We start from the raw sequence: 71,639 nt of genomic DNA, 5'->3' as shown, positions 1-71,639 counted from the left end.
ACTCTCGACCAGAAAATATTTATTTATAAGAATTGCGAGGGTTGTCAGTTTTAATGTTTGTACGCAAGGTATTTGACGGGCTTATCGAAAAGCATCCAAAAAGTTCCAGTGCCGATAACAGCTTAGAAACGGGGGAAAACGGCACTTTTCCTCGTTCTTCCCATAGAGTCCCATGCATTGGCTGGTGTCAATCAATTGCCGCCGGTGGCGACACTCGGCCCCAGCTGCCGAGGCCGCGGTTTGCGATCCAGCCTATAATAGAGATCAGTGGTGCCGCGTAATATACATTGTTCTTATCATATTTCTACACAGGCGTATAAAAAGTGGTCTTTATTTTGTGAATTGTTTATTCCTCCTGCCTGGACACCCCAACCACCGCACTCAGCAGCATTGTTGGGTGAATAAATATATAAAGTCGGAGTGCTATCAAAACGTACAAGCCACACAAACGCACGCGCTCATGCAGACAGAAAGCGAAAAGACACTGCGCGCCCTCTGCGTACAAATTAATTAGCTGACGGGTAAGAACAGACATACGGGCGCAGTTGTACTCGCGAACGCAGAATGCCGACTTCAGCGTCTGCGTCCGCGCCGTATATAAAAGCCTATTCAGCAGACGCTTCGTTGCCATGGTGACGGTATGCCTACCAGACGGACTTTATCGTACGGAAGGAGACGGCGCTGCGGTGGGCTCAGGTGCGTGCTTGCGCACTTTCGCCAGTGCTTTTTAATGGGTGAAGCGTGAACAGTTAAAAATGAGAACTTAACAAAGATGACAGACTTTCTCGAGCACCTAATATTTTAACAAATCTTACACGAAAAGCTTTCTTTTTGTTGTAAAACACAGCGGCCCTTTTCTTTTTCTTTTTTTTCTTTTTTGCTTTTTCTGAAGAAGGGGCTAACAATATACTCATTGTTAGAGCACACTCAGCGTGTGCTCTTCCGCTATAATTGTAACCACTAAAACCACAAAGAAACAGTAGTTTCGTCGTTACGGCTCCGTGTTCGGAGCCAGTTTAAGCTCGTTCCACGAGATTATCTGCACCAATGGTAATAAAAATGGACGAAGACAAGCAAAGCCCTATTCGAAGGAACGAGGAAGAGAAAAGTGGATCTCAACTTCGCACATGCTGAGTTCCCGACGCCGAAAAGATGTGCATTTGAGGCGCCTGTTTAAACCACGCTAGCGGTGAAGTCAACTACAAATACTACTCTGAACGAAAAGTCTTTCGCATTGAATCTTGTGGCCTCGTTCCGCGAACTTAATATGGATGCATAAAATGCCTTTTAACGCTACCCCACCAACCCAAAATTCGGTCTGTCCGCCCGTCCGTGCATTTACCGCTAAATTTAGCGGGGAAAGTGGCGTCACGCACCTGACGTCACGTGATCTCTACACCTTGAGGAAACTGACACGACCTTTACATCAACTCAGATTCCCCGCTAAATTTAGCGGGAAGGGTGGGGCGTCTTGTGTTGCCAAAACGTCATTTCAATTTCCCCGCTAAATTTAGCGTGAAATTGGCGTCACGTCACCTATACAGCAATCCAGTTTCCCGGCTATATTTAGCGGAAAAATTCACGTCTCGTCACCTAGACACCAGTCCAGCTTTCCCGCTAAATGTAGCGGGGAACTCGAAGCCACGTGGCCTATACAAAATCCCTTTGGTTCTCACGATAAATTAGGCGGGAAAACGTGCGTCACGTGTGAATCCTTCTGGCGGCATTTCACGCATTATAGAACTTGAGGGTAAAAGTCGCTGCCAATTTTAATCGTACAATAGCTTCATTTGTCGTACAACTGCACTCCATACAGTGTATACACCGACGCAAACAAGCCCCGTTCTTGTTACACCAGGTGTGGGCACTGCGCATGCGCAGAAACCGAATTCCGGAGGAGTGAAGCGTCCGCGCATGCGTGGTGCCACCGACAGCAGCGCCACCCCAGTGGCCTGAAGTCAGTGAGTGGAGTTGGTCTATACATTCTGTTCCCACCTCAAGCCCGACCGCAGCAAACTCAATACGATCAAATTGAGCCAATCCAGGGGCGCCAAAAGTGAATCCTTGTTGTCTTTGTTGGTTTGTTAATTGGTTTCACCGGCTGTAACCAATCACGCACAAAGCAAAGCGCAGGATTGCGGCGGCTCAGCCACAGCGTGTGATTAGTCCATTCGGTGAGAGCAAACGTACAAAGACGACGAGAGCCGCACGGCAATGCACTTTCGACAGATTTGCTTCGTTGGATCCTATGCGGAGCGCAAGTATACCGTCTGCTTATTGCATGCAGGGGTTGCAATGATGTCAGAAGGCCGCCAAGCTCCTCTTATTGGTTGATCGAAAAACAAATAGTGGGTAGACCTCGAGGCATCTACCATTGAGGTCTACAAACTCTCCTTTTCACCAGAGCCAATCAGAGCTAGGCATCGCTCTGACGTCAACGCAACTCTTGCTGAAGCAGACGAACTTATTGCTCTACGCATAGCGTCGGCAACGATTGGACGAAGTGAAACGAAGTATACGGACTATGGGGTGTCTGCCTTGATGCAAAGCTTTTGGGAGAGTCGATGGCTGCTGTCATGATGGAGGGAGCTCGCCAGACGACGAAGCTGAAAAATATGTTTAGACCATGAAAAAGGGTTAGCGCTCTGGCACGGAACATGATTTGTAACCAGGCTCAAAGCCATGTGGCAAACTGTCTTTCTTTTTTTTTTTTTTAGGTCTAGAAATATTTTCAGCCTCTTCATTTGCTGCGATTCGTAGATTGCAGTCATCGGCTCTCCGAAGACATTTTCGGTAAAGTAGCTAGACGCTTCAAATTTCTTAGAGTAAAGCAAGCCAGAATACAGTGTAGAAACGCTGTCAGTTACGCAGCCCTGTCGGTCGCTGAACACAAGACATTGAATTGTGCAAAGTGTTTCCCTAACGCAAAATGAAAAACTAAAAAAAGAAACTGAAAACAACATTTGCACATCAATAAACAACTAGCCTTGATAAAAAAAAAAATATATATATATATATATATAGGGTGTTTCACGTAAGAGTGACTAAGATTCCTAAAAATAGTGTATAGAGGTAAAAGAATAATTTTTTCGGGACCGATTTACTCGTTTTGCCTACGTCAAATAATGCGCGATACATACAAATTAGTTCGCTAATTAACTAAAAATGACTAATCAACTTTTTAATTAGTATAAATATACATATGGTTCTAAATCAGTCACTTTCATAAAGACTCCGCACGCGTGAGGAGCGTAGTAGTGTGATAAAGTTACCACTCGTGGAGCAGGTACAAAGCTGGGGCTCTCATAAGAGACGGAAAAATCGCGCGGGTGCCTTACCGCAACCGTCAGCCTTGTACGTGCTCCACGAGTGGTAACTTTAGCGCACTAGTACGCTTCCCATGCGATCACAGTCTTAGTGGAAATGTCTGATTTAGGGGTTTTTGATGACGCTCAGCAAGTTTCTAATTGGAGCCCCATGTCTGTTTTCACTAATTAAAAGGTTTATTAGTCATTTTTAGATAACTAGCGAACTAATTAGTAAGTATCGCAGATTTTACGACGTCCGCCAACACGAGTGATGCGGTCCCGAAAAAAATTATACTTTTACCTCGAGAACACTAATTTTAGCAATTGTTGTTACTCTTTCGTGAAACATCAACCATGGCGACATCTTATGCGGAATTCATAAATGTGCACAATAATGTCGGCAAAGTTGGTTCAACTGTTTCGATGCTATAATGATGTAACGTTTCTACCTTTCAGATGCTAAAGTAACAACATAAACAAATAAGTTGTTTTCTTCTATTTTTGTGTGTGATGCTATGCGAGTAGAAATTGGGGGAGAAAAGGAGACCAGAGCGCATAAAGGCGCCAGTGAGTTGAGCTCGGACTGGAAAGGTTAGTGGATAGCCGCCAAAGACATAGCCGCCTCCGTTTCTACTCGCTGTTCAAACGTCAAAAACCGGACGCTAGCGTTCGGCGTTCGAACGCGTTCGAAGAGGTAGTAGAAGACAAAGGCAGCTATAGCTTTGCGTCTCCTCCTCTCTCTCTCAGTTTCTAACCCTATGCTCACCGATAATTCAAGAAACGCATGGTGTGGCTTATTGTATTCACGCTCTTTGTCTCGCGATTTGTTCTACGGCGTTTTGATCGGCTCAGGCTGCGTTCTCATTGACCGCGTGAGTGATGGTAACATGCTCTGAATTTGCTGCGCCCTGAGTCCTATGTTGTCCGCGACCGTAAGGAAATCCGTAGCCACACGGCCTACAGACCAGGGGCCCTACCCTACGCGGCGGGACCAAGGGACCCAGACATCGCCGCCTGCTCCGATTGGTCGTCGGCGGTGCGGAGGGGCGTGGCCATTCGCAGCAGGCGGCGATATCTAGGTCCAAGCTTAATTGGTCCCGCTTGGTCCCGCCGTGTAGATGAGGGTTCCTGAAGTGCGATCGGTGCAGCTATCGTCACTGACAACCTAAGAAACGGAGGGCATGGCGAGTCCCAATGACCTTATTAACGTCCTAGAGCCAATAACGCCGAAGAAGAAATTACGAGGCAAGGTGCGTGAACATGAGAAGCAACCGCCCTCTGTTTCTTAAGTAGTCAGTGACTATACATCTTTCCAGCACTTAGCCCTCAAGCAGAAAGTGACGAGCCACTGGACCGTGAACGCGCATGCGCGGAGTCATTTATATTCCGCACAAGAAACTGACTGCGCATGCTCGGACCGCCTTCCAGTGTCCAGCAAACAAAGATGGCGGCTTGCGGAAGGTGATTATACGGAGCGCAAGTTCGTCTGCTTCATGAGCAGGGGTTGCGGTAACGTCAGTATACGCCGACCTTCGATTGGCTATGATTGGCAGGATAGTGGGTAGACTTCAGTTCCTTCCGATCGAAGCCAATCAGAGCCCGGCGTTCTGACGTCGCCGCAACCCGTGCGCAAGAGGCGGACAAACGTACGCTCCGCATTTCCTTTTCGTGGCGGCGCACATCCGGGGTGAAAGTAAATAGGGCGGCATCGACAAACCCCCCACGAAGCGTCGGAAACCCGAATGGATGGGCGTCATCCGTAGCCGATCGCTGATTGCTCAATCAGTGATCGACCGCGCTTCGAGGTGCAGGAGACCTTCGGTGCGCCCGAAAGCCTTAAGGCACTGGGTGGCGCTGCAATCAGGGTACGACGACGGCGGCGGCGGATCAAGCTGCTGCCGCCCAATTTAGAAAGTTCGGCAGTGTGCACCCATCCAGTCGTTCATTCATCCACCCAAATAACCGTGTACTATAAAGAAAAAATCGTGCTTGAAAGGTTTTCCGATGCCCCAAGAACTTTTTCAGCTCGTGAAGAACGGTACGTGTCTCCTCAAGCACTACCGCCTCCTGACACGCTTGAAAGGCAACTGGGCGATGAAAATTTCGCCTAAAAACAAAGAAAGCTTTAAAAAAAACCTTAGAGGCTTTTCACGAACAACATATTTAGGAATGCCTAAAATAAATTTTAGGGTGTGAAATATTGACAAGCCGAAGAACTACTAAAGCCGGGGTCACACTGCTTATACATCCTACAAGAGACAGTCTGCATACGGATTCGAACGCGAATCACGGCGAGATTCCTGCTTCGAATGCCGCGTGGCAATGATTTCAACGAAAAAACTTGCCGCGAGGCATTCTAACCACGGATATTTCGGTGACTTGAGTTTGCAGACTGTCTTTTGTACGATTTATGAGCGGTGTGACCCCGGATTTTTTTAGAGTGTGCAAGTCGAAACCTAGACATTGAACCAATGACTAGAATTAAGACTGCAAGTTGGGCTAGGTTGTTCTGATGAATACTCAGGTAGACAAAAATTCGCTTTGTACTGTGTTGCCTCACACTTTTCATCCCTGTGTTATTCTTTGTCAATAAACCTCGGTATGCTAAAAGTTTACCTTTCGAGAAAATCCCAGGAGACCTCGCGGCGAGGTGAATAGACCCTTTTCGAAAGCCCATCAAGCAACATCAAAACTTGAACAAAGTTTGACCGAAATGGATGATACGCGGTGATCACGGAAGCCCTCCGTGTCCACTTTAAACACTTTAACCACTTTAAACACAAAATGGAAAAACCGAACCCGAAAGCTTACATTTAAAAACCTACGCAGTAGTGATGGGGCTCAGCAGACTAATTCAGTGGAAGAGGAAGTGAAAGATGCAGAGAGAAAAATGTGGGGGTAGGATTGCGGGAAACATCAGCTCTACCAATGTACAGGTCACAAAAACAGGACATAAAAAAAATGTCTTGGACAATTCACTGGAAAGTTCTTTACTCTCTGACGCAAGAATGGGAGTTTTAAGGACGAGGACATCTAAATTTCAGGAGACAGACACACTATGTGCCGCCTGCCATAATGAGAGCGAGACATTGGAGCACTTAGTTTTGAAGTGCACGGGGCTTCCCCCTGCCCTCCCTGAAGGAGCAACGGATTTGGCCCTTGCTTTGGGTTTTGCTGGCGATGATGGAAGGACGAAAGAGAAGAGGATTACAGTTACGAAGAGGCAATTAGAAGATTGGAGGAAATTGTTTAGGGAAAATTGAATGACGCACAACTAACTAGCACAGCTGGGGACAGGCGACACATAGGAAAGTTGGGACTCCCTCCCGCGTGGCTCGGCCCGATGTCTAAACCCTGTCTCCCAGTGGGTCCGGTGCTTATGTAACGCCGACATTGTTTGACCAGAGGAAAATTGGCGACTCTCTCGCCGGGGGGAAGAGGCGGCAAATGGTGTTTTTAGTTTTTTCGCCCGAATTCCCAACTGTCATCCTGGTGATATCCCACGCCGCTTGATGATATAGTTAGAGACAGAAAATCGGCTTAGAAGGACGGGGAGAAATTATATGTTTGTCTTTTTAGACTTATGCTAGTTGGCGTAAGCTACCGCCCGTTACAAAAGGTACATATAGCCATTAGCATCCATCCATCCATCCATTGGGCAATATGCATGTGATCGGATCCAAGTTCTCGCCGGACGCTTCGCAACCCTCGTGAGTCGTGACCAATGCATGGTCATGCAGAATTCGTGCCCAAACAATAAAATGGCCGACTTGGATATTTGCTCCAGCTGCTACCAGATGGCGTTCTCTTCTGTAAAGTGTCTAACGTAGAGCTGTTCCGATGTACGCTCGGGCCGACTCAGGCGCTTCGTCTCTCCTAGAAGCATCAGGATGCATTCTCTCTTATCGCTGGGAGAGAAAACCCACGAAATATAAAACGAACACAACTTCTTCACGTATACCCTGACTTGCTTTCCTTCTGCTTTCTTTCTCCCATTCTGAAATCACAAAAACACTTCAACATCAACTTCGTCTCCTATTTCATTGGATCGTTATAATGCGCCAAACAAAGAGTGTGTGTGTGTGTGTGTGTGTGTGGGGGGGGGGGGGGGGTAAGTGCCCCATATTTTCGGAAAGCTCGATTCTATTGAAGAGACCAGATTGTAAACTTGAAGTGTGGGGTTCGACCGGTTTAGGCGAACCTTCTAACTTTCGGCAAGGTTCGACAGTGAAATGTTGCCCGACGTTGACACCAAGAACCTCGAATGCTCGAGAACAACAATTTATGCAATAGTATGTTTTATATCTTACACCGAATAAAAGCAAACCCTCGAACGTTTAGTGGTTTAGTTCATTTGTCGATGTAAAACTCTAAATTAGATTTTAAAAAAAAAAAATCTTTCAGTCTTTCCACTCTGGTGAAGAAAGAAGACCAGTCACCGTTGAAACCTGGGCCGCTGGCGTCCACCGAGACCGGGCTACATAGGACAACAGCGCCGCTCTTTATCCTTTGTCTTTACTGTGGCCATCATAATCTTTCAAAAAGCATGTTTTTGCGTAAAAACCAACGGAAGAAACTCTTTTTGTAGTAACTTTTATTTGAGTTTAGTACAAAATGAATGGCGCGTGATGTTTTCTAAAATTTTTAGTTTGCGAGGATTTGCGGCACAATTAATATTGTTTTTATACAACCATGCCTCAGTGGTGATTTCAGGTAGTGCGTATCGACCCAGGCGCATCCTAAGTTCGGTAGTAATTCGCGGCGCGTCCGCTTGGGAGACGGGGTAGCGACCCTGAAACCCCTTCCACCTTATCCGTTTCGGCGCCAAAATGGCCGGTTAAAGCCAAAATAAAAGTCACGTCCAGTTCCTCGAGTTGCCGCTGCGGGAGAAATGGCGGCGTTGCGATCGCCATTAGCTCGGTTCTCGAGTACGGATCGGTGCCACTTTATCAGAGCAGGCTCTATGGCAGTTTCCCAACTGAGTGGTTCTAGTAACGGTGAAACCAGCACTGCGCTCGTCACATGTGTTTCTTCTTTGTCCTCGTCTGTTCTTCTCGCTGCTTCCTACGATGAACCCCCACCTCGCCCAAATATCCATTATTCTGATAGCTGGAAAGATTGCCGCCGTCGCTCATAGACGGCGGTAGCTGTCCAGAAGTTTGCGTAGTTTTGTGCCAACATCTGCTTGGGACCGGACACGAAACTGGCGAAACTAGCCCTTAACATCTCCGCTGTAATAATGTACCGTTTCTCCGTTAGGCGTCGTCAACTCGTTTCAATTTCCGCGCTTGCGCATTATGGTCCAGCTTGAGTCGAAATCGTGTTGAAGTTCGTGTTAAAAGTTCGAAAAAGTCTAACCTGGTCGAACTCGAACCTGTGCAAGTTTGCGATATCCCTAGTAGAACTCGGTGTCATTTTGAGTCCTAATTAGTAATCTCTAGAAAAGCGGGCGTGGGCAAGAACGTAAAAGAGGTCCGAGTCTTATGCGACGAGAAATTGAGGGAGAGGAAGAGCCGAAAGCGGGCGAAGACGTCAGCCAGTCGAGAATTGGTCATTTTCAGTTGCGCACACTGTTTACCATGGTCACGTGGTGTTTGAGGTATGGTGTACCCAATATATTCAAAGTCGTGGGTTACCTAGGGCACATTTGTGGCCTCCAAGAAGTTGCAAATACTTCGAGTGGAAGAAAAGATGTTGCACAAGTCAGAGGAAACACTTGTACCTACGTCATTCTCAGTAGGGTCACGTATCAGGGGCTGGACGACGCGGTGGCGGCGCACGACGGACCAACGTTGCACCGGACATGGATCCGCTATTTCGGAACTCTCGTTCGCTGTACCGGTCAATCTATCTTCAAGCGCATAACATCGATCAGAAAGGATATAGGTGGGAAACAATCGCACGACAAAGGGTGCACTCAGCTTCGTCGTCGGCGTCGTCTCTGTCGTCTGCTCCCCACACCAAAAATGCAAAGAAAAAAAAAAACGCGGTCGGGTGTAGTCACGTGTTTTCAAGCAATTTTCTCCTCCTCTACATTTCTCCCTCCCCCTTGATCCACATCGTCCACATGACCCGGCAATGAGTCTCCGTGCTCATGTTTTGGTTTCGGTTTGGAGCAGTTGAGCCTTTTTTTTTTTGTCTTTTTGTCTTTATTAAAAATATACCTGACTCTGTATCAACATATTGATTGGGTAGTCTCTTGACGCCTCATTGAAAAGCCTGGCAGAATATATACAAAACAAAACTCTTGGGTGTCTTAGCTTCACTGAAAAACCTTGATAAGGAAAAACCCGTGTCTACGCTCTTCCCCGCGGTTATTAGGGAATCTGTGTATAATGTTCACGAAAACGTTGAGTTGTTAGCATCCGCAAGGTCCGCAACCCGTAGTGCACGATCTACGAAAAGCGCCCATGGTCACTAACGACTCACGAAACGCAAGGCGCGGCGAGCCCGGTGCATCTCATTATCTCTCCGCGGCCATTCACATAGCGGCATTAGCCGAGAAAAATACCAAAGAACAAATCAGTAAACAAGAACGTGTGTGAAACTTTAGCCACGCCAGTGACTTTACAATATTTTCCGTACGAGGTCAATTCTAGGGGCGGGAGAATTAATATTTAACTTCGACCTTCTCGAAGCAGGCGGAGCTTTTTTCAAGCTTCATTGTGACCTGGTGCCTATTCTAGTGAAACATTATTTAACAAAACAAAACAAAAACGAAACTGCGGCTAAACTGGAGCATCATAAAGTTCCCACTGGTACAGCCCTGGTCGAAAGTGAAGCCAAGTTCGGGCGATCGTTGTTTAAGCACCTCTTCACTTATTTATTCCTCTGGATTGAATGCGACTGCAGCATGCCTTATGCATCGACCCTTTCGACTGCCTCTGGACTCCGTTAATTATTCACGTGGGCTTAGCGTACCGCCGCTGAACGTCTGCCTTAGGAACCGCATGCACGAAACCCTAAGAAAAATAAAAAATTAAGGCGTGCTACGGAGCACAGTTTTGATGACACCGATACTGCGACTGAAATAGATGTCGGATTCGTCTTTATTATTTTATGGACTAAACGATGAAGCGACCGATGCAAAACCACCTAGATTAACCAAAACCTGGGCACCGGAAAGTTCGACATCACCCCAGCGAGGTCGAGCGAAGAGAAAGGCTGGACACGAATGTCGCGTCAGCGTTCGGCAAAGCCTCGTGTCCAATCAAAGTGTCGAAGGAAGCTCGGAATGGGGCTCGGGCACGGTGTAAGATATATATATATATAGGTGGTGGACATTGCGCGCGTTGCAGACACCAGATAAAGTCCTCTCCTCGCTTTGGTTGCAAGCGGAGCCACCAGATGTCTCTTCGATGATCGGCTAGTGGTTGCTTGCCGCAGACCCGGTTTTCCATAGGAAACAAGTCGTTTTCTTTGTGTGACGCGTCATGTAGAAGTTGTCACTAGTGCTGCGTAGACATAGCTTCGTCAGTGGCTCTATAGTTTCGTGCCTCAATGGCGACAATAACAGTTTCATGAACGCGGGTTGAAGCGGAGAGATATCTTGCGCGGTGTTTAAGGCGGCGTTTAAGCCAGTGTCCGTCAAGTTCAGAACAAACGCGTTGAGCGGAGTGCTCACGCGCAACAGTGCCACGCCAAAGATACTTTTGTTTTGTCTTTTTTTCTTTATTTGAGCCGTCTGGCCGTTGGGAACCATAGAGTTATTACTATAAACGCTAGAGGCTCAGCTGGCGCTAGTGTCTACGGGACTTCCGGTTGCAAATTGAAGCAGACAGCATGCAGTCTACTTTTCCAGTCTTCCTGTGTATTCCTATGGGAAAACGCGCGTGAATTTTGTCTCGTCGCCGGAAAATAACATGAATAACTTTTGTTATTTCGGTTGTACCGGGTAGTATGTACCTTTATTAATATTGTGAAAGTGTAATTGCTTTAGTTACAGCATTTTTCTTTTACCACTGAACGATGCTAAACTTCGCTATATTTCAGGCCCAAACCTCCGTTCCATGGAAGGCATATAGAAGCGAGTGACGATTCTAAGCAAAATAACGATCGAAATGAATGTAGAGTGTGTTCGTTCGCCAGCATTCCGTTGGTGCTTATATATTGCTAATACGCCTGTCCTCTCACTATATGAAAATGACCCCGTCGTGCATCTTTACGAGTGGTTAAAAAGAACGTTTGAGACGTAAAGAATAAAGGACGTGGACTACGAAAGGTGTGTTTTCTTATTATTTCCTATGTTGGGCAGTTTTTATCGCGCACCTGTCCTCTGGCTTCCCCTATTTGCAAAGATTTGGAACGTGCGGGTGATGATTTGAACACAGAACTAGCATCTTCGCACATATTCATGAGCAGAAAGAATAAAACAGTACTTATTTATTGCAAATCGGGCTATATTACGTGACTTTCAATTTATTTTGATCGTCTGCAAGCACAAGGAGTTACTTATCCAGTGTTAGTGCGTAGTTCTTGCCGTCTCTCTTGGTTTTCCACATGTCCTTCGTACGTTTGGCACGTATATCCCCCATGCTGGAAAGCGTCGACGCCGTGTTCGCGCTAACAGTGTCCAACAGTGCACATAAATACGCGTACGAAGCGGTTTTAACACCGCTTTTAATGCCACGAATTTTAAATAAAAATGCTGTAACTGACCAATTATTTTGTCTGCGTGACTGAGAAATGTTCCAATGTGCCTAGTACGTACAAATTATTCGTGATATTTGCTCTTATAATCGAGCGCAGAGAGAAAATGCACTCGCTTTTTCCAATAGAAATGCATTACCGGAAGTCAATTTCTGACTGCTTGCTGTCTGCTTCAAAATGCAACAGCACACTAGCGCCAGCTGAGCCTCTAGCGTTTATTGTAATAACTCTAAGGTGGGGTTATTGTCGGAATAGGCTACTGGGGCGCGCGCCAATATACCGGTAGAAACTGGGAGAGAAAAGGAGACGAGAGCGCGCCAGGAAGCCACAGCACCGAGCTCTATTTGGAATTAATAGTAGGTAGATCAGAGGCAAAGGTAACTAACTGCCTTTGTTACCACTCACTGTCCGAACGTATTAGAGCACCAAACACCAGCGTTTGGTGTCTGAGCGCTTTCGATGAGTGATTAAAGACAAAGCCAGCTGTATCTTTACGTCTGATCATTGCAACCAAAGGTCGGTGTTCCGACGTCCCGACGCGCTCTCGTCTCCTCTCATTCAGTCTTTCTACCTAGAGCCACTAAATGAGCTGCACTTACAGTATCGGCACTCCGTTCTCCGAGATTGTGGTGGGCTCCGCCACTTTGGGGCTTCTGCAGAGCAGACGGAACTGCCGATTGATATGTTTTAAAAGTGCGACTTCCTCATCATTAGATTCGGTGTAAGGAAGCTCATGTAATAGTGCGTTGCTCTGCCGCGAACTGTTGAAACTTTTGTGGAGGACGGAAAAGCGTTTCCTGTGATTTCAGATAATGGCGACGCCACGTGTGATGCTGTACGTCTTCATACGTCCATCGCACGCAACGTCAGTGCTTGGAGGCGTTGAAAAATAATTTTACTGTCTTGAAACACGCAAGAAGAGCAACATAATTGTAAGAGATCTGAGGAAATAAGCATGAGTGATAAGTATATTGCATGCACAGTTCCAAAGACGCTCACATTGGCCGACGAACGCTTTCAGTACGACGATGCTCCACAGCGATCTTGGCGCGATTGGTTTTGACGACCCTTTCGAGGCTTCGAAACATTGAAAGGGTGCAAGATGGCGATCGCCATGGCAACAGACAGCGATGAGCCAATCACCTTAAGAGGTTTTGTCATCTGTATGTTGGTATTTGTTTGTGTACGGCTAGCAGGTGGGAAGGCAATGGCGCTACTTTCCCAGATGCAGTGACTTTACTTAGCCCCAGTGAATAAAGATACTTCGATTGAAAAGCCGAAACATCAGTTAGCGTTGTGGAAAATGTTTGCTCGTGCATCTTGCCTGAAAACGAATTAACTCAGCGAGCGCTAGCGTGCCGATAGCTTGGCGACAGAAAATTAGTCGAGATGGGAAGACAGTCGGACCGCTGCCCTTTTTAGAATGCTTATCCCAGCCCTAACGAATAAGATACTTTGATTGGAAAGCTGAGACATCCGTTAGCGTTGCCGAAAATGCATGCATCTCGCTTGAAAACGAATTGACGTGCCATCTATTAAGCGCTGGTGAGCCGATATCGGCGTTGCACAACGATGGGTTCCGTCTCGCGCTACAAGAGGGTACCCCGAAACATCTGACAAGTTTGACAGTTTCTTTCGTCGACAAGCAAGTTCAAGAATGTTATCTCTCATTTAAACTTGAATAGCATGCTTGTCAATAAATAGATCAGTCAAGGCACCTTTCCGCATATGTACTTGAAGCGAGCCTTCAAACCTTTCACGAATATTCAAACATTCGTAGAAACTTACAACGTCACTGTGCCTCTTTTCTTTTTTTTTTTTTTTTTTAGTTTAAACCTTGTTGCTCTACTTAGGCCTTATGCGATTTACCTAAAAATTATTTCAGCCTCTGCCACTCGTATAAACAAGATATCGAGTTCGTTATAACCATACAGACCCTGCGGTCGGAAGTGGCTCATGCGGATCGTCGATATAGTTTCAGTGTGTCGCGCTCCCGTAAGATGTGCTCCGTTTAGTTGCTGCGCTCGGAGTATGAAACTCGGAGCGTCGGAGTGGGAGTAAAAGAGCGCGGACTTAACGCGCCCCTTGTCTGCCTTGATACACCGACTCAACTCTGTTGTGTCACTCCGCGGTGGTTGCGCGACGGTCGCATTTCCGGTCTGGGGCTGTCAGCGGAAGTCGCCATGCGGGACGAGCATTCCTGCGTTACTTTGGAGGAAACCAGACTAAAACCGGACTTCACGAAAAACGCCGCAACTGGGGCTGTATCAAAAGAGCCGCGAAAGGTTGGAAGATCAGTTTTCACGCGTTTTCTGCCTGCTCGGTTCGTCCGAAAACTTGGATAGGTGGCGTGAAAGGGGAAAACAGACACCGTCGGACCACGACTGCTTGTGCGGGAGGCACTTCGGGTTGAATTCACAGATACTTGTGATCGTCAGACTTATTTGTTTTGTTCCAACATGAACGCCGGGAACCGTCAAGTTACCCAAGGACCACCCGCGGACGACGTTCAGTACGGCTTCACGTTCAAACGGCCGTCCGACCGTTCAAACTGTCCTCCGCTCGTTCAAACGACAGCAGACATTAGACCAAACGTTGCGATAAAAAGTGCAGGCCTCATAATAGTTTGAAGTTTGAAGGTTGTTTGGGGTAAGTAGGCTCGGTGTGGACACTAAAGGTACAAGGAGGCTTTGATCGTTGTTACCAGAGGCCACCGTTATGACTGATTCACTCAATCCGATACTGTTTGCTATTTTCAGTATCGACGTCGAGCATAGCAGTTACCCTCCACGCTTTTGCAGCTCGAACGACGTCGCGACTGAAAATAGCGACCATAATCTCATCGTGCGATGAGATTCTGTGGCGTTCACGCGAAAACGAATCGCCGCACGACACATTATGTACTCAAAATTTTGCAATATAACGAGCCTCGTTAAATCAACCCATGCCTCTAAAATTGTCAAACATTACTACGAAGACGAAGAATAAAAAACATTCCAAAGCAAAAAAGAGCACGGGGATTCGCACCGACCGCGTCAACATCAACATATTTCAATGATTTGTTGATGAGGGACGCGGTGATTCTTGAGCATATACCCTATCGTCGACGGTGGCGTGCCGCTATAAGGACGTTCCGGTTTGTTTGTACTTACACACGAGTCGATGTATGGTCTGACCATGCATTTCTTTTTTTTTACTTTGCCAGTCTCCGCGCTTCCTCCGCAGCTTGCTGTGAGTGTGTCTCGCTCCGATACCTCAGCGAGGGATCCTGCATGTATCGCACGGGCCTTTCTCGGCGTGTTCTGTGTCCTCTCCGCCTCGCTGAAAAGTTATACTTTACGCCCTTCAAGTAGATCCCGAACCGCATCACGACCTCTCCGGGACTGGCCGGACTCTGGCTGCTGCAGCTGCCGTACACACGCCCCGCGCGATTTCGCAACGGGCAATCCGGATCACGAATTCGTCCGCATGCAGCTTCGCTCTCAAGGAGGCCTTTCCGTGTCGTCTTCCTGAGAGGTCGCCTGTACAGCCACTATAATAAACGACGCTTCAAAACAACGACACTTCGGCCATATTGGCGCCGAAAATCATTGCTTTCAGATCTCCGAAACTTTGTCTGAAATCGCAGGAAATGTTCTTTCGTCCTCCGGGACCCTAAGGACAGTACGCGGCAGAGCAAAGCCAATATAACCATAACAGGGCATCAATTAAACATTTTCAAGGGTGTAGTTGCCATACTTTAATCGACTAATTTACCAATTATTAGGTTCCGTTCATTCCCCTGCATAAAAGTTTAAAAAAAATGTAAAATTACGTGTTTTTTTTGTTGTTGTTGTTTTTGCTGAATGTGAAATAAACGACACAATGCACAATTTCGCATTTTAAATCAACCTGGATGTGTGGTTGAGAACAGTCACAAGACACCCACACTCACCAATTATTTTATTACTTAAGTAGCAGACGCATGAGTGGTTCCTTGATATTCTCCAGCAAAAGCAAAACTCATTTGATTGTTCACAATATATATCGACCTCCTGCTCTAAGCGGACACTTGCACGGCATTGCAGCTTTCTGGGACGCAAACCTTTTTCACCTTATTTGGAGTTACGAATCTTGCCCCTACAGTTTACTTCAGGGTGAAATTTCACCTAAAATATGTCTTCATACAAGCGTAAACTCATCCACGTCTACGTGATGAAAGCGTTGAATTTTTACTTCTCTGTCAATATTTAACCGATTACCCAGTTAGAAAAAACAGTCGCGATTAAACCGTTAATCGATTTTTCAGTAGGCTACGCGATCAAGTGCCCAGCGCTAAACATAATCCAACCTTTCTGGTACGGTATATGATGCTCAGAAAGTGACGTTTTTGGAATCTTAACTATGGCAAGTTAATTGCGCCCGCTCTGAGCTCAGAACACATTTTGTGAATGGAGTGTCGTAAATTATAAAGCATAGTTCATCTAGTGGATTTAGTCGCCTGCAAATAAAAAGAAAAACAAACCAAAAAGAAGGCGAGCCGAAAACTGGACGGAAACTGGAACGAGCGAAAATAGTTGGACACAATTTCCGAGAAGGGAAACAACACGGAGAGAATTTGTATCGCACGGAAATTAGCGAATAAGGCCTCCGTTCGGAAGTACATTGCAATCTCCGTTCCGTGAATTCCCTCGTGTGACTCGTTTATCGAAAACAGCGCGCAACTATTTCCCCGTCTTTCTATTTCTGTCTTCTTTTTTTTTTTTTTTTTTTTTTTCTTAGAGGAAAGTAGTGCGGAGATGCGCCTACGAGTTTTGGAAACCGACATTTGTTAAGTTGCTTGCGTAGCGATCGTACTCTACATCTTATTTTGTAGTCTGCATACTGAATGTACGCAAAATACAGAGTGATACAAGGAGACGCCGGGATCTTTAAATCGACCGGAAATTTCGGTTTCTTAATCTATCGCGCGACGACTTTGTGCAGCGTTGCCCACAAATGGTACTTTTTTTTTCCTTTTTTTTTTTTTTGTAAAATTTGCAAAGAGCGAATTTACCTCAGGAAAAAATAAAGAAAGAAAAAGGCTTAGCTCCTATGGAAACGCAGCGACGCCACCGGTCTTCAAACAGCACGGCGCCGTTTCGCACGGGAGTCAAGAGATGGCGCAACGAACGCCGCCAACAATCAAGCATACTGCGCCGAGAGCCAGCGTCTTTAGCAGACGATCTTTTCGACTCAAAAGCGGCGCGCGTTCCGTAGGCGGCGACAGTCGCAGAAACAAAAAAGACAGGCGCGTTAACAGCAAGAAACTGCAGTTCCTTGTCTGCAAAAGGGCCGGCTCTCGGCGTCGTCTGCTCGTTCGTTGGCGGCAGTGGGCGTCGCGACCGCTTGCGCCATCTCTTGTCTCCCGTGCGAAACGGCGCCGTGTTGTTTGCAGACCGGTGGCTTCGCAGCGTTTTCATAGGAGCTAAGCCTTTTTCTTTCTTTACTTTGTCCTCAGGTAAGTTCGCTTTTCGCAAATTTTACAAAAAAAAAAAAAAAAAGCACCATCTGTGGGCAACGCTGCACAAAGTCGTAGCGCGAAAGGTTAAGAAACCGAATTTTCCGGTCGATTTAAAAACCCGGCGTCTCCTTGTATCACCCTGTAGAACGATAGACGGATGGATGGATAGATAGATGTAATGCCCTTAACGGGCCCTTCAGGGTAAATAACTGAATGAAGGAAATACAGTTGAGTTCGGATGAAGGCTTGGGCCACCTAGCAGGTGTTTTTAACATCAAAAGCTAACATCTTCCTCAGATGTAGAACGTTAACTTCGGGTCTTTCAATGGTGATAGCAATTACAAAACTGGCACCGTCTAGTAGCACTAGAGTCACATATCCGAAGTCGCTCATTTCTTTCACTCTCGGACGTCCTAGAACAGAATTCTGCGTCAGAAACTCAGAGGTGGGCATCATTATTCTTACAACCGTTTAGGAGAAAATAGCCTGACTTTCGCTTCAAGTCTATGGGTCAACCGAGAAAATAAAATGCGATTTCTTAGCTCGCAAAAATAAACTATACGAATACGCATTGCGGAAAGCTGAAACTACGCGAGCACGTGACGCTAACGGTGGGGAGAAACTGCGGAAGTTTGAAAACATGACCTAACTTGGATCAAAAGATAAGAGGGAAATGCAATTTATTTTTTATGAGCCGAGGATCGAGTTTTAACTGAGCCTAATATTCACGAAACCAAGAAATTACATTGCGAATTTTCTTTTTATAAGAACCAAACAATAACAACAACAACTTTTAACCGTAAGCATTTAGAACAAAACAATTCTGCATTGCAAAACAACAGATTTAAACTACACAGGTAAGGCGAAGTAATTTATAAAGAGAACAGCTGTGTATATAAAAATGTTTACATCTGATTTTGCAAACACCATGTTCTAAATTTGTTTTTAACTTCTTTTAAAGAGTCTAAACTAAAGAGTTCTTCTGGTATCTTATTGTACATTCGCGACTCCAGCGACCTATAGGGGGCGCCACCACCAAACAAACATGGCGGCTGAGTCCAGGTCGTGTCGGCTCGGCCGGGCCGCCTGAATGGGTAGCGCATTCAATTTAACTATTATTCTTTTGTTGAATGCCCAATTTTATGGGTATTTGAACTGAAACAGTTAATTTTAGCCGGTGCGCATAAACTTGCCGAGCATAGTTTTGTTTTGCCGGTGTTTTTTGTTCTTTTCATGTCAAACTTTCGCTGCGGAGACTCTGATCAAAACCGAAACTACATGGGCTCCGGAGAAACGGTAATAGACTCTAATTAGTTTTCATCATCTAAGGAAAGCGGCGAGGCTACAAAATTGTTTCACCAAGAGTGATGTTTAGCTAACTCGCATGCCTCGATCATGCGACTTATCTGTCTGCGAAATTGAGCTTTTGTGCCTGTCCGCGTTTCAAGAAACAGCTGCAGTCGTGTGCTCGGTCAAGAACACAGGCTGCAGGAAAATTACGAAAATTAAGCAAGCGCTTCTTGAGCCAAGGAGCATGTCAACTCGCTGGCACTTCACTAAGCAGCTGATACTCGTATTTCAATTCAGGTTTTAGTAGCAATCGAAAAGTCATTTTGATGAATATGCGGTTGTGTATTATATTACGTACTATGGTCCCACTAAAGCGATATTAGTATGTCCTTCGGGTTGAAATATGAACATAGTTGACAAACTATTAGGGTGAACTGCTGAATAAAAGTATATTTGACAGGCAGAGAGATACTACTTAAACTTAGCCAAATGGTTCTAGCCGGTAGAACGGGACGAATGCGGACAAGCTGAGGAGAGTCTTCATCGGAGATTCACTCAGACCTCTCTGCATTGAACTTAACTTCGAATCCTAAACAAATACTTTTTTTTTTGTGGCCGGTCAACTTGAGCAATGTAGACGTATATTGCTGCTGGATTCGACAGGGGTTATAAGTATTGGAGGCGCGATAGATCCTAATGACGTGACAGCTTCTATCTTTGCGAGACGCGTCCCCCACCTTTTGAAAGCAGATAATTTCCCTCATTAATCATGTGCAGCGAGCAGGTTCTCTGAATCAAGTAATTGCGAAGTTAGCCCAACTCCTTCAATGTGGTCTTTTTCGGCGAAAAGCCGCCAAGATGAATAGCCAACGCACCGGCCGGCGTTAGTGACTCAAATTAACCTGAAGCTAATCCAGCACAACCAAACTCGAGGAAAGCAGCTATCGAACCTTCCCATTCACTTGTCTGCAACATTGGTGTCCCCTCCAGTAAAACACTTCGTCTGCCGACCTCAGTCTACTGTTCTACATCCCTATAAAGAAACCGCTTATTAGTTACCAAGCAGTCGTTACTTTGATTGTGATTAGAGACAGACGAGAAATCAAAACGTTTTTCCGTGATTCCTTCCCATCCAAAAAATTGAAAGCACGTGATCGTGTGTTGTGGAATAAACGGGCTTTCAAACACGTGATGGAAAGAAACAATCTACTGAGGCTTCACCACACTAATGAACACTCAGGCAAACTTAAGAAATTTTCGGATGAAATTACATTGCTCGCCGCCACGCGTCTGCGAAAGCCACCAGAGACGCGGCGGGGCGCGGAGCGACCTGGACCGGCTGGTTCCCGGTTTTCCCGCTTGGCGGCGTCCGTTTTGCTGGAATCGCGAATATAAGGGACATAAAAACTTCTCCTTCTTTTTCCGTAATGCGGGTTTATTCTTGGCAAAAAATATCTGTCTATATTTCTGAGAGGCCTTTTCTGTACCAGATGTTTGTATTCTGTTCTAGAGAAGTAATTTGTAATTACAGCTATATATTTAAATAAAGTACTCAACGGCATTATATTAAATGCTTCAGGTTTGTTGATGAGGTCTAAGTGTTGAACCTGTGTACGATATGCAATATTGTTTACTATCCAATATATTAGTTTATCTACGGTTCGTAATTTGTTATTGGAGCTGGATTCATTAATCAAAATGCCATATGTCAGATGTAGACTCTCCTAAAGCACAATAAATGGGTTGAAGACCAACCTGTGCTGTACAATGAACCTGAAAAAGCATTAGTATTGTGTGAAAAATAAAAAAAAAGTAAAGAACTGAAGACCTACCATGTCTAATCCAAATTTTATTTGCGCATTAGAGATAAACCATACGACAAATCACTTTCCCTTATTTAAATTACGCAGCCTGGTAATGGGTCGTATATCAGGATTTGCGATGTCGAAACATAGTGAAAATCCAAAAGCTATCTCTCCCATCGAAATCAGCTGATGTGGTAACGCCGTCACAGCACCATCCAAATACAAACATTAAAACGCTATATTTAAAATGCTGGATTGACCGGCTAGTTGGCTGTTGACAGACACGGTAAAAGAGTAGCTTATAAAAGACGGGACACAGAAGAAGCAAAACACAGAACTCTTCCGGACACAAAGGACGGTTACCAGAAAGGGGGCGGAGGGTGGTCTCAAGTAAAGGGGGCGGCACCCATCAAAAAAACTCCCCGCGAGCTTCCAATTGGTCTCTGACGATCACGACATTCTCCTCCAATCAAAACCCGTCCTCGCCCAAAAAGGAGGTACTGTCTCTCGTCCAAAATGTCGGCCAAGGACGAACCGTCTCACAACTCGTTATAAACATCCATCCCAAACCACTCAAGTTGACAGCGCATCACATACCGTCGTGCTTGCTAAGCCAATAGAAAGAAACGCGTGCCTCGTACCACGTGACGCAAGCCTCGATCACGTGACGCAAGTATGAAGGTTGATTGGCTCCTCCACACTCCGTTTCATCATACGACGGACCTCAGGGAACGCTACGAGCAATCCCAGCCAATCCCGCACTGCGAACGTGACACGTGACCACGCGTCCCGGGAGTCGTGGCAAAGCCCCTCGCAAAGGTCACGTGACATTAACACGATGTTTGGATTGGTTCCGATGGATTCCTAGACTCCGCTGCGCTTCGTCGTGTAACATGAAACCGACTATAACTCAACCGTCAACGCTTTCGCCCTGCTGTCAAGTTGGGAACATGCTATAGACGCCGTATACTCGTAGATGATGCACGTTCGAGGATGCTTAATATTATATCTCGTTTATTTATTTACTTATTTCCTCTTTGAATGGGAGATACGGCTATGTGGCGTACGTCCTTTCCCGCAGCATCGAGGGGACGCTTTAATGACGAAGTCGTGCGATGGCGAGTTCCGTGTTTCCATATGGACCACAATGGGTTCGACGTGAGGACGAAGAGGACGAGGAAGATCTCTATCGGGGACTAATCGCCCATTCATAACGCCGTCGAAGGCATCTATCGTATACACGTTCGATGGAGCGGGGCACCGCTTCGATCGGGACGGGGGTTGCCGGGCGCTTGAGAAGAAGCGCGGCGTGATCGGTCGGTCTCGCACGCACGCATCGGCGGCGTGGGACGGCTGGGAAAGGGAGAAAGTTGGCTCCGTCGACGGCGACATCCGCCCGGACTCGGAAACATATACACTTCGAACAAATCAAAACGCGAACTATTCTATTACTACGCTACTGGCAGCTTTAAAAGAAAAGGTAGTTAGCGAGTACTCATTAACGTTTTTGTGTCTTTCCTTACTCATTTTTAACTACTTATTGCGTACCCAAAACAAGGCATTTACTGTTAGTTGTCTGTGAGTTATTTTGTAATGAAATATGCTTTACTCTTTACTGAGTTTTATTTTCTATTCTTTCGTTAAATACTCAACATTAGCTGATCTCAGAAAACGCGCATAGGGAACGCGTATGTATACGACATCATCGAGCGGGCGTCGACGTCTCGAAATGTGTACTGTTTCACAGCGGAGCTGTTAAGGGCTAGTTTTCCAAGTATCGTGTCCATCAGCATACAAATGATGACACAAAACTCTGGACAGCTACCGCCATTCATGAGCGACGGCGGCAACCAGACAACCGGCTTGCCTGTTGTCTGGTGTCCGCCGTCGCTCATAGATGGTGGCAACCTTTCGAGCCTTTAAACTTTGGTTCGCTGACTTGCGGCCGGCCATTACTTTATTCCCACCATAGTACAGCTTCGCTGGTCTTCCTTCTTCACGAAAGTGGAAGTGTTGAAAGTTTTTTTTTTGTTCATCATAATCTAAGCGATTAGTTCTTCATCGACACACAAAATAAACAGAGGATGATAATGATGATGCGACATATCAGGAATGTCCTGATCGTTCGTGGTCTTACACTGAGGTCCTTCCACCGTCGATCGTACGTCCAAAGCTGAAAAATATATATTTTGAATTCAGTGTATACGACTTCGTTGGAAAATAATTTGCGACATTTTCTCGTCGTCGGATCGCCCTTGTTCTCACAATAGTTTAACACAACTTCAATGTGTACCGTACTCGTTACAAGTAATCAAATTGCTTGTAATCGATTGCTTTTCGCAGTAATTTTGTAATCATTTGATAACTTTTATCAGGAAGCAATCACGAGAAATCTCCTAACTTTTAAAAGTACTCAAATTAGTTGTAATCATTACTGTTGTTTTCCGTTCCCTTGGCGTCTTTTGTTTTTACGAGTTTCCAATAAAAGTATCATGGAACCAAGTGTCGGACAGAAGGGTGGTCTACAAAAGAAATGGTGTACTTAGAAATTGACTAATTTGTAATTCTGTGATTCGACTTCAATAATGGACAGTACGAAAAGCACCATTTCAAGCCGCACCGTAAAATTTGTCGGTTTGAAAATCTGAAGTAATCGGAAAACCAACGGTTACGTATTGGCGACGTGCGTGATCGAAAGCGATCGCTGTGGTCGGCCTTCCGATTGGCCGAATGCTGACTACATGACGTCAGCACAGGATTTATCATCGACAAAAATGATAGTACTATAAAAACTTCAACTTTGATGGTGTTTGCAGTGTTGCTTTTAGAGCCCAACGATTTCAAGCTTTCACCATGCCCATTACAAACACCATCGAACTTGTCGTTCACAAGGTAATGACGTCACGAGAGAGAACCATAGGAGGGCGCCACCAAAGCATCTCGCCGCTCATAGACGAATTGGTAAATTACCCAAGCATCAAGGAAAATGCCAGGATTGGTGTTCCACGCGCCGCGCGTGTTGGAGTCAGCAGTAGTAACTTTTCTAAAGCAAATACCTAAAACAAATGGGATCTTGCACGCGCGTTCGTTAACGCTTTATTTTGATTATTTACTTCGAATCTTTTATACGGGGAAGACGTGCAAGTGCGGCGCGTGCAACACCAATCCCTGCCTTCTCCTTTCATTTCATTTCATTTATTATACCCTCAGGGCCCGAAGGCATTACAGAGGGGGAGAGCAACAAGAAGGTTAATGCAAATAACATAACACATATTTAGACACACTCAGTAATAAAGTAATTAGTTATTGTACTTTTAAAGAGCTCAGAGTCCGTGATAATGGCGATCGACCGGGGAAGGTGGTTCCACTCCTGGGATGTACGGAGAACGAAAGATGAATAAAACGTGGTTGTGATAGAGTTAGGAATGCCCACCTTATGTTGATGATCAAGACGGGAGGAAACATAGACAGGCCGAGCAATTAATTTGTCGCGCAGGAAAGAATTATGGTGATACATTTTATGGAATAGGGAAAGACGAGAAATTTTACGACGTAGGGATAAAGGTGGTAATGAGAGAGTTGTTTTCATAGAGGTGACGCTAGCGGTGCGGTGATAGTTTGTGAGGATGAAACGAGCGGATCTGTTCTGAACGGCTTCCAATGTAGATACGAGAGTGACTAGTCCGGGATCCCAGACAGAAGCTGCATATTCTAACTTGGGACGAATTAAAACTTTGTAAAGAGTTAATTTCAGTGAGACAGGGGCTAATGAAAAATTTCGCTTGATGTAACCTAACATGCGGTTAGCGTTAGCTGAAATATGCTGAATATGTGTTTTCCATGAAAGGTTAGAAGCTATATGTACGCCTAAATATTTGTACGAAGATACCGGTTCTAGATGAGCATTATTAAGGAAATAGTTAGGAGAGTCCTGAGACTGGCGAGACACACGCATGACCTTGCATTTGTTAGTGTTAAGCTTCATAGACCACGAGTCAGACCAACGGTAAATAGCATTAATGTCTGATTGGAGTATGCTTGTGTAATAGATGCTTGGGTAATAGAGCAATAGGTATATTGACCTTTTCCTAAGTTACTTAACCGTCAAAAAGAATCCTGAGAATGTAGGTCTACGTGCTGCACGTGCTGGCGCCTGCAGCAGTAACGGCTCGGTTACTCCCACTTTGAGCGCAGAGAACCTGGCGTAGCCCAGAACGTGGGTCTTCCATTGACCGGCCAGCAGGAACTCTTTATCTGCAACCAGTCACTACCTGCCCAAGTAGCACAAAGTGGGCTCCAAAAGGGGGGCCCACTGGGGCAATGGGGGCTCAGGCAGCTTCTACGTAACCCACGTTGGTCGCACGTGGGTATGCCCAATATGGGCTGCCCACGCAGTGCCGCGGTGGGTCCCACCTCGGATATGCGAGGGCAAATTTGGGCACAGCTTGGGCATGCCCAACTTGTGGTACTTCGGTCTGTGCGCTGCGCTAAGCCGAATTAGCTACGCTCGACGTCGGTGTGTAACAGAACCTTAATTAACTGTTCTAAAGAAAATACTAAAATAAATGACATACGGCACGCGCGCTGCGTCAACGTCTTATTTTTGTTACTTACTTCGAATCTTTTATACGGGGAAGGCGAGCGCCTGCGGCGCGTGTGCCTACATTTCCAACATGTTAGTTGATGCCTGGGTAATTTAGCAATAGGTCTACTCAAGTAACGGCAAAGAACTTTTCTTCTCATGTCGTCAAGATATCTAAATGAATACTATTAACCAAAGTTAAATGTAATCCATTAGTTATCTTTAGCAACGTGTGCAAGACTGACTGCACCACTCACGTAGAAAGAGTGCAAAGCCACACCATCTGACCTTCTCTCAACGATTTTCTCAGCGTAAAGAAATGCTACCGCTTTTTCCCTATGCGACAATAATCCTTTTTTTTTATTTCCGGAGTATATTCCTCCCTTCAAGCTCCTTTTTTCCAGGCCAGCCGCCAAAAATAAACCCTTTTCTTCTTTTTTTTTTTTTTTTTTTTTTTTTTTTTGCAAATGTGTTTTAGGATTGGGGTTGTCGCGAACTTGCCGAAGTTCGGGTCTGACAAAGTTTGACTCTTGCAAGTTTTGAACTCAAACTTCAGCAGACTTCTGTCTGCAATTCGACTATTATGCGCCTGCGTAGGAATTGAAGACGTGCTGATACCAGCTGGCTGATGTGGGCAACAAACCGACTACAATTGCAAGCATGGCGCCACAAGTGGTGCCCCATGCGTGCAAGGGCGTGCAGCGCGGGTGAACGTAGCTTTGGCAAGCTCGTAATCACAGGGGCGTGCCTGCTCGAGCAGAGACATGGCGGCGTCCAGTCGCCCAGCTTGCAATCGTCTATATGTTCGCGCTTCTATAGGGAGTATTCAACGGACGCCATATTTGTGGGTGATGTTTAGAGCACATGCTCAGAACGAGCTCACATTAATAGGTTGCTAAGACCGGCAACCTTGATGGTGTGGAATGCACGTTGCAAAAGAACTGTGGAAGCTTGCCATCAGCACGCGCTCAGCAGTCGCGCTCACAGCTATGGCCGCCAGTGAATACTCCCTATACTCCATTCACCCTTGAGCTGAGACTGCAGCCAATGCTATACAAGCGCGAGCTAGCCCGCGCTCCTGGCTTTGACACATACACTTCTAGCGCGAGCGCTCGTTCTGCAGAGGAACGCTCCAAAGCAGCGACCTCAAGTTCTTGTGTTTGTAGCATTGGCTGCAGTCTCAGCTGAAGGCTGAACGGTGTATTATGCATAAACATTTGTAGTCGTTCTCTGAAATCTAAAATAAACTACCGTGTAAACTATTTACTTTGAGAAAAACTTTGTAGAAGTCGGGTGACACTGTTTAAAAGTCGAACTTCGTCGTTTGACCCCACTCCAAACATAAAATACGGCATTGGCTAGATCTAGAACCCAAAGTTCCCTGATACCCTCATAGAAAGCCGGGACCGGAAGGAATCCGATTCACCGCAATATAATCGTCGAAATTTAGCCACAAGTTGCAAAGTTCGGCGAACAACGGATATTCCAATTAAATATATACAAAAATATTCGCCGATTCCCAACAATAAACACCGAACAGTTTGCACGCCAGGAAAAGATTTTTGTCAAACAAAAGCCCCCCCCCCCCCCCCCCCCCCCCCCCCCGTACGCAACAATGGTGAATTCCTGAACTTCAAAACAAGCGCGAAACCAGTCTGATAACAAATATAGATATAGAAAAAAAGCGTCTGCTTCCGTTCAGAAGAGGTGGCATGGCGAGCGACGGCTGCCGAACTAGAGAGAGAAGCGAGCCCCTCAGCGGCGTGCCTTTGCTGCAGCACGCTTCGGCCAACCGGAGTTTCGTTTGAGTCAACAACAGCGCTCGACCGCACGGGTTATCTTGGCTGCCGATCAAAAGCTTTTTCCTCGAAACAAAAGAGGGCGCTCCATAACACCCACTCGAGTTTCACGACTTTGTTGACTCTTGGAGATAACGAGATTCACGGCATACATACGCGCGAGTGTATACCGATGAGAAACTGAACATAAGTACATAAGAGACCAAAAAAAAAAAAAAAAAACAGAAGCAAAAGCGGAGATCTAGTTAAGATAAAGAGAAAAAAAAAAAGTTGAGCTTCTCGATGAAGATCGCTTCTTACGCAAGAATTAATTATGGGACTCGAGGGTCAAGTGATCTTAATCTTGGGAAAGCCGGCAGTCTGATCTCTTTGTTTACGCTAGTCGGGAAGCGAAGAAAAAAAAAAATGGAATAAGAAGTGAAAATTTAAGGAACGTTATCGTTTCTTTTTCTTTCTTTTTTAAAGTTTGTTTAAGCCGGAGTTAATATCCCGAGAATAAGAAATACATGATAAAATAATACCTGGCGTATTTTTGGGAAAGAAAAAAAAATACTTTGAGCACTTTGAGTGTTATGTCCGCTTTCAGCGTGAAAGCTAGGTTAAGGAAAGTTCGAAGACGCACAAAAGAGTGTTTCTAGGTCTTCTTTTTATGACGCAAGCTTAATCAACGCCCACTTGTCAACCTAGAAAATTCCGAAGAAAAATCATGCGTGGCCTTTTGCCTAGCTTGAAACTCGACCAAACATCACGCTACGCTCTTACCGAAGATATATCTTAGAAAAAAGGGACATGCCGCGAGTTTTAATCAAGTTTTAAAAAAACAAACAAAAAAAACGCATATTTGTAATTTTGAATCGCTTTTAACGAACTTGTGCAGAACGCGTAAACCACAAGTATATAACCCCTATTGTGTTACTTTCCTGTGTAAAGAAACGTCCTTTCTCTTTTCCACGCAAAGCTTAATTCCCAGCAAGATGCGTGCAGCATTTTTTCACCGCGCGTAACAAGTGCAGGTATACGGCGTGCAAGTTCGTCTGCTTCCAATTTGCGCACCTCGTGCTTCTGCTTTCCCCTCGACCTCAGCAGCCAATGGCGATGCGCGACGAGCTCGTCTTCCTCGTCATCGTACTTTCGCTGTGCCTTCTCTCTATTGCACTCTATTCAGCTGTCGTGAATATAGTACATCCATCCGATTTTCTGTCAGCCGCAACCATGATTAGACCCACGGAACAAACCCACACCCTGCGTTCCTAAAAAGACGCAGTCACGCAGTTTGTGCATCCTGCGAACGACGCGGAGTTTCTCTGCGGATACGATGACAGAATTATCCGCGGATATACGCCTCAGTCTGCAGACTGTCTTTCGTCTGATGTATATACAGGGTGTTTCACGAAAGGTGGAAAAATTCGATATTGCGAAAACTACGCGTCCCAACAAGAAAAGGCTTGTGCCGTTTTGGTTCTGGGCCAGGGGCCCGTTTAGCAAAATGATTGAAGTCCGGGATACTTAGATTGTTAATTATTTTCGCGTAATTAACTTTTTTAATATTGTGTTTAAGGGCCTGGTTTTAATTAGAAAATTGCTCAGCATCATCGAAAAACGCTAAATCAACAAATTGCAGAACGATAGAAGGCACGCTAAGCATTTTACGGCTTCCTGAAAAACCACACAAATTCGACCGGTCTTTAAGTTTCGATTTGCTATCGGAGCGCATCTCGGCCCCGACGGCACCGCGCCCCGTGGGGAAATAGTTCAACCAGCCTCTGCTGCGTCGCGCGATGACAGCGTCGTAAAATGCTTCGCGTGCGCGACGAGAAGCCCATATTGGCATTACAGAAAGACGAGAAAGAAACGCTACCTCTTTCTCGTCTTCAGTGTGATTATTAAAACGACAGTTGTGAGTTAGCGCTTGCGCCGTAAGTTTGTACCTGACTTTCGCGCTATTTATTTCGAAAACACACTTGTGTCGTGTCTTGGTTTACCTAAAGTCACAGGACCCTGGCAAAGTAGCGCAAAGCTCCCCTTGTGATCGCCATCTTGGTCCGTGAAATAAGCGAATTCTCCTTGACCCCTCCGTTCTTGCATGGAGAGCCGATCTAAATTCGCTGGTGGCGGGTACTTTTATGGAGACGTTGCATGTATACCGAGATTTTGCTGCCCACACACCGGAGAAACAAGCGAGCATCTTCGTACCACCACAACATGCTGTGTCGGCGCTGGGGGGCACTAAAAAATAAGTTTACTTTTTTTTAATACGCAAGGCGGACAAACTAATTGCAAGGGATCCGTGGAGATGGGCATGATTGATAAGTTAATTGCATCCACAGTGCCAAAGACGCTTATATTGGCGAGGAACGCCTCCAGTTTACGATGATGCTCCAAAGTGATCGATCTTGGAGTGACTGGTATAGAATGACCCTCTAGAAGCTTCAAAGATTTGAATGGACCGAAACGGCGATTTCTATGGAAACGTATAGAGAGATTAGCCAATTCCCTTGCGAGGTTTTGGGCGTCTGTATATTAGTATCCGTTTGTGCCCAGCTAGCAGGTAGGGAAGGCAATGGCTCAACTTTCCCATGGATTCAGTGACTCTATAGGTTTAAAGGGGTTAAGCCTGACACGGTGGTCCGTCTCACTTGGTACGTAACAGTGACACGCAACAATTAGTGTTCTTCGTAATGCGATAACGCCGTTCGCAACACGAATGACAACGAACGATGTCGACCAAAAAAATAAGGTCCATACATAGTTGTGTTTCCACACGATCGAGTCCGTTTGACTGCGCTGCGTCAAAAAACGGCCACCAGTCACCGTGGGTCATACTTTGTGTGAAGCGCGGCAACCCATAGACCTTTCCGGAAATATCGGGTGCCCCCAGTGTGTGCGTTACTCGTTGTGACGTTCACATGTACGGCACATGAAATTGTCCAGGAAGTGAAGGCGAGGTTGACGTTGCTATAACCTTTCGTGATTTCAGAACGCAGAGAATGCAGATGGAAATCAAAACAAGGTATGAATGATGACCTTCTTTTACGTTCCCATTATTTATTTATTATCTGTAAATTTTGAGCTCCTAATGAGAAAAAGAATTAATCGTGCCGCTACCAGGACATACAAAGCGTTTGAGACGGCACGAGCGTAGATCCTAGCAGCCCCACAATTCCCCTCGTTGTAAGGTCTCCTGGGATTTTGCGCAAAAGTCTATATTCAAGGTGTATAGCTTGGCAATCGGCATATGAATAACGAATGTCCTGTCAGTCGTAATACGGGACAACGGTACAACTTGGTACAACCCTCTCAAACTTCAAACCACAAAGAGCCGGTTCAGCTCACCGCGCCATCTACGCTTATGACCACTAAATTCTACCGAAACCGACGGTTCGCTGTTGACGTCACCTCCGTTTTAAAGGGGCTGCATGGAGGGAAAGCCGAGAGTACGTTTGGGTGTTCTTAACACCCTTTTTCTAAGTATTCAAGATCGTCTTCATGGTCCATTTTAATGTCTCTTGAAATCTCTCTCTCTCCCTCGACGTGAGAACACACTGGCACAGTGGCGGCATCTATGCGGTGTCTGGAACTGCGTTTTACCACCGAAGGTTTCGCGTTATTTGCGTGATCAGATGTACCTATGAGAAATGATCGTTTATAACAATAGCGAAAAAAAATGTTTTAAGAAAAATAAAAATTTATGCGCGGAAAAAATACATATACGGGTTTGTGTTCCACGGCTACTCAATAGATGGCGCCAGTTGCGTTCTCTCGTCGTCGGCTATTTTAAGAGGTTTCAAGGCACACGGTCGCAAGCAGTCGCAAGTGTGGGAACCAGACTTAAGTGTGTAAACCGGCCTTTGGGATTAAAGATAAGGCTTGAGCCCCCCCCCCCCAAAAAAAGGAATAATTTTGTTGAATGTTTAATGCTCACGGAGTGATGGGTATTGGGCAGAGCTTACTCTTTGCGGACGACAACAGCGAAAGAAAAGCGCTCGCGAATGCTTCGCCCATTCCGTGACGCCAGAAGAAGGAAACGTTGTACTCTAAAAAAAGCTCGTGCGTCTGCTTTCCCGCACAACACTCGGAGAGCCAATCAGCGCAACTTACGGAGGCAGCTGAGCGAATGACAATGCCGAAACATGTGTTTAAACCAAAAAACGCAGTCTGAGTTGTGACATTAAGCAATGCAAAACGTCACGCTTGCATTGCTTAATGTTACAACTGAGACTGCGTTTTTTGGTCTAAACATATGTTTCGGCATCGTCAATCGCTGAACTCTTTCGTACAAGTTGCGCTGATTGGCTCTCCGAGTATTGTGCGTGAAAGTAGACGCACAGACGTTTTTTAGGGTGTGTATCGGGTGGCGTAGCTGAGGTTATTTCTCTGCGCAAGTTTGGGCGGAGCTACCCCAGCAGTTTTTGTCTTTACAGGCTCTACGTATTTGATCACGTGAAATGAATGCTGGCAATATACTCGCCTTCGGCATGCACCGGGCAGCTCATAACGACAAAGCGGTGGACGAACTCGCTGAAAACATATAACATGGTGAAAGCACAACTTTAGCGAAGCCCGCTTCTCAGTCTTTATCAAAATGCTGGAATTATATTTTTGAATCACAATCACCATCGTGCATCCCCCAACTCTATCCCGAGCCGAGCCCCCACTTATATCCTCAGGAAGCGATAAAGATCAGAATCGGAGGTTACCCCCTCTCCCTCCTCCTTCCGCTTTCATTCTCTCCCCTCGCCCAAAATAAACGATCAATTACGAGGGCCGCCTTTCTTTACACAATCCGGGAAGGAACACGCGCAGCAGCGGCGGCGATACCTACACACATTCCGCAATCTCCTTGGGGACGGCGATGCGGTTAGGCCTAAGAGGCCCTGGGCCTAACCGGGACTAGGCCTAACAACGCCCTCGGGCTCTCCTGACCTGCAATCGACGGTGGTGTCGGCGGTGCTGTAGGTCTCGGCACGCTTTCACGGCGGCAGCAGCGGTGGCGGCGGGACCGAGAATACGCTCGAGTGCTCCGCGAGCCAGAACGGCGATTTAAGAGATGGACCACGTGTGATCTTCATCCGTCTTCTAGGCACCTCTGGGAAGTTCTTTTTAATACTATACGCGTCTCACGGAGCGGACCTCCCCCATGAACTTTAGCTCGCACAAGAAAAATTATTGCGGGTGGCTCCTTGTTCTTTTTTTTTTTTAAGTTTCTGTAAGCGCCTAGAGATTGACGTTATGTGGTCCTTTCCTCGATTGCTGACGGCAGTGCCCACTGATCGACAGAATAAAACAGGCGCATGGACACGTTCTGATTGAAGATCATGTGTGAGACAACCTGCCTCTGCTTATATTGGAATGTATAAATAAGTTCGTTAAGCGTGCGCCTGCAACCGTCAATGAAAGACAAAAAATATTCGCAACAAATTTTGGCGTAAGTGTTTTTCATTGGTGCTGGAAAATGAGAGGAGACCTTGAACTACATGGCTCCTATCTTCCTGAGATGAGCGCTCGTCATCTGCCCATTTAATTAGGTATCAATCAAAAATGTATCTTTGTATTTTTCTTTCATGAGATATGACGAAAACAAGAATTTTCTGTTTTTAAACACTACAATAAAAACTATCAGTGTAATGCCCTATACATCACTTCATCTGAAGTCCAGAAGCCACCGACGCTACGAGCTTCTGGGACCAATCAGGCATCGTCAAAAACGCGCCGTCATGGTATTCTTAATATTTTTTGTACGCGTTTTATCGTCACTGGACCGTTCATAAAAAAGAAAAGGCCACCGTATTATGACGAGAGTATGCCCACCTAAAATCGAGAACAAAAAATTGGGGGAAAATAAGGAGCGGGTTAACTTTCGATGTACAATCAAGAAAAGTTGAAGAAATGCTATTTTTAGATCATCTGTCTCCGTGAAACATGTTAACGCGGCGGGGGGCAACGAAGCGAAAATGACTGTACTTCCCATTCAGCAGCGTTCGCTTTCATCCATATCTAACTAGACGTATTTACTCCAAGGTCATCATTGATCCAAACACTACGATTGCTAGGAGTGGGCTATCTTTGGGTGCTTAAAATAAAATAGCAAATCAAGCTAAAAGTAGAGGCGGGTTACCATTCGGTGGAGGGGCATATCTCGGGATTTTACGGTAGTGACTCGCGCTTTTGACGCTGCTTGACCAGGCCCATTACCTCGTAAACAGACCGCTGCGTCTTGACTTAAGCTGAAACGGGGGAATATTTTCATTGGGCGATTAAGCGAAAGCATGACCTTACTAACAGGTTCAAAGAACCCCAACTCTTCCTGGTTCTTCTTTGTTATAAATAACGTTCTGGCTAGTCTTGGGTGCAGGCGGCAAACCTTATACTAACTAAACGTTCGCCTGCTCCGCCCTCCCCACTTCATCCAGTGAACACTTCGTCTCACCGTATTCACTACAACCAAAGCTCCCAATGTTCATCCCGAGGTGACTGTAAGTTACGTGGTATAGTCTAGCGACTCGTGGTTGGATTTAGGGACCCGTAAAGTTTTAGCTGTAGCCCCTCGTGGGACGAGATAAACTATAGGAGATGCCGATCCTGCGATATTCTGGTGTTTGTCAGTTGCAAAACTTTATACTAAAAAATACCCCCCACCCCCTTGAGAAAAAAAAAAAAGAGCGCTAGCCGCAAGTTTTTAAAAATATTTGAGAGTTGACGTTATGATCATTGTCACAGCTCCGACCGTTTATTTTTTTTTTTTTTTCGGGTTCAAACATATTTACAGCCTCGTCCTTCGCGACGCACCCTTCATAAATTGCCAGCGCGGTTGTCCCTTCCTACATTTTTGCGGGAACTTTGAAGCTCCAGATTTCAATTCTATGCAAAAAAACAAAAACAACAACCGTAAATCGCGCAATCATTGTGATGATAGGAACACGAGAAAATCGTCCAAGCCTATCGAAACACGAGGGTACATTTACTGCGCGTAAATTGCGATTATGATTTCGCTGAAGGCATACATTTACGGTATATAGCATACAGTCCTAAACAAACACTTACGACCCGTTCCGATTTTTGTGCGTTTGAGTGGCTGGTTCTTTGCTCGTCTGTTCCTCCAGCCTTTCCCGTCGCAATTAAAAATAGCCGTCCCGCGAAGCAAACCTATTTGAAGCAAGCTCCGAGCGCTTATACACGCGCGCGCGCGCGAGCCATTTAATTGGAGAGTGCCCCGGACGTAGATTCCAGGGAGGGATAATGGCATAACGCAAGCATGTTCCCACCAGAAGCACATTGCGGGGAGGCATCGTGTGTTGCGGCGCCGCCACTGCCGCCGCATGCGCAGTTAAAAAAAAGATTGACTTTTGTTCGTTCCACCGCTGAGTGGGAGGAACATGAGCGGCAGGCGCGGCGTGCGAGCAACATTCGATTTGGTCAAATAAATAATGGGCGAGCGCATGTCCACAGATCGGAATCTATAGACTGGTCGATGGGAGGAATCGCTGCCGACAAGCAAGAACAAGCTATCGACGTAGGCGGCGTCCGTGTGCCAGTATATAGAGAATCGTGACTCGGCATCTTTCGAGCGGCTTTGGGTTCTCTCTGTGGCCGCGTGCGTCAAGTCCGACCGCGTTGCACCCGACGGTAACCGCGTGCCCTTCTGTTCTCGGGAATCCGGCGTCGGCTTCCGGTGGTTGTCTCGTTTCGGCTCCGGAGGTCAAGTTTTGTGTTAACGACCGTTTCTGAAATTGTTCCGCGGAGAAGCTTGTTAGTAGGCTGTGTTATCGTAGATGCCTGCATTACGGGAGCTCGGGCTAATGCTTCGAAGCCTGCTTTAAAGCTTAATGGAACCATAAAGTGAATTTTAGGCTGGGATAAATGATTTGAGATTGGAATTTTACTAATCTCATATCGTTCAGTGCTAAAAAAAAAATCTATAGGGGGCATTTACTGGACGCCATATTTGAGGGCGATGCTTAGAGCACACGCTCATAACGAGCTCACATTAATAGCTTGCTAAAGCCGGCAATCTGGATGGTGCTCAATGCAGGTTGCAAAAAAAACACGGAAGGTCGCCCTCACCACGCGCTCAGCATCCGCGCATACAGCTATGTTCGCCGGTGATTACTCCTTATACTTGGGGACAACTTTTTCTGGCATTTCGGAAGATGTGAAGACCGCGTGAGCACAGCTGTGATCAGCATTCATTGTTCACAAGCGCACGGGCACCCATGACTTTGGCTTGAATGCCAAGAACAGATTTCCCCAAGTATTAGCATCTTAAGCAGGGGTGCTGGAAGGAGGCTCAAGACGGATGACGGTCTTGTTATGAAGGGGTTGAAGTATGCTGACGTTTGGCAGTGATGTATGCCGACTTTAAATTTATTATCAACTCGTGCGAAAATGAATGAGGGTTTAACGAATAATGAACAATTGTTAGGAAAGCGTTAGAGCGATACATTTTGTAGAAAAAGCGTAACAAATTTCATTTACGACGCAAGAAAAAATAGAGCAAGTGATAACGTGGTTTTCACAGACGGGACACTAGCGGCGCGATGATAGTTACAACATATAAAACGTCCGCCGCGATTTTGCAGAGCTTCGAAGTTAGCAGCCAGTGTCGTGTGACCAGGGTCCCAGATTGATGCTGCATAATCGAGTTTTCGACCTGGACGAGAATCGCACTGGCGTGCGGTCATGCATCACTATACCGCGTGATGTACGTTAAAGACACATAGCTATGGACCTTTTCTGTGTACTCTCGTCTCCAACCACATAATAGGAGTATCCGGTATGGGCGACGAAAAAATAATCCAACGTTTCAACCTGCAAATTGTAAAAAAATAAAGGGGAGGCAAAACGACAAAGTGTGACGTTTACGCTTATATCCTAAATGCCTTCTATTGGCGTGGCAAAGGCAAAACAATGTTTTCGCCCATACTGGAAGTGACGTCAATTCAAGATGGCGGCGCACTTGCAGAAAAGGTCTATACTTCGTTTCAGCTTCCGTCCGAGCGCAGCCAAAGCTACGTGTGGCCGGAGCCAATCACACGCCGGCAATAGGTCAGGCGATCTCGCCTGCTCTTTTGTATCACTCCGCTGCGCCGCTGGTCGTCCGCACCGCCCGCGCTCTCCGAGTATTTCGTCTGCTACAAGTTCAGAAAGTGCCTGTTCACGTTCTGAAACTTAGTCACACGGGATGTGAGTACGTAGGCTGACCGCTGGTGTCTGTGTCCGAGCTTTCAACCTGTTCGGCATTTCGGCACAGTTTTGAGAAGTATAGGTACACATTGCAAGGCGCCCGATGACCCGGCCGTTGATGTTTCCTTGTATTGTCTGGATATACCAGGGCTCGAGACGCAGTCCTTTGCACCAGCTTCTCGGCGTTCAATGTGAACGGCAGGTAAAGGGGTGTCCCGATTTCGGACACTTTTTTTGTTTACAATGCATTCGCGGTACGACGCGGCCGGAGTCTTCTGCCGAATTTGAAAGTAGACATTCATCACGACCTCTCACGCCTGACGCCCGAGCGTGCCTTTGTGAAAGGACGTTTTGAAGCGAACCGATGAGGAAAGCAGCGAAGCACATAATTCGGCTATTACGGGAACAAAATCACTCAGAAAAACCGAGCGCTGCAGCCGTGTTGCCAGCGGATGTAGGTATTTTCTCCAAACCACATGCATTTACATATATTAATAAAAACATAAACTTCAGATGATTAATTATTTTAGTTGCAGATTATTCTCAGCAGTGCACATCTGGAATAGTGTGTATTGTTCACGCACCAAACAGTTACTAAAAAAAATATATATATATATTTTTGCGGACTACTTTGTGGTACGTAGGAACGCTCTTCTCGAAGTTGCGAACCGTCCCTCAGCCTTTGGCTGCGCTCGGACGGAAGCTGAAACGAAGTACAGCTGTAATACAGCACTGGCTAAATTTCCCATCTACAGCGGAGATACAGACGCCCACTGGGGCCAACTAGAGCTTCCCGATGTATGAACGTATACGCTCCGTGCGGGAACTATAGGGGGCGCTTTGAAAAACGCGCGTAGCGTCGCTAGCGGAGGGGTTGGCGTTCGACAGTGAGGCGCGCTTAGCAGCCTGCGGCGCCTTTTCGCGTGCGAAGCTGTGGCGGCGGAAGCGCGCACGGACAAAACTTTTGCTTTTTGAGCTGATAAATTGAGGGTGACATTGCATAAGTGCTAGGAGAGATTTAAGAAGGGCATTTAGCTGTTCTCCGCTTCTTATATATTGAGTTTGAGTCGTTATTAGGGGTAGTTTCTTTAGTTGCGGTCGGAAAAGGGGTTTCAGCAATTTTCCGAAAAGCAAGACGGCCGCCACCGTAATTGCTCTCAGTGGGAAATTTGTTTCGCTCGGCGCTGTAAACGTAGGACTGCTGGGACGATGATATTTGGAGGCGAGTGAGATGTTCACTAAGTCTGTGCACTAAGTGGTCCAAGTTTCATCAAGACAGCAGATGTGAAAGTTATGGTTCGAACGAATAACGGAATAAAGCTGTCAGGAATATCCAATATTGGATCCAAAATGTTGTGTTATATCCGGGCTGTGCGAAGTGCAGATTTAGACATACAGATTCTTGGACATGACCGTAAGTTGACACAACAGTTATAATACCAAAAATAAGTGGCATAGGGAAACCAGGCTGAATTTGGTTTGGGCGGCCTAACTAAATAAAAAACGGTTTTGACCGTGAAAGGGCTGTGAAGAGAATCGTCGTGGGAGATGGAGACTTTACAGGTAGGAAGGAACTAGTGCACTGTTCCTTCCAATTGAAACAACTTTACGAAAGTTGGCTTCAGAGCCGAGAAAACCAAGTTGCCGGCCAACACATGGTTTGGCCCTCAAAGGCTTTTGCGGTCAGCTGATGTGTAGCAATTTGGTTGTGCGAGGTGCTGATTTTCGTCACACAGGTACTTGGACAAGCGTAACTTGACAAAACACTTATTGTACCTACAAGAGGTGGCATAGTTTAACCAGGTGAAAATATTTTTGGGCGGCGTAACTAAATGGGAACTGGTTTTGACCGTCAAAGGCTGTCAAGAGAATACCACTCATCATGGCCGGGGAGCGCACACTTTACAGGTAGGAAGGGACCACCGGACGGTACTTCCAGTTCGAACAACTTTGCGATAGGTGGCTCTAAAGCCGAGAAAAAAAATATATGTCTGCAAGACTCGGGGTGTCAGCTTTTCCACATCCAAAAGGAGGCTGCTAAAAAAAGAAAGCACACCACATAAACTTCCATACTCAAACATCGATTGTCCATTGATTCCAAGTTTCATTGTAGTTTTCCTTAGATTTATATTTGTCACTTTTTGTACCTTCCGAATCTTTCATCATGAAGTACAGACAGCGTGCCATACTGGTCCGGAAATATCATTGACACGTACGATGGGGACGAAACTTCCTTGGAGGGCATTCGTTCAACGAAATTCGCACTGCATACCCGCGAGTGTGGGATGGCATTTCAGTTCGAGTTGAGATATGTAGGCGGTACTGGTACGAAAACAAAGGCAGAGCGCAAAGCGGCAGTATAGAATATGTCAGCCGTGCCGACACGATCGGGAGACCAAACTTCTCGCGTCGTACGGCGCGGGTCCATCGTTGTCGCTGTCCCACAAAACATAGGCGAGGTGAAAAACTGTTGAACTTTGTCCCCACGAGATACGAGGCATAAATATTGAAGCACTTAATGACGCAGCACAGGCAGTACTTCATGCTGTGAACCCAGCGCAACCGCACCGCTCCGACTTCAATGCGTACCAATGTACGCGGCGTGGTTTCGTTTCGCTGGGACTCTCACTGCCTACCTTCGGTAACGGCCGCCCGGCGGCGCGCCGGTCGCGTCGCACGGAGTGTATACACACAACACAGTTACGTTTTCGGTGCGAAACGTATTCTGCGAACGTACGTACTCCACACGAAGGGCGCCATATGGCCAACTTTCTGCGACATTTTGTGCAATAAAACGTTTTCAAGGAAATATATAATTTCTAAATCGTTGATCATAATGTAAAAAAATTAGGACGAAACAAAGATAGATTGGCGAGAGAAGTGCTCGAGGCCTTTCACATTGTCACTGGGGGATCGGTGTGTGAGTGAGGCCTCAATAACGCTTTCACAAAAAGAATTTGAATTTGAATTTATGTGCGAGAGGGTGAAAGTTGGCCACGCGGTGATGTGATGATGCTGATAGGAGAAGGGGCTGACACGTACATGTCTGAGTGAGAATGCTAATTTTAGGGTCTTCCTGGTGTGTGTGTGTTTATCTTATTTTCTTCTTTTTCCTTTTTGAAGTAATAAAGTTTCAGTTGCGAGTCAGCGCTTGTACCGTCTGCCTGTTTCTTCTCCTTCGTCCGTGTTTGTTTGCGCTGTTTTTACATTATGATCAACGCATACCAACTAGGCCAACTCTCGACATTAATTTCTAATTCATTTTCATTCTATGTCACTCGGGCAATTAAAGTCCTGGGGAACATAACGATCTTTCGTCAAGAAAAGCATGCAGAAATCGATCATTTTGTTAATGCAACCTATCAAACTGAACGCAAGACAAACAAATATTCTGTACAGCCGTGTAATAAAAACTAACGCGTCCAAAAGTTTATTTACTGCTGACTGACATCTTATATAACGGTCATGTAAAAGATTTTTGTGGAACATTAAGATGTTCGTTGTTGCTCATTTGAAATTATCATGTTAGTGCATTTAGCAACGAAGCGCCGAGAGAGGTATGCATGGTCAAAGAAAGTTGGGGATGCAATGGGAAGCTCATGTGACGTCAGTCAAAGCCATGTATATATAGACGTTTCCAGGGCTTATCTCTCGTACTAAAAATTCCGAGTCACTAAGCGGTGGGCGCATGCGCAGCGTCTGATATACGCGCAACAGAGCTACAGCGCATGCTCAGTAGGTTGTTCCACAGCCTACCAGAAAAAGATGGCAGCGCGCAGGAGCTGTGCGCAGAACGCCGAGGTCTGATTGGTTCTGATCGAAGGATAGTGGGTAAACCTGAAGGCAGCCTACTTTGAGGTCTACCCACAATCCTTCGATGAGGGCCAATCACAGCCCGGCGTCGCCCTGACGTCACCACAACGCCTGCGCAAAGAAGCAGACGATTCACTCCCCGCATACGGTGGGAAGACACTGCTGTCTCCGAGGGGGGAAAAGACCCGAATCTGCCGATATGTTTTTAGAGCTCTGAACCGCGCACGCGAACCAGCCGGTGTACGCGAGGCGTCTGAGGCCCTGCCATCGAGCCGAGGGGGGGTAAAGCACACGCGGCCGCGCCGCGGCGTCGATCGTGACGGCGCATTGTGAGCGGTCGCTAATTGGGCGTCACGTGCGTGGCCCGATGGGTTCGGATTCCGGCCAGGCGGATCCCCGACCCCCGCGCTGGGGCCGAACGCCCTGCTAATAACCGCTCTCTCCGTGGCTCTCGATAGTCCGGTGCGCGGGAGGTCTCGCGGACTCCCTCACGCCCGGACTCATCGATGCCGGCGCCCCCCTTTCACGCCTCGCGCTGTCCGATGCGCCTCGGGGAGACGCCCGGCCCAAGTTCGAGGATCCGCGTTCGCCAACGAGGAAGGCATGGGGGCTCGGACCGAAATGATGGACGCGGCACGACGCCGAGTGTGTCGTGTCTTTGTAAAGCCCTGTAGCGCATGTCCGGATGGCGTATTCAACACAGCTTACGGAGTAAAGCAGCACCAGTCATATCATAATACAAGAGACGGGGTGTTTCCTGCAGACATGACGGCAAAGTGCCTGCAGACGCGCCTCGTGGATGTTGGAAGGATGTTTTCCGTCACTCATAAGTAGGCTTCGAATATGGCTGCATACAGTTTATGTATATGACCAATATGATAGTTAAATAAATTAATGCGAAGGTGCAGTCAAGCTGGACAAAATAAACGGTAGCGAGCCCCGGAAAAGCGAACAAGGAGGACAAAGGACAAGCAAAAATTTCCGAACACAACTAGGTGACTGGAGCGCGACCGAACAAACTTCGCCTGGAGCTGGTATCGAACCATGAGACCTCTCCATTTTCAGTGGAGCGCTCTATAAACTGAGCTAAGCAGGAGTTAGGCGTCGGTAGAGCACTTAGAGCGTCACGTATACAATGTGATTGAACTATCACACAAGCAAGAAACACGCTTCAGACAGTGACAGATGTAGGAGCAGCACGACCGCGGCCTTGCTACCTTGGACCAATTTCGGCACTCTGATTCGCGCGTTTGCCTGGACGTCACATGATCACCTGGTTTACTGGTTTACGGCGGGAGAAAGAGCAGGTTCAGGTAAACATGCCTCAGCCCATAGCCTCCTATATACAGACAAAGCCTGGAAGAACGCCACGAGAAGCGGCCCCCAAAATGGAAAAGGTGGAGCGGCAGACAACGGATGAGAGGAGAGCCACGTGGCCGGCGCCCCGCTGCGGCGAGACGCCGAGACACACTTCTCCCGAGCGGACAAGGGTGTTTCGGGTCCTCGCCGCTGCAGAAGCTGTGTGCTGACGTCCACGTTCCCAGAGAAATGGCTTTTTGATGCTCTGTGCTACCAGATCCTCGCGCTCCAAATCTGCGACCGGGCAGTCTGTAACCTTGTGAGCATAGAGGAGGCTATGTTCAGTTTCAAGAAACACGCCAAGGCTCAGGTAAACATGCCTCGGCGATGCACGCGCTAGTCTTTATCCGGCTGCCAGATTTTGTTACGCTTATCGGGTACGCAAATCTGGGAGGCGGCTAAGGGCCAGCGCGCGAATCGTTGACGCGTATTTATATACCTAAGCCTCGGGAACAAGGCTCTCTTTTTTCCCGCGCAATCCAGGTGATAATCAGTGCCGAAATTGGCCCGTTTACTTACTCCACAAGCTATTTCTGAATTCTCGTCCAGGTGCGAATTGTACGAACACGGTCAGGTTCCATCTAGAGACACCATAAATCAGCTAGGTTTAGAAAATCGGAACCCGATTCCCCGATTTTCTTGCCGACTCTGCCATTTTGGTGTTTGGCGCAGTGCGGGGGTGGTTGGCGATCATTATTATTCGAAAATGTGGTTTCCTGATTTACTGCAAGTTACGCGTTACTTGTACGTAGTTGCATTGTTTTTTTTTTTTTTTTTTTCTGTAACAACCTGACAACCTAGTTACTTTTAATGCGATAGCATTGGTAAGCTACTACTCAGAATCCCCAGCTATGTATATTCTGGTCTCCTAGTGCGCAGTAGTTATGCGCAGTAGACCATTTCAGCGTATTATGCTTGCATCCCCATGGCGCCGCGCGTGCGCGGAGCGGCAATACGCACTCCTTCACAGTCGCATCCCCTTCGAAGGATCTGACGACCTCGACGTCGTCCTTTGGGTCCTCCTAGAGGTCGTCCTTGAGGTCGCCCAAGAGGTCGTCTTAGAGGTCGTTCTAGGTGTTGTCTTTGACGTCGCCCTCTAGGACGTCATCCTCGACGTCGTCCTTGACAACGTCAAGAGCGGGGTCGAGGACGATGTCCTAAAGGATGACGTTAAGAACGACGTATAGCACGACGTCAAGAACGATTTCTAGGGTGTTCTTAAGGACGGCAAGGATTCAGTGTCGTCGTGGAGGAGGCGGCTAAATTTACCTGGGAGTTTCCAAGCTAAATTTAGCGGAAAAATTGACGTCACAACCTATGCACTAATTCAGTTTCCCCGCTAAATTTGGCGGTGTGCAACGATAAATGCTGTCGCTTTTAAAAATAAGCACTCCTGTGGTTTCTACAAATTTCCCTCGACCATCAGTTTGCTGCCCTGTGATTTTTCCTCGGTTTTGCTGCAACTTCCATTGCGTGTAGAGGGGAAAAAAACCTCATAGAGTAATAATTTCGAGGAATAGTTTTAAGCGTTATTTAATGAAAGCACAGCAATTGTTCCATCGCCCCTTTAAGCACTCAACAGCCATAGAAAATAAGCTCCTCGCGGAAGCGTCTCGTTCAAGAGAATTTCCTGACTGGCCATGTCACCATGGACCGGTTCGCTCTAAGTTTTCGCTGCTTTCACATCCCGCGAAAAGGCAAGCACCAATCGTGACCGGGAAGAGTACCTGTGCCCTCGTTTGTATGCAAATAAACCTTCATCCCTTGGTACCACCGCCTGCCGATTGAGTTTCGAGTCTAGCAAACTGGCAAAGCACACTTTGCATATATATTTGCCATCCTTTGATCGGCCGAACTGGGTGTCAGCAAATTAAGACATGTGCCTTTATTTATTTATTTTCTAAAGTTTGGTCACCGACAACTTTAAAACAACAGGGAGGTATTTTTCGTTGTCGGGCGCCGCTCAAAGTAAAGGGTGTCCCACCAAAAACAATATAGAGTTTTTTTTTTTTTTTCGCCGCAAGAATAAACTAGGCATCGCCGATACTTCTTTAAGAAAAAGAACTATTAAGTTATTTTCGTTAGGTTTTAATGATGTAGCAAGTAACTGTATTTAGTTCTACTTGTAGAGGAGGGCGTGCACAACACAAATACACAGCGCAAGTTTTCACCCCCATCTAGCGCTCGTAATTTGAATGACGGGGAAACGGAAGATGGACCATAGTGTATGCCAGTGTGTCTCAGTCCGCCGATGGACCGCTGCAATCAGCGTAGCCAGAGTAATCCCCGAATGAACGCGTGAAAAGGTGAGGAATTGTTGAGGACGAAAAATATGGGATGCGGTACACAGCCGCTTCATAGACGACACGTTCAGAGTAACGCGAAATTAACACGTTACTTTAAAGCGAAGGTAACGCGTTTTCTTTTGATTCGCACTAACGAGTAACGTAATTGTAACCCTTGGAAAGACGAGCAACGGTGCTCACTACTTAGTTACTTTATTTCAGTCACGTGTATACGTGTCTGGCTGTCAGGGAGCTCGAGTGATATTGTTTTGCTCTGTGGTGGACTGTGTTGTTGACATTTAGGAGGACGGAAGCACATTTCCTGCTCTTTCGGATAAAGCGTCAAATAGCTGCCAAGAATAATTTTTGAGCGCCAGGATGGCTGATTTTTTCTAAAGCGTGACACTCACTCAGTAGCTCTCGTTTGATTATGTTCTGGTTCAATTGATCCTGTGTGCTACAATATGTTTCGAGCATGAACAGACCAACACTGGTCTGCAGAAGTGACCACGTCGTTGCTAGAGAATTAATTCGTGTTATTTCCTTTAATATTTATGTATTGACTTGCCGGCCGCCTATACACTCTAAAAAAAAAGCGTGCCAACTAGCACCTTTTAGGGTTCTTTCGCTTGTCCAATGGGCGGCACCCTTAGAGGTGCAGAAAAGAACCCACAAAAAGGGTTCTTTCTAATGAACCCTATTTCGGGGTTCTTTTCGGATCGTTTATTGGTTCTTCTTAATGAACCCTATTTTTGGTTCTTTTCAGAACGCTTCTGGGTTCTATTTAACGAACCCTATTTAGGGGTTCTTCTAGGATCCTTTTTTGGTTCTTCCTAATCAACCCTATTTCGGGTTCTTTCCCGAACCCTTTTTGGTGCTCTTGATGAACCCCATTTCGGGTTCTTTCTAGAGCCCTTTCTGGTGCTCTTAATGAACCCTATTTCAGGTTCGTTCCAGAACCCTTTTTGGTGCTCTTAATATACCCTATTTCAGGGTTCTTTTCGTATCCTTGATTGGTTCTTCTTAATGAACCCCATTTGGGTTCTTTCCAGAACCCTTCTTCGTGCTCTTAATGAACCTTATTTCGAGGTTCTTCACGGATCCTTCTTTGGTTTTTCTTTATGAACCCTATTTCATGTTTTATTCGGAACCCTCCTTGGTTCTTACAATAAATCCCGAGTTCTTTAGATTATGTTGGCGTTATTTTAGTAAACCATATTTTGTACTTCTAACCCTCTTTTATGACGAATGAGTTTTTTTTTACATTCCTAGTTAGTTTTTAGTAAATCGTATTTTGTATCTCTTGCTCCACAAGGTGCATTTTTTTCTACCAACCAAAGTGTCTTTAGATTGTTCATTAATCGCTAGCACTGGGCAATTTCGACAGGTTGACAAACATCAGTCTGGCCAGAGTCAACACACTTCATTCCTGTAGGTAATTAAATAGGTGACAGGCAGAACAGTAAACATCATGTCCAATCATATACTTTATTGGAGTAGCTAAAATTGATTCTCCTGTTCGCAGTAAAAAAGCTAACAAAATTCGAAACAGTTTCAAGACGAGACGGGTATCACTGCCAGCAATGTGCACACAGCTTCTACTGTCGTTCTGATGTCGCTCACTGTCAGGACACCGTCCAAAAAGATGTCAAATTCATTTTCCTGGAGATGGATGAGTGGCATCAGTGTCCGGACTTCCTACAACAAGAAAGCAAGAATATGAACACATGTATTTTCCTCTGTATTATTATGCTGCGAGTTGCTCATTCGCCGCGCTTTCAGATCAATTATAATTGTATAGGTTTCACTAAGCATTTTATTTCTCGTTTAGCCTTACGCTCTAAAACATACCCGCAGATATGATTTCCTTCAAAACATTTAGTGGGTCAATCAGTGCGATCTAGAGAGCGCGACCAGCGGATGACGAAGCGTCCCCTTCGAAGCCCCCTTCACTACAACAATGTGTAAAAGCGAAAAATGGTACGCAGCATCAAGCGTTCCCTTTCCATCCAAGAAGTAGTAAAGGAAGAAAATCGGAAGTCAATGAATTACAATATATGTGCCGTACACACGTAAAACAATGCCCAACGTGCCACCGCATTTTCTCTGCTTTTAAAAATGCCCGTGCGTCCACTTCCCTTGAGAATACTCGAGGGGCCGATCAATGCAATCTACGAAGAAAACTGGGCCAATGGAGAAGCTCAAAATATGTTTGACTTAAAAATGAAGTCTGTAACGTGACACTGAGCATGAAGTCAGTACGTGAACCGCCATGCTCAGTGACATCTCTCGCTTCATTCATATGTCTAAACATGCTTTGGCCTTTTTATTCGCCGAGCTCTCTTCGTGGATTGGTGTGATTGGCTTCTCGAGTGTTCTGCGGGAAGTAGATGCACAGAAATTTTAAGCATGTTTCAAGAAACGTTGGTTCTACCCATATTTAATCCTTCTTGCCCTACAGTCAGTAACAGGTTAAGAAAAAATCTACGAGCTGGAGAGGAGGAAGCGGACAGAAGCTTGTAGGGGAGAGGAGAAACCTTCTCTCCATTTCAAGCGTCCATCGGCTTTCTTCTTTTAGATTTTTCTTAACCTGTCATTGACTTTAGTCGCTTATATTTCCTCTATAATATTTTTAGAAAATAAACCAAGGATATGTTTTATATTACTAGCTCGTATATTGAAGATATAACCCTGAGAAGTTCGCATTACCATCTGTGACAATGCACTATACTCGGGGGTGACTTGGGCAACTTTTTTGGCAATGTAGTCGAAGTTAAAAATGCCCGCGCATCTTAAGCGCCAATCAAAGCTATGCACACGCACTCTTCACTTCAGAAACGCCACAGAAAGTTGTTTCTGAGTATAAGTTAACCCTGTCTTAAACGAATGGCCCCGATAAGCGGTCATCAGTTCGTAATGAGGTAGTAAGTTAACCCAGCATATTTATGGTGGACGAAGGTAAACCTCTGCGTCGTCGCAGTCTGAAACTTGTGATAGATTACAAAAACACCATCTAAAGTATACCTTCAAGCAGCTCTTCGAGGTTCAGAGTGACGTTCTTTTCCTTTGAGGAACACCTGTGTAGAAGCTGTAAATGCCTCCATCTTGGCTCCCATGTCCTCCGGATGTCTTTGCCGAACGGCAGTTTAACGTCTTGTAGTAACTGAAAAATAAACAACGAATGGACAGTGTTGCTGGTTTACAAAAGTACATGTATGCGCTATGAATTTGTACACACGGATTGTTTACACACACACACAAACACACATATATATATATATATATATATATATATATATTAACTAAATGACCACTTACTGTCACTATAGTGGAGTAGGGCTTGGCGTCAATTGAAATAATTTCGATTTACGTTTTCTTTTATATTGACTAGTTAATCAATTTATAGGTCGCGCTGATCTCGAGGCAAGATATTGTGTCCAGAAAAGGCCTAGAAAAACCGATTTTTTTTCTTTGACAAGTTTTTACTACGTCTTATAAGGCTTAGTACATAACAACTTGTCATTGTGCCTCATACAGAAGTAAGGCATGGCTAACATTTAAAATAAAATATATGTACATATTTGTACAATAACAAGTTCAAATATCAACTTGCCGTTGTGCTCATACACAAGAAAAGCATGGAAAACATTTAAAATAAAATATTTTTACGTTATTATTTAAACTTCAAAACCACTCTAGATAATAATCTTATAAAACACTTAAGTAGCCACGAGAGACAATTGTGCTATAAACACACAAAAAGAATTAAATGAATATTCTTTTTACTTTTTTGTTTATAAGACTTTTCGTAACTCTAAATCCAACCAATATGCCAGTTAAACTCACTTGATTCAGAGTAAAACAATAGTTAATTAATCGGAATGTTAACTAATTGATTGCCTAGCCTTATTACGAAGTAAAATTATTTAATTTAGCACGTATCAAAAGCCCCTATCTCATTCACAGGCGATAAAACGGGTAGTGAGAAACTTTTGAAGTCCTGATGACCTGTAAAAATCTCGAAACTTTAAGACTAAATATAAAGAAGATAATATTGAGTTACCATTCCGGGAATCGTCATTGCCGGAAATTCCTCAAGGACTGTGAGGGCTCCAGCATCGCTGAGGATCCATTCTTGGCAAGACTGAAACGTCCGCATCATGCGGTCTTGTATCAAGTCGACGTTCAGGGGCGCTTTAGTTATCTCTTCGTTCATGAGCAAAACATGACAGCGAGCACTCACGGCGTCTTCACATTTGTGAGTATCAACGAATCCCTAAAACAAAAACTATTTGTTACGTTGATGCGCCGTTTACGCATGTAAGCTATTTACATAATAGTTGCAGCACTGAATATAGGACCAAGTAAAACAGTTATTTTTATCAAACATACATCCACATTTGTGCAAACACAAAATGCACAAAAAGTTCGCGCCTGTCGATTTCCGCACAACACTCCGAGAGCCAATCGTTGCAACCTGCGCAGTCCTCTCAGCGAATGACGACGCGGAACATACGTTTAGACCAAGAAATGCAATCTGCGCTGTTACATTAAGCAAAGCAAGCGGGACGTTTTGCATTCCCTGATGTCGCAGACAGCATCTTTGGGTCTAACCAAATGTTCGGCATCCTCATTAGTTGAGCGGTGCCGTAAATTGCAGTGATTGGCTCTCAGAGTGCCATGTCCCTGGCCGGTCAAAAAACAAAAACGTTTACAGTACCTATTTGCTCACGTTTATTGGGGCCATAAATACGGATACATTAGCTAATTAAAGCCCGGTGACATACGTTTTTACATTTACGAAGAGATATCATTGCTCATTTCATTCGCGCTGTAAATTCGAAGTTCTGTTCTTGAGATCTTTCTGGCGGAAAGCTTGAACTCAGCATTTTGTCATATTATATATAGTCAGTATGGTAGTATTGAAATCAGTGTTCGCTTCAAAAACGTTTTTTTCTTGTGTAGTTCAACATACAAAACTGTAAAATATTTTTTTTTGTGCAACGTGCTTGTTTGGACAACTCCAAATTAAAATAGCATAAAACAAATTTCAAACGAGAAGTAGCTTAATTAATAAGAAGCCGCCCCCTGTCCTACTTATTCTGCCTATGCATCAAACAATTTCCGGCCATATTGAGCACTACTGCACTTATAGCAATTTTCAAGATAAATTATAAATATTGCCTGATTAGAAGAAGTTTTACCTTGAAATGATGAACAGGCCGATTGCAGTTCGTTTTCAAAAAGCCAACAGCAGACGTCTCCAATCGTCCATGCGCTCACGTCCGCTGACATGTTGCAAGTGATGGCTAAGAGGAAAGGGAGGAAGGTACTTCCTTCTAGAGCTTCAAACCCAAAGGGAGAGGAGGTCAAACATTGTTCCGATCCGCCACTCGTACGAGCGAGTGTGGCACTCCCTCGAGCAACGAAACTAGATCCTGTTGGCTCTATTATAGTGACCTTCAGCGACCCATTCCTGTTCACCGCTAAGCTGACAGCGCGGTGGAAGCTACGTGCTTGCCGGACCAATTAGTCGCCTGGTTTTTATCACCTGACACCTTTCTCTGCGGTTGTGATCACATGGTGCAAGGCAGAAGGTTCACTGGTCAAACGAGCATGACGTTCCCAACGAACTGTCAGCCTAGTGGTGAGCAGATTAGCCCCCGAAACGTCGCTTTTGAACACATTACGGCTTATCTTCTGGGGTGCCGTTGAGCTGCCTGAACCATGGTTCGCTGGCGAAGATAATATGCAGATGTCATCGCTTTTCCGTCCTTGTCTGTCAGGAAACACGGCGATCACGTCACCAAGCCTGTCCGTCAGCCGCCGGTAAAATTGTTGGCAGTTCACTCTCTTGCCAAAAATAAACACAAAATAAACAAGAGCGAAATTCTCGATTCGGCGTGACACCTTCCGGCAACGGAAACAATCAACACACTGGGCGCGTTAAGTCCGCGCTCCGGAGCGCGAGAGTTTGGCGATCCTTTCACTAAACGGACAGGAGTGCCACCAGAGACTGACACTCGAGCGCGCTCTTCGTGCACCGAGAATTTTTCGGAGCGCAAGTGACTTCTTCGCGGTCCGTGACGTCACGTAAACAACCAAGATGTCTGCGCTGCTCTTGCGACCGGCGAGACGAAAAGGCGTAGGCGGACCGCTGCCCCTTTTTAGTTGATTAGTGCTTAATCCAGCAGGTAAAAACGATTTGATTTGAAAGCCAAGACAGCAATTAGCGTTCCGCAAAAGGTTTGTTCGTTCATCTCGCCTGAAAAAGAAATTAATCTATCAAACGGTACCGTGCCGATAGCACTGCGACAGAAAAGTTGTCGAGATGAGGAGATACTCGGACCGCTCTGTCCCTTTTATAATACTTAGCGCAGCGAATAAAGATACTTCGATTTGAAAGCCGAAACATCAGCGAGCGTCGATGAAAAGGTTTGTTCGTGTGTCTTGCCTGAAAACGAATTGATCTATCCAACCAGCGTGCCGATAGCTCGGCGACAGAAAAGTGATGAAAAGACAGTCAGACGGCTGCCCTGCTTCGAATGCTTAGCCCGGCCGCAGCGGATAAAGATACTTAGATTGAAAAGCCGAAACACCAGTTAGCGTTGCGGGAAAGGCTTGTTCATGCATACCGCCTAAAAACGATGTGCTAACGAACGACGGTGTGCCGGTATCGGCGTGGCTTCCGTCTCGCTGCGAGACGGAACCAGAAAATCTTTGACAAATTTGAGGGTTTTCCTGCGTCGACGAGCGGGTTCCAGAATATTGTTTTTAATTTAAATCGGAACAGCATGCATGGTCAATAAATCGATCAACCAAGGTAACCTTCCACATATGTGCACGAAGCGAGTCTTCAAACCTTTCAGGAATATTAAAACGTTCGTAGAAACTTCATGACGTTGCCGTCTCTTTTGCTTTAGACTCTGCCGCTCCACCCGGGCCTAATTATTTATCTTCAAAATATTGTCGGCTTCTGCCACCCGTATCCACAGTTGGAAGGAGCTCGTGTGGGCCGTGGCCCGTCGATAGTTTCTGGCCGTGTTCCAAGCTTACTCGATCTAACTCTAGGGTAAAAGTGGTTATCGAAAACCTACCCGCGTCCAGCGTTTCTCTATTTTTGTTGTCACGTGACATAAAACGCCAGGGTAATTCGGATCCATTTGAGTAGGTTTGGAACGCAGCCTCGGTGTGTCGCGCTCCTGTACGATATGCGCCGTTTAGTTGCTGCGCTCGGAGTATGAAACTCGGAGCGTCGGAGTAGGAGTAAAGGAGCGCCGACTTAACGCGCCCACTGTGTTGAGCAACGCGTGTTGGCCTATTTGGTGGCTGAGCGACTTTTGTGCCGGCAGTACGACAACGCACCTAGATTCGATGATTCAGTGTCCGGTCAGTGACGTGTTTTTTATAGGAATTTATCAAAATAGAGGGCCTGGAAACAAGATTGAATGATAATCGAGCCTATTTTGGAACTCGAAGGAGAAGTGATAGTAAATCAATCAGAGAGAGCGAATTGATGTCGCTGACAAAGAATTTTTCTTCCAATCGGAGCCACCTCCGAACCGTCGATTGCCATTTCTGAACAAATATTAGCTCAGTTAAGCGCCACGTCACGCAAATGCTGGGCGTGCAGGCGGCGCTTATCCCTTTTACACTAGAAATGGGAATCGAAAACATAGAACCAGCCCAAAAACCGGAAAAATGGCCCCGGACAAAATTGTTCGAATAGTAAACTCGGACAAAATGGTTCAAATAAATTTTTTTCGTATTTTTTCTTGCTCCTTATTTTTATTAGCTTTAATTGGTACAATCCCAACATATAAAAAGATAAATATTCGTATAATGCAATACATTTTTTTGTGAAATAAACATTTCATTACACAAAGAAACTAGTTGTAAATGTGTGCTACGTTTGGCTTCACTCAAAACGTCTTCTTGTAGCTCTTTTCAACAGAGCTAGAAGAGGGAACTCCTTTAAAGTAAAACATTAAGTTCACAAAATGTAACTGTACGGCATCAATTTAAAGCTTCGAGCGGGAGATCGGAAAGAGTTGTATCAAGCAGTAAAATAGATTGTTGGGCTAGTTGGTTGATCGGCATAATGAAAAAGAGTGCAAAATAAACGGTACAAAGTCGAAGAAAAACACACACGAGACAGGTGCCTGCCCTGTGTGTGTGTTTCTCCAACATTGTCGCGTCTATATAGAGCTTCTTTTTTTTTTTTATATAGTCTCTACAAAAGTTGCATTATAAGAGCATTGAATGTACTTAATAGAACTTCAAAGTAGCACCTTATTAAAAGATGTGTGTCTAAAAATCACTTGGGACCATTCTCTCCGGGATTGCACTTGGGACCATTTTGTCCGGGGCCGTTTCGTCCAGGGCCATTTCGTCCGAGGCCATTTGTTCTGCATCCTATCATGCCATATTCCTCGCGAAAACTACGAGGACAGCAACGACCACGTTTCTGTGTTGCTTTTTTTTTTCCTCATGCCATCCCATTCTCCTAACTCTTGGTGGGCGACCTCAAAGTAGCGAGCGGGGTTCAACGGCGGACGGAGCACTCATTTCTTACACTGCACATAAATTTGAACGCACAACATATCGAAGTTTAGTTTTGCTTCACTCAAAATGCACTTATAGAATATGCCTATGGGATTATTTCGGAATATCCTTCTAGACACAACTGCTCCTTGAAATCGAAAAACCACCATTTACAGACTGATTTATTTTTGAAGATAAAGATGACTGCAACACATCACTTGAACCTTCCGCGCAGCAGGATTTTTGATGCCCCTCGCGGATGGGTTCCAACTCTATTTTTGCGGCTTGACGCGTGCCGCGAAACAATCAGAGGCGCCGTATTGGGAGACGGGTGGTGTCATGACTCATGACCACAAGCTAGGACAACTGCATTCTATACTAAAACAAAAAAAAACAAAAAAACGTTCCTCTGTTCTATTTTTTTGTTCATTCATACGCGCAGTTATACGTATATTGTTTAAACACGAAAGCAAGTTAAAAAATAGCTTTTGTTACTAAAAAAAACACGACGCCGCTTAATCACCGTATCACTCATTCATCGCAACATGCACTTTTTTGTGTGTGTTGCTCATTCATCGAAGTTTTGCACCTTTGAAAATGTGTATGCATTTTTTGGGGGTTGGGGGGAAATAAACTACACAATCGATTTCCGGAGGTACATATTTCTTCAAATAAACTTTATTTCAATGACCCATTTGGTTTATACAAATGAGTACCTAAGAGTAGCTTTATACTAACATTTCTTACTAAATAAAACACGGCGAGCAGTTACGCTTGCAAACGAACGCCAGTGTTCAAACCGCTGAAGCAGGTGGCCCGGGAGTCAAAGGCATCGAAGCCTGTTTCATCTGTGGTCCGAGGCGAAGATTATCTCGGTTTGGTAAATAACACAACGCGACTTGGTAAATAACTACGACATTCCACCTCTCTAAGCTTTCAAGGACTTGACAGCTCGCACGGGCAGCTTTGTTTCCACAGAATGGCGCACCCAATTTCTCGCGTGCAAAGCCTTTCGAGCCTGGTCATTGTGTCCCTCTATCCGGTAGAAGACTTAAAGGGATACTACAACGAAATTTTGGCGCCTATTTTATGGTCTATATGTGTTCAAAGGAGCAGTATCACATCGAACACACCAATATCTTGTTAAAAAAGTCACGAAAACGAATTTTAGAACGAATTAAACGATTCCCAAACAGCACCTGGTGTTTGTCGCGAACGCCTCGTTTGGAATGTCCGTCTAGGTACATTGCCGGGAAGTGACCTAGGTCGTCTCACGGGTTGTCTCCTGGAAGAACGGAGCAGCGCCGCTCTGCGGAAGTACGGCTCACTACGCCTCTTCTCTAGTTCTGAACGCAATTATCAAGCCTTCGCTGCCTGCTCTGCCTTCACCCCTTCGCCATTTTCCCGACGATGGCGACGGTGGACTCGTTGCATTGAGTTGTGGTGGCCCGATCGCCTGCGTACCTCGGTCTCTAGAACGCTTAGATCATCCTGTCGCGTTCTAATGCCGAGATGGTGCGGCACTGTGCGGTAGAGGACTGCGGCAACCTCCTGATTCGGTGCGGAAAACCTATTCACCAGTTCCCAAAGGACGAACAACTTCGTGCGCTTTGGATCCGGCTCGCACGACCGTCCTCCCCGGCGTGGCTTCCAACTACGAGTGATCGCTTGTGTTCCTATCACTTTCGTGATGAGGACTACGTGCGAAGCCCCAGGGTGATGGAGTCCTTGGGCTTCCCGGTGAGGAACGTACAACTCAAACCAGGAGTTTTGCCCCGTTTATTTTCAAAGAAGCGGAGATCTGGCGAGCGCAGCGAACCCCTTGACAAGCGACGCAGAGTGGTAAGGGAGCATGTTGTCTGTCGAGTATTTCCGAGTTCTGCAATGAAAGCCGAACCGCATGTAAGCGATTTAGCGAGTGACGAGACGAGCGACGGCGTCGAGAGTCTGCGACGAGCGACGGAGTCGAGAGTCTGCGACGAGCGACGGAGATTTCTCACTGTCGCCAGTCGCATCGCTCGGTTCTTAGATTACTGGAAAGGGTAAAGCTATACGCACTACGTCGTGCACCTTGACTGGAAATGGCCCTACGCACTACGCGAAGCTCGTATCAGCGGCGAGTTTCCAAAGAGCATGATAGTAAGGTGTCTGCTTTATACGCAGCGGTCCGCGGTTCGATCCCCAATGAGGGCGACGTTTCCTTATTTTTTTTTTTTTTTTTTTTTTTTATCACTATTTTTTTTTTTTGTAGGGCATTTACGATGTTTAAGACATTTCTTTACTACAAATAACACTGAAAAAAAAAAAAAAAAGATAAGGATTGATATTTACGAAATTTTGCAGAACTGAATGGTATGGGACTCGCTTTCCGGAGGTGCAGGAGGGGACAGCGGGGCTTGGGTTGCCGGCTGGACGCCGCGAAGCGGCGTGTACAGGTTAAGTTTTGCAATTAGCAGCCGCACAGTGTCGCCGCGAAGCAGCTTGAACGCAGGCAAGGGGGGTAAGGTTCGGTTAAACACACGCCGTCCGAAAAGGGTGACCCAAATGACATGATGGCATCAGCTCTCTGCGTAGTGTTTATAGCCATTTCCGATCGAGGTGCACGACATAGTGCGTATAGCTTTACTCTTCTAGAAAACGTCGCTCACCGTCCTGGCCACTTGCCCCCGTCGCTTTCATGCGGTTTGCCTCCTCGCGCGACCGACCGAGCAACAGCGAAGCGGGTCGCCGTTGCTTGTCTCGTCACTTGCCAAGTCGCTTTCATGCGGTTTATGCTTGTCTGTTTCATCCAGCATGTGAGCGATTTTCCAGGAGACCTGTTGCTCAGTTTGTCACTCGCCGAGGCAAATCGCATGCAGCGACCTCCAGGCGATGACCAAAGTGTTCAGGGAATTTAGAACCGAACACTGCGACAGGCGACAGCGACCAGCGATAGCCTAGCTCATCGCTCGCCAAATCGCTTTCATGCGGTTCAGCCGTGGCCGATCGTGCTTTCTTTTTCAAGCCGTTCCGCTCATCATCGAAGAGCTTTGGCAAGGTGGGTTAGAGCGCCGGATCGAACGCACGCACTGCAGCAATTCAAGGATCTAGGGTTCGACCCCTACCTTACCAGTCTTAACTTGGATAAACATTGTGCTGGCATGCGGTAGTATATCAGTAGTATGTGACGTCCCTTCAAAACCCCGGGGTAGCGGTAGTACTGCACTGGCTGGATTTCCTACCTACAGTGTAGAGCGTATCTGCAACGACAACCATCCACCTCTCTAAATTTCCATGCACTTTATTTTTCTTAATGGCCAGTAAATCATATGCTATTTTCCCCTGAGCATCAGGCACCTCTGCGTGATTCCACCAACTTCCTGGTCGGAGGTGCAGACACATGTTGGGAGCCTACAAACGAGCTAGAAGAAACAGCCGTTAGAACAGGTAAGGTTATTGACGTAACTTGAATGTCTTTTAACGTAACAATGTGTGGGCTGTGAGTGCTGCACCAGTGGGCCCATACTCCTGGGCCAAAAGCAATAACACCCCCTTAACATTCTTCCGTCTTCTCTCTTGCATCTCTCCAGTGACTCCAAGTGTGTTGGCATGTCGGCTGGTTGCACCTGCGGCCTCCCCCACTGCAATAACGCGGACAGACAGTGCCAGCACCTTTACAGGTATGCAGGCACTCCAATGGGACCTATACTGCGTGGTGTCACCTGCTTCAAGCGGAACTGCCAGACGCATCCACACAGTGCTAATGTTGCTCTAAGGCTTTTTGTGTCTCGATCATGCACTTCTATGCTGATTCATGTCTGTTCATAGGCGCCCCTGGAGCGTTGGGTTGCCCACCTGCGGCCTCGCCGACCGCTCCGACACAAACAGATGGAGCCCGCACCCCGACAGGTATGAAGGCACTCCGATGGGACCTATACTGCGTGGTGTCACCTGCTTCAAGCGGAACTGCCAGACGCATCCACACAGTGCTAATGTTGCTCTAAGGTTTTTTGTGTCTCGATCATGCACTTCTATGCTGATTCATGTCTGTTCATAGGCACCCCTGGAGCGTTGGGTTGCCCACCTGCGGCCTCGCCGACCGCTCCGACACGAACAGATGGAGCCCGCACCCCAACAGGTATGAAGGCACTCCGATGGGACCTATACTGCGTGGTGTCACCTGCTTCAAGCGGAACTGCCAGACGCATCCACACAGTGCTAATGTTGCTCTAAGGTTTTTTGTGTCTCGATCATGCACTTCTATGCTGATTCATGTCTGTTCATAGGCGCCCCTGGAGCGTTGGGTTGCCCACCTGCGGCCTCGCCGATCGCTCCGACACGAACAGATGGAGCCCGCACCCCGACAGGTATGAAGGTACTCCGATGGGACCTATACTGCGTGGTGTCACCTGCTTCAAGCGGAACTGCCAGACGCATCCACACAGTGCTAATGTTGCTCTAAGGTTTTTTGTGTCTCGATCATGCACTTCTATGCTGATTCATGTCTGTTCATAGGCACCCCTGGAGCGTTGGGTTGCCCACCTGCGGCCTCGCCGACCGCTCCGACACGAACAGATGGAGCCCGCACCCCAACAGGTATGAAGGCACTCCGATGGGACCTATACTGCGTGGTGTCACCTGCTTCAAGCGGAACTGCCAGACGCATCCACACAGTGCTAATGTTGCTCTAAGGTTTTTTGTGTCTCGATCATGCACTTCTATGCTGATTCATGTCTGTTCATAGGCGCCCCTGGAGCGTTGGGTTGCCCACCTGCGGCCTCGCCGACTGTTCCGACACGAACAGATGGAGCCCGCACCCCGACAGGTATGAAGGCACTCCGATGGGACCTATACTGCGTGGTGTCACCTGCTTCAAGCGGAACTGCCAGACGCATCCACACAGTGCTAATGTTGCTCTAAGGTTTTTTGTGTCTCGATCATGCACTTCTATGCTGATTCATGTCTGTTCATAGGCGCCCCTCGAGCGTTGGGTTCCAGGCTGCCTCTACCAGCGGCCTCACCCACTGCTTTGACGCGGACGAATGGAGCCTGCACCCCGACAGGTATGCAGGCACTCCGATAGGACCTATACTGCGTGGTGTCACCTGCTTCAAGTGGAACTGCCAGACGCATCTACACAGTGCTAATGTTGCTCTAAGGTTTTTTGTGTCTCGATCATGCACTTCTATGCTGATTCATGTCTGTTCATAGACGCCCCTCGAGCGTTGGGTTCCAGGCTGCCTCTACCAGCGGCCTCACCCACTGCTTTGACGCGGACGAATGGAGCCTGCACCCCGACAGGTATGCAGGCACTCCGATGGGACCTATACTGCGTGGTGTCACCTGCTTCAAGCGGAAATGCCAGACGCATCCACACAGTGCTAATGTTGCTCTAAGGTTTTTTGTGTCTCGATCATGCACTTCTATGCTGATTCATGTCTGTTCATAGGCACCCCTGGAGCGTTGGGTTGCCCACCTGCGGCCTCGCCGACCGCTCTGACACGAACAGATGGAGCCCGCACCCCAACAGGTATGAAGGCACTCCGATGGGACCTATACTGCGTGGTGTCACCTGCTTCAAGCGGAACTGCCAGACGCATCCACACAGTGCTAATGTTGCTCTAAGGTTTTTTGTGTCTCGATCAGGCACTTCTATGCTGATTCATGTCTGTTCATAGGCGCCCCTGGAGCGTTGGGTTGCCCACCTGCGGCCTCGCCGACTGCTCCGACACGAACAGATGGAGCCCGCACCCCGACAGGTATGAAGGCACTCCGATGGGACCTATACTGCGTGGTGTCACCTGCTTCAAGCGGAACTGCCAGACGCATCCACACAGTGCTAATGTTGCTCTAAGGTTTTTTGTGTCTCGATCATGCACTTCTATGCTGATTCATGTCTGTTCATAGGCGCCCTTCGAGCGTTGGGTTCCAGGCTGCCTCTACCAGCGGCCTCACCCACTGCTTTGACGCGGACGAATGGAGCCTGCACCCCGACAGGTATGCAGGCACTCCGATGGGACCTATACTGCGTGGTGTCACCTGCTTCAAGCGGAACTGCCAGACGCATCTACACAGTGCTAATGTTGCTCTAAGGTTTTTTGTGTCTCGATCATGCACTTCTATGCTGATTCATGTCTGTTCATAAAAGCCCCTGGAGCGTTGGGTTCCAGGCTGCCTCTACCAGCGGCCTCACCCACTGCTTTGACGCGGACGAATGGAGCCTGCACCCCGACAGGTATGAAGGCACTCCGATGGGACCTATACTGCGTGGTATCACCTGCTTCAAGCGGAACTGCCAGACGCATCCACACAGTGCTAATGTTGCTCTAAGGTTTTTTGTGTCTCGATCAGGCACTTCTATGCTGATTCATGTCTGTTCATAGGCGCCCCTGGAGCGTTGGGTTGCCCACCTGCGGCCTCGCCGACCGCTCCGACACGAACAGATGGAGCCCGCACCCCGACAGGTATGAAGGCACTCCGATGGGACCTATACTGCGTGGTGTCACCTGCTTCAAGCGGAACTGCCAGACGCATCCACACAGTGCTAATGTTGCTCTAAGGTTTTTTGTGTCTCGATCATGCACTTCTATGCTGATTCATGTCTGTTCATAGGCGCCCCTCGAGCGTTGGGTTCCAGGCTGGCTCTACCAGCGGCCTCACCCACTGCTTTGACGCTGACGAATGGAGCCTGCACCCCGACAGGTATGCAGGTGCTTCAAGAAAAAAAAAAAAATTGGGTTGTGTGTATGTTTATAAAGTCTAGAACTTGGTCTACCTCAACGGGCGACTTGTCTCCCAGCTGTAGATGAGAAATTTACCCAGTGCAGTACAGCCACTAGCCTGGGGTCCTTAACGAACATCACGCAGTAGTGATGCACGACTGCACGCTGGTACGATGCTCATTCAGATCAAAACAGGCAGGGGTGGGGATAAAACCCAGCATCTTGGGTTCTGCAGCGCGAGCTTTCGCTCCACGTGCTCTGAGCTGGTGTGCGCTAGCCCACTCGGCCACCGATCCCCCCTCAGGTGCTCCAAGCGGGACCTATACTTCGTAGTGTCACCTGCTTCAAGCAGAACCACCAGACGCATGTACACAGTGCTTGTGTTGCTTCTAAAGTTTTCTTGTCGCTCAATCATGCACCTTTACGCTGATTGATATATGTCCATAGGTACGTTTGGTGCGTTGGTTTCCATTCTGCGTCCACCTGTGGCCTCCCCCACCTCTCTGATATGGACTGACGACGCCCGCACCCAGACAGGTATGCAAGCACACCGAAGGGGGACTATACTCTTTTGCGTCACCTGTATCGAGCAAAACCGTCAAAGGCCTCTTCATATTGGCAAAGTGATTGTCACGTTTGACATCTACACAGCGCTTTTGTTGCTACAAAGGTTCCTTTGTTTCTCAATCATTGACTATTTCTGCTTTTCGTTTACTTTACAGCAGCCTTGAGAGCAATGACTGCTGCTAGACATCCTGTGTTTTCAGCATCGTCACGTTACGAGACACGGTCCGTGATGACGCAGACAACAGGCTTCGGCAGAAACGCAAGTACGGTCATTCATGTAAACTAAATATACTGACACGAGAATCATTTTAATTCTGTTCGAATTCTACTTGAGCGAGTTAAACTGAGAAGGAGGTGGTGTCAGATATATCTCGATGTTTGAGCTGTGCAGATGTTTGGTATTTGTTAAAGAGAGCTTGGTGTAGTTAGCACACAGAGTTTAAGTCAAAAACCCATTCATTATATTTAAATGGAGCACATTTCTAATGCCTTAGATTTTTTGCTAGGTACACAAGCATGTATACCATCGAGGAACAAGAAAGTGCAGACGGAGCTTTCTGGAATTATGCCGCAGACCTCTTCCTCGTCAAACTGTGGTGATCCAGAACAGAGGTATGCAAAGGTCTTGGGCCTACAATGCCTAGAGCATCTGAACGCCATCTGGCAACAACCTCTCCACCTATTTCTGTGTTAGTTTTAGGAGTTCCCTGAGGCCCTGCAACTCCCAGACATCACTTTGTGACCCCCCTTTTGTGCAGTTCTGATTCAGAAGACCTGGGTGTATCAGGGAAGCAGCCACTGGAAAGAGATGACCCTACGTATTGTCCACCAGAGGACAGCTCTGTTAGGTCCGTATGCAGTCGTGTAAGAATTTATGAGATCATCTATCATGCTTAGACAGTTTGTTGAGATGATGTTGGTTTTTGTGTCGCAGGCTTGAGAGGGAAACACCATCTTTGGTAAAGGAGAGGAAATTCATTGTATTCGAGTCTTGCCTTGACCTTCTCCTGGGGAAGTGCCAAGTATGTGCTGCTCCCCTGATCCACGTGGACAAGAGTGTCGTTGGCTGCAGCCTGCAAGTCTACTCAATTTGTCGGAGTGGACACGTGAATGACTGGTGCAGCCAGCCCATCATCAAGCGGAAGCCGGTGGGGAGTATCCTAATGGCTGCGGCAATCCTGTTCAGTGGCAGCTGCGTAAAGAAGACACTCAGAACACTCACCAGCATGGGGATTGTCTGTTTCTCCTATGGCACCTTCTTCAACATCCAGAAGGCCTTTCTCCTGCCCTCAATCGAAAAGGTACTCTGAAGTTAAAAACTGACAGAAACACCCCCCCCCCCCCCCCCCCCCCCATGTTTTCCCTGTGCTCTTTGCTCCTCGTGACCACAATAAAGTGGGCCTAGAAACTGTTTACTACAGAAACGAGTGGTTTCGTTCCTGGTTTGGAAAGGAGTAACCCATGGCTGAAATTCCTTCTTTCTGCTCGTGTGTTGGTATTGTAGGCCAAATTTGGTCCTCGAACCATTAAAACACATTCATTAAGACATAATAGTAGATTCTGTAAAGAAAATGTGACCTAATTTAAACTCGGTCTCTGTTTCAAGCCCAGTTGCCTATCCTGTATTTTTCGTAACCAGGTCTGGAACAAGCATCAGAACGAGTTGTTCGCAGCTGCTGCAGGCAGGCACCTCACCATCGCTGCTGACGGGAGAGCAGACTCACCTGGCCACTCGGCCAAGTATGGCTCCTACACGATGCTTGATGCCGATGACAACAAGGTCATTCACGTTGAAACCGTCCAGGTATGTACACAAATTCTATAGGTGCTCCAGATTCTATGCTGCCATAAGCATATAATGTTATACTTGCAACTAGGTAAATATCTGCTGAGCATTTTTTCGGCCATGTAGCTTGTAATTTTTTTAATAATTTGTTATCATCATTACAAAGTGTGGAAATGTGAATTACAAAATCGAGAGATGTGAGTTACACTCATTTCCCTTTACTGTGACTTGGACACAGCAATGGAAAGACACGCACCTCAATGTTCAGACATTGAGGTGTACAAACTGGCATATTTTGTTTCGTTTGTGCTGCTTCATGTTGTCCTCGTTTGTTTCTTTTAGTCCAATGAAACTGGGGGCAGCTATCATATGGAGCTGGAAGGCCTCAAGAGGTCCCTCAGCATTTTTGAGGCCCACTCGTTGATTGTGGCCATCCTGGTAACCGACCGGCATCCCCAGCTCAATGCTTGGCTGGGACGAGAACACCCAGATATCTGCCACCTTTTTGATTGCTGGCATGTGGGGAAGGGTAAGATTTAAAAAGGTTCCATCTATCCCAATGAGACTATCACCAGCTTGGGCAGTGGTCCTGAAGGCAGCCTTTGGGAAAATGTAAACTTCCCCAGCCGTGGGAAGTGTTAAGAGTTGCAAAAGATATAAAATTGAGCTATCTAACTAACTAAAATGGGCTATTTAAATTTCTAATTAGCAATTTTTAGGGCCATGTTGCAATTAGGGTTTTGAAGGCTGCCACCATGGTCATCTAAAGCAATTTACAAAAAGTAAAAAGAAGCAACTGGCTTAGAGATATTCACCGACAGACTTTGCGCTGTAATGGGTATGATTTTCGAAATTTGATATCACTATACGCACCTGTCCTACCATACCCATTACGGCGCAAAGTTTGTTGGTGACTATCTTGAAGCTCGTTGCTTCTTTTTACTTTTTACTTTACTTACTACCATGGTGGTAGCCTTCAAAATTCTTTGTTTTTGTTTTGCCTCTTTGCTTTTCAGATAACCTATTTTCAGTAATTTTTAAAAGCTTTCACTGAAAGACCTGGTATATCTAGACATAAAAATATGAACGGCGTTGTGGCAGCTTCCAGAAAAAGAAGGTCTGCCAGCTTTGGCCACGCTTTGTTGCTGCTGCTAGTAAAAAAGAGATTGAAGTATGCGTGACAGGTTCCAGCTGGCACTGGAGTTTCAAAAGAGCCTGTTGGCTTTCCAAAGGTGCCCTGCATGCATCATGTTTACCTTGTTTACAACATTTCACTTCAGGCATCAAGAAAAAGCTGGCTGCAGCTGCCAAGTCACGGCATTTAGAGGAGCTCGGGTCTTGGACAAGGGCAGTGGTGAACCATCTGTACTGGTGTGCTGGGTCAAGTGTCGACAACCAGGACCTCATCCTGCCAAAATGGAAGTCTCTGGTGGCACACGTAGTGGGTGTGCATACCCACGCTGACCCTCTCTTCCCAGAGTGTGAGCATGAGGAGCTAGAGAAAAAGTGGCTAGCAGAAGGTAAGGACAGATTTTTATTTTTGTGAGGCTTGAAATACGCTTTCTGCATTGCACTATGTCCCACGTTCTTGTTGTAGGGTCCCCTGCGCACCAGAAGCTGGAGGAGATCGTGCTCTCCACTCACCTGCTTCGCGACATTCCTCGACTGTCCACATCGGCGCAGACATTTGCAACAGAGTGCTTTCATAGTACTCTGTTGCAGTTTGCGCCGAAGCAGGTCCACTTCAGCTTCCGAAGCATGAAGGCCAGGTGTGTAAGAAATTTGGTTATTTCCTGTTTAGGTGTTTTTTTGTCATGCATATCTTGTACAGGACCTACCTCGCTGCCCTCCATTACAACGAAAATGCGGGAAGGCCCCAAGCGGTGACCAAGAAAGGAGAGAAGATGTGGGTCATCAAGTATCCAAAAGCAAAGAAAGGACCCACTGTTGCTAAGCGCAAGACTGACTGCACCTATGGTATATGCCCGTGCTCATATTTGTACGTGGCTGGTGCAGATTTTTTAATTGCTTTGAATGTCTCATTACAGAGTATGTGGGGGAGCTCATGGCAGTTGTGCTGCACCTCTGCTCAACGCTGCCATCCTACAAGGCTGCAGCTGCCCTCTGCAACCAGGATGCACCTCCATTTCTTTCTAGTGCGTATCAGCATGGAGATAAACAGGCATTGGTGCAACAGCACTGCTCTAGGTTTACTCGGTAGTCTGATGTAGGCCAAGGTTCCACTTGCTTGATGCAGCTTCTTGCGCTACGCTCCAGCTTTTTCACTTCACCGTGTTTGACCGTTCGGAAAACCTCAGCAAGAATGGGATCCACTGCTGTGTTGTCGGCCAGTTCCTTTTCAGTCATGGGAGGTTTCGTCGGGGCTTCTAACATCAGTACGTTGCCTGAAGGATGTTGCTCATTGTCAGTCTCGGGCAATGGTAGTCTGCCTAAAGCATCAGCGTTTTAATTTCGCTTTCCTGGTCTAGAGATTAGGTTATAATCATAGGCTCCCAGCTTAACACACCAGCATGTCCTACTTGGTGAAAGCACAGTCGGTACTGGGGACTCCTGTCCTATGATGCCCAACAGTGGTTGGTGGTCAGTCGTTATGGTCACGTGATGCGCCGCAACGTAGCGATGAAAACGGTCCATGGCGAATATAATAGCCAGCCTTTTACGATCCAATTGGGAGTAATTCTTTTCACGTGACGCCTTGCGACGTAGTGATGAAAACGGTGTATGGCAAAGATAGTAGCCAGCCCCTCACAATCCAGTTAGAAGAAATCCTTTTCGACCTTAATGAGCATTCTTGATGTAAAGACGATCGGTGTTTTGTTTCTATCTGAATCTAGCTGAGCTAATACTGCCTCGATGCCGTAGAGGGTTGCGTCACATGACACGCTCAAGCTTTTGTTTTTATCGTAGTGTGCGAGAACTGCACGCTGTGCAATAACATACTTTAACTGTCTAAAGGCTCGCCAATTTGTTTCCTGCCATTCACCGGGGACGTCTTTCTCTAGAAATATGTAGAGGTCTTTCGTGATTGTTGCCCTGTTTGCCAAAAACCGATCGAAAAACGCTAGAAGACGAAGAAACGACTGCAGCATTGTTTGGCATGTTGGTTCGGGCATCTCTTTGGTCGCTTTCAGTTTCTCCTCTGTCGGGTGTATCCCGGCAGTATCGATGATGTATCCGAGGTATACAACTTGTTCCACTGCAAAACGTAACTTGCACCTCTTGAGTTGAAGTCCAGCCTGAGCAAGTCGCATCAAAACTGTATCCAGTTGAGTCATGTTCTGCTGCGGTCGTACCGCTGATAGCGTCATCGAGGTATACCCCGATCCGCGGGATTTTAGGTAGTACTGCTTTCATGAATCGATAGAAAATCGCTGGTGTTGGCGGCGATGCCAAATGGCATTCTTTTTACCCTGTAGAGGCCTTTTGCAGTGTTAATGGTTAACACGTCGGCTGTTTCTGTTGTTAACTGTAGTTGTTGATACGCTTGAGCAAGGTCCAGTGTAGAAAATACCAACCTGTTTTGCAGATTGGTTAGGATTTCTGGAATCGTCAGCATAGGGTGCACTGCGGCTTTCGCCTCCTTGTTTACCGTACTTCGGTAGTCTCCACATAGCCAAATGGTCCCGCCTTTCTTTCGGACAACTACCACCGGTATAGCCCACTCTAAGTGCTTTGTCGGTTCGAGAATACCTTGGTTCTCGAGAGTTTTCTATTCAACCTCTACTGCGGTACGCAGTGCGAACGGCACGGGCTGTGATTGGAGGGAATTGGCAGTAGCGTCCCCTTTTAAATCAAAGTTTACAGGCGGACCCTTGTGCCCCGTGATCTTCGCATCAGAAACATCCTCATGTACCTTCAAAATGTTCACAATGTTGTTTCTGGTGCCGAGGAGGTGAATTCCACAGACCCTAATCTTCAGCTCTTTGAACCAGTCTCTTCCTGAAGACTGGAACTGGTTCCACGTGTCACTACCAACGACAAGATGTATTGTTTCAATCAATGCCTGACGCAAACATTCGCCTTTCCAAGTACTTGTAAAATTTCTCCTGACCAGGTATGAAGGATTATTCCCTCCTGGTTCAGTGATTGGGGCTTCGTGGGCTACAGAGGACAATACGTGGCTTCATTGATGATTGAGCAAGCATCTGTTGAATTGATCTCAAATTCCAGCTCTCGGTTTTCAATCTCCAGGATGACCTTAGGCAGCATTCAGCTCATGCAGGCTCCATGACTTGTCCGAAAGATCATCATCAGAATCAAGGGTCTCATTGTCCTGTTCCACGTTGTGTGTCATCCACGCTTGGTGCTGCGCCCTTAACTTCTTGAAACAAGCCTTTTTGACATGCCCCTTCTTGGGGCAGAGGTTACATCGTGTATTTTGGAACTTGCACGAGAACGCCGAAGGCTGTTCTTGGCATCGGTAGCACGTCTGGGATTCTGACAGTTTGTTTTGTCTTTCCGTTTCCACAATTTCAGCAGCAATATTGCTTTTTTGACAGCTTAAACCTAAGATTTTTGGGTTTTCAAATCTCGTTGATGTTGTGCAGCACTTTCTGTCCGCACGGCCATGTCGTATGCTTTATGAAACGTTAAGTTGGTCCCTGCAAACAGACTCTGTTGTAGATGCTCGTCTCTTATGCCACGAACAAAACAATCTCAGCCTGACGTCGAGAGGTAGCATGGTTGGGTTGAAAACTGGTTGACTCACCGGAACTGAAGTTCCAGTTGCTCCCAAGTTGACGGAACCAGCTGTCGTTCCAGTTGTAGCCAAACCCATGCCTGCGGTACTGGAAGTTGTTGCAGCCGCCTGTGTCACTAGAATCCCAAAGTTACAATCAGCAGCTAGCTTCTTTAGGGCTGTCGTGTAGCTGGAAATTGACTCCCAGGCTGCTGGTCTCTTCGCTGGAACTTCGTTGTGCCGAAGAGCTCCGACGGCTGCGGGTCAAAGCAGCATCACCATGAGTTCACCGAAATTGACACTTCTGGGTGTTCTCGGTGCAGCCAGTGCTCGCACGACTTTGTACGTCTGTGCTCCACAACGTGTAAGCAGTAGGGCCCTTTTCTTTTAAGGATCTGTTATTCTGTTCGCCTTGCAGTAGAAGCTGTCTGGTCGAATTCTTCCAGCTTGCCTTGGGTGGTCATCCCGCTGTAGTTCTTGGACGTTGACCGACCTCGTCGCTAAAATGTAATGTATCCTGGGTAAAGCCCAAGCACAACACCAAGGAGCGTCCAAACGTGGCTTTTTAATGGTGCCTCGAATCCCAATGCCCGTGCACACGTACCGTGCCCCAGGCCCGTGCTTTTGAAGAGCGCTGGTAAGTGCATTTGCCTGGCAACGCTATCTCTTGGCCACCAGCCGATACATGACAGAAGCCAGTTCTTGGCCGACTTGCATCCGAAGATTTTGTTTAAAGGCTCAAAGTTTCAATCTTTGCATGAGGAAAAAGTTGATCGCCACATGCAGTAGTAGAGTAAAAATGTTTCAGGAGCCAAAAGACAAGAAAGGGGGTTATCGGAGGCTGCTGATATTAGCGAGGACAGGGCAGATGGTATAGGAAGGAGGTTGGGTTAAAAAAAAAAATCCCAACTTGCCTCATGAATATGATCAAGAATGGAACGCAGGAAGTGTTGTTGCTTGTAAGGAGGCCCTCTAGAGGTGGCTCTTTACAGTGCTTGGCTGGTAGTTTGAAGACCATGGCATTCTCAAAGGAGGCATCCGAGACCAATTGGACTTCTGGAATTTTTACGGAATTTGCAGACTGGTAGTTGTCCTTCTCAGCTCTACTTTGCTCTTCTCTCGGGTGTGCACGCCATATCCTCTGCGATTCTTCTCAGTAGTACCCTTGCTTGTCTCCCAAGCCACCTGGGAACGGGCCCATTCATTGGGAATGAGACCATTGGAGACGGAGTTTGCTCTCCGCTTGGTCATTACGATTTTCATCCTCATCTGCTGCTTGGTCATCTGGTGGTGAGCAGTCATAATCCTGCAGATGGTGAAAGCTGTGGTGATACAAAAACTAACTAATTTGCAAAGTGGGTTGGTATTTTTTACACTGGACCTTACTCAAGCATATGAACTACAGTTGCCAGCTGCATTTTTGTGCCTTGCTTGAAGACTTGATCACCACAAGTGTTACAAATCTGGTTTAGACAGTGATTTCCAAGGTGACTACGTATCAGCTGTTTAATAACAAATGTAAATTTTCTTACATTCATTGGCAAAGAACCACCGCCTTTTCCCACCTCTTTGTTTTGTCCTTCCAGCGAGCAACACTTGCAACTTCATTTTGGTCAATCAACCGTTTGAACCCAATGACTGCCTCGGAATTCTCGAGTTTCAGGTGCTACTGTGACACTTTGTTTTATGTTAGTCTGCCTTTTCTGTGGACAAATGCAGCTTTGCTTTGAATGGAAGCTCATATGCAGGATATATGTGCCAATTTTGCTGGAGGCTCAAGTTCTTGCTACAAAGATATACGAGAATTTGGAATTACCATACATGTATTTGTCTACACCTTCGACTTGGTTGCCGGTGTTGCACCATGCACACGGTGCAGTGCGGTTAATGCGAATAAGCTATCGCTAGTTTTTAACTTCTACTTTTGCAAATCAAATGTTTATCACTAAAACCACTTATGCAGTAAATAGGAGCGACTTACCATAATATACCAAGAGACAGCCCACGTAAAACTGAGAGCATATTAGGCGAAAATACAGGGTGGACTAACTTTCAGCGTGCAAAATTGAGTTCAACTAAAGCCATTAGGATAATAAGAAGTTATGCTGAAAATCAGGGTGGGCTATCTTTTGGGGATGGGTCTTCTCTTGAGATATTACGGTAGATGATAAAACTTAGCTTCTCCCTCTTCACTGCCTGAACAGTCTGAAAAAGCACAGGTGAAGTTCCGCTCTGTTGAATGAAAAATGCATTATAATCAGGAAAACTTAACTGTTCACGTTATCGTACCTACTAGTCATTAACGACCTCGCAAGCCATTCTTAGGTTCATAGGTTGCAACCTATTGCTAAACTTACGAGCCTAGAGCTTGGTGACATTTGCTGTCTTTTATTGATGAAGGTGTCTTTGAAGGGCTGGACAAAACATGCCGTAAACGAGTCCTTCAGGTGGCCAATACTTTTTTTATTTTTTGAACCCCCTGTATGTCCCATCTGTGGACGGGAATTCTTGCCGAATCTGACAGACGACGCAGCTGGGCAGCACCACTCGGTTTCCCCGCCCCAGCCTCTTGTGCACCCACCAGGTGAACTGGTGGTATGCCGTGTAGCGGTACTTCCTGTAATGAGATGAGATGGCAGAAACCAGCGTTGAACTCTGAGCAAAGAGGGAAAAGCTAATCACTATTTGCTTCTGACCTTTTCTACTATGCGTTTGTATAGTGTCAACAATCTCCAATGACATCTCGCAGTTTACATCATTACTGTCCTGTAGCATGGGGAACTTCTAACAACATTTTGTATGCAGAAGGATTTTAATTATATTTAATACTGCTTGAACAAGTGTATCTTCACTGTTTGTTGGCATTTAGTTTTTCGGGCTTTTCATTGCAGTATCGATATTTATGTTGTGGTCTATAGACAATTGTGCGGTTTCACGGTAACGAGATTGTCATTGTAGGAAAGAGCAATAAACTTTTTTTGGTGGAATTCTGAAAGCATGGGTACTCTCTCTAATTATTCTGAAATGATGTCTGACCCTGTTTATTTACATGCACAGTGTGGCAGTTAACAGATAAATGATGTCTGACCCTGTTTATTTACATGCACAGTGTGGTAGTTAACAGATAAATGATGTCTGATTCTGTTTATTTACATGCACAGTGTTGCAGTTACCAGATAAGCACACTGCTGTTATTCTTTTTTTTTTCTTGAAAGGTGTGCGAGTACCTAATCGTAGTAGCTAAATCGAATTAAGAACCGGTCATCGAATAGAAGACCATGTGTATGTAACAAGCTCAAATACAAGTTCCTGTGCAGTACCAGCTGCTGAACATTATTGGTGGTCAGTCATGCTAATTGGGCCATAACAATGTGGCCACTGAAATAAAATTGCCTATCACAATTTTTTTCTTGTAACACATGGTGCTTTCCAACTATGTTTTCATTTTAAACGCTCCAGTGCCCCCTAAAATTGGTATCCGTTAGTGGCACAAAAGCTTGCTTTTAATTTATCTTTACCCTGTCGCACTACACCAGGGTGGACCGGTAAAATTAAAATGTATTTTGCATATTTGGAAGTTCAATACAACAGCCTGCTAGAATGGAGGGAAGGAAAAAGTATTTCGCTTGTGCTGCACCAACCACATCTTTCGCAATACCTAATATGAGAAATCAGATTTGCAAATAGAATTATTTGAGAGCTTCATGTTCGATTCATATTCAAATATTTGCACACCATATAAATTTCTTGTTCTTAGGAGAATAATGACATTTATCAATATTACTAGTGTGGTGAAATGACCACATATCAAGATTTTGATTTTAGAGACAGGATTTTTCATAATGCCTGAAAAAAGCATGACACCAACGCTGTGTTTGTAGCTGTAAACACGAATATTTGGAGTGGAAGCCAGCAGTAACAACTAGAATGACTGCAATAAGCTGCAGGGGTGTAATCAACAAGGGGGGGGGGGGTCTACAGCCCCCCCCCCCCCCCCAAATATTTAGCTGACACTATAATATACACATGCATTTTGAACCCCCTCCCCCTCTCCGCACCCCAAGTCGTGGACATCCCGGCCACCTTGGCCCCGACCCCGAAAAAAATTCCTGGCTACACCACTGATAGTTGAATATACATACTCCTCTTGGGTCCGGTTCCCCGCATCCAAAGGGCAGAAGTATTGCATTGTGACATACGCCAGGTCCAGCACTGGCCTGTTCAGGCAGTAGAGCTCGAACCAGGGGTGCTTGGTGATACAGGACACCCCCTGGTCCTGGCAGAGCTCTCTTGCACGGTCAACCTCTCGGCAGCACAGGGACTCGTAGTCCGTCAGCATCGCTCTGCAGCCGTTGCAAGAGCACCTGTTGGGACAAATTTTGCTCAATGAATGAATGCCGGAAATACAAGGGCACTACGAAACTTTACTCGATGTTTTCTAAGGTGTTTGCAACATCTACCTCATCCATAAAACTTTGATAATGGCAGTTTTCGGTGCCGAAAACTGCCATTATTATCGCTCGCGCGTTGGAGCCTGTCGGGCTGAGGCGACCGCACGCCGGCAATCGCCACAGCGTATCTATGTTTTGCAACTGCTAATTCGTAAAGGTAGAGTGCGCATGCATAGCCTTGATCGGCACCAAGAAGATGGAGGCATATCCTGATATCATAGCAACATCCCGCCGTTTCAATACATGCCGCGCCTGCCAATCGCGAAAATATGTACGAAATAAAAATGAAATATTTCTTGATCGCGAATGAAATAGAAAACTTACCAATTCGCGGAGCCCACACGACGGGCTGGTGGTGGCGTGTCCGGCCCGTCCCCGTCGCCTTCAGATGAAGACGACGCAGATGGGTCGTAAATGTACGGCTGTAAGCCGAATCGGCGATCTTTCACCATCGCAGAAGCGATGTCTTCGTCCTCGCTGGTGTCGCTAAGTTTTCTGCTTCCGCGACACGCCATCGCGACACAAAGCACGAACCGACTACCGTGTTTGGCACGGGATTAGTGGGTTCACGGACACTGGGATCACAGGGTGGCCGTGTTTGCCGGGTTGTGACTTGTGAGGCCGTTCAGACCGCAGGCAGGTCAAACGTATAGGTTGTAACATAACTTTACTCGTGAACGCCACCAAGTGACGAAATTCATAATCACGTCAGCCTCGCCGCAGCTTTCCTCCAATCGTTGATTGAGACGTCCTACGTCATGACTGCGCCGGATGTGACGTGGCCTCCGCTGGCTGTTCTCCGACTGCTTGCCAGAGTGGGCCGTTTAGAACGAAAAATACAGCCATCTGCTCAAAATACGGACGTGCGGTTGTCATTTTCGAGTATTGTGGATCATAGTCGACCTATTTCTGTACATGGCGGGTAAAATTCAAATTTCGTTGAAGTATCCCTTTAAGTGACCTCCTTTTTCCAAAGATCGCTTTATCTCTTTCCTGGCTGCAACAAGAACCCTTTTCGCTCTCTCCAGGCCGGAAACTAGCTCTGCATTTCTTTTTTTACTTTGCGAGGGGTGCTTTTGGTTGAGAAAGCACGCTTCTAAAGGATCTTCCCCGAAATCGGTTCTTGTTTAGCGAAAAGAACCCTTTTTTGCTCATTTGGCTCCTTTTTTTCTGAGAGTGTACAGAGACCAAGGCGACCACAGCCACGCAGTGTAGCATTACATAAAATGTGACAAGCAAGCCAGTAACAAAACAAACAAACTTACTAACGCACAAAAATACCGGTAAATCGAACTAGCATCGCACACTCAGTACGGACAATGTTAAAATCAAGAAAATA

The 71,639-nt window shown here is 46.4% G+C and overlaps 2 protein-coding genes across 3 annotated transcripts; one reads left to right on the top strand and one right to left on the bottom strand.

Annotated features, from left to right (window-relative positions):
- The first annotated feature begins 58,743 nt into the window (after positions 1 to 58,743).
- LOC115324818 lies at positions 58,744 to 64,845 on the top strand. The gene is made up of 12 exons (XM_042293713.1): positions 58,744 to 58,777; positions 59,245 to 59,334; positions 59,520 to 59,627; positions 59,871 to 59,976; positions 60,123 to 60,212; positions 60,299 to 60,665; positions 61,004 to 61,168; positions 61,493 to 61,679; positions 62,431 to 62,670; positions 62,748 to 62,919; positions 62,982 to 63,127; positions 63,199 to 64,845. Exons 3-12 carry the CDS (start codon positions 59,534 to 59,536, stop codon positions 63,369 to 63,371), a joined length of 1,740 nt encoding a protein of 579 aa, XP_042149647.1. The 5' UTR covers positions 58,744 to 58,777; positions 59,245 to 59,334; positions 59,520 to 59,533; the 3' UTR covers positions 63,372 to 64,845.
- A 3,390-nt stretch (positions 64,846 to 68,235) lies between these two features.
- LOC121047224 (P2X purinoceptor 7-like) lies at positions 68,236 to 71,205 on the bottom strand. 2 transcript variants are annotated; one of them, XM_040502320.2, is made up of 3 exons: positions 70,625 to 71,205; positions 69,992 to 70,213; positions 68,236 to 68,466 (listed from the first exon to the last, which is right to left on the bottom strand). In XM_040502320.2, the coding sequence occupies exons 1-3, from the start codon at positions 70,813 to 70,815 to the stop codon at positions 68,313 to 68,315; spliced, it is 567 nt and encodes a 188-aa protein (XP_040358254.1). In that variant the 5' UTR covers positions 70,816 to 71,205; the 3' UTR covers positions 68,236 to 68,312. The 2 variants fall into 2 exon arrangements, with proteins under 2 accessions (XP_040358254.1, XP_042149379.1); XM_042293445.1 differs by having other exon boundaries at positions 70,049 to 70,213.
- Positions 71,206 to 71,639: the final 434 nt, after the last annotated feature.

This window comes from Ixodes scapularis, unplaced genomic scaffold, assembly GCF_016920785.2.
Source record: "Ixodes scapularis isolate PalLabHiFi unplaced genomic scaffold, ASM1692078v2 PGA_scaffold4__175_contigs__length_147842914, whole genome shotgun sequence".
In the NCBI taxonomy this organism is placed as follows: domain Eukaryota; kingdom Metazoa; phylum Arthropoda; class Arachnida; order Ixodida; family Ixodidae; genus Ixodes; species Ixodes scapularis.
Note: the sequence above shows the minus strand (reverse complement) of the source record. Positions and strands in the feature narration are given on the sequence as shown.

Coding starts and splice junctions, on each gene's coding strand:
- LOC115324818 (XM_042293713.1), top strand. CDS start 59,534: ATGACTGCTGCTAGACATCCTGTGTTTTCAGCATCGTCACGTTACGAG. Junction 60,666..61,003: donor TCCTGCCCTCAATCGAAAAG/GTACTCTGAAGT, acceptor TTTCGTAACCAG/GTCTGGAACAAGCATCAGAA. Junction 61,680..62,430: donor TTGCTGGCATGTGGGGAAGG/GTAAGATTTAAA, acceptor ATTTCACTTCAG/GCATCAAGAAAAAGCTGGCT.
- LOC121047224 (XM_040502320.2), bottom strand. CDS start 70,815: ATGGCGTGTCGCGGAAGCAGAAAACTTAGCGACACCAGCGAGGACGAA. Junction 70,214..70,624: donor CGTGTGGGCTCCGCGAATTG/GTAAGTTTTCTA, acceptor TTGTCCCAACAG/GTGCTCTTGCAACGGCTGCA. Junction 68,467..69,991: donor GGGAACCGGACCCAAGAGGA/GTATGTATATTC, acceptor ATCTCATTACAG/GAAGTACCGCTACACGGCAT.